Here is a 72089-nt window from a genome sequence, read left to right on the forward strand (position 1 = left end):
GAGTGTAGGTGTTGGGACGGGGATGGAAGAAGTAGCTTAATGCAATAAAGCGTGTTGTATTGACATCTCTGTTGTGTCTATTGATTCCCCATTATGTCTCTAACAAACCCTGGTGGACATTTTGTCATTCACAATCATGTTAGCACTGTGACTAGCCAACACTCCTGAACAAATCCGATCTATACACACACACACACACACACACACACACACACACTAAAACGGCTAAGCATGCACAAGCCTGTATGTGTTCTATAATCAATACGAGTTGGAGGTTAATTAAACCTCGTGCAGCATCCCACTAATCATTTACATAATATGAATGCAGTACACAAATACACATAAACACACAAATACACATTTACACACAGATACACATGAACACACAAATACACATGAACACACAAATACACATTTACACACAGATACACATGAACACACAAATACACATGAACACACAAATACACATAAACACACAAATACACATGAACACACAAATACACACAAATACACATACATAAATACACGTGAACACATAAATACACATAAAGGTGCTGAGCACAAAGTGTGCTATTTACCTTCCTACTCACTCACACTGGTAAAGGCAGAGAAGGTGATACTGTGTGTGTGTGTGTGTGTGTGTGTGTGTGTGTGTGTGTGTGTGTGTGTGTGTGTGTGTGTGTGATAGAAGCAGAATACATGTTCAGGGCAGAAGGTCAAAAGCTGGAGGATACATATTAATCTTTGAGCAAAGGGTCACAACTGGATTTCGTCACTTCACATCCTGTCTGTATCAAAGGTTTCCATTAAGACTGTGCTTCTGCTGAGTTCATGTTTAGATTGATCTCATGTTGTACACACGTCGCGGTTCAGACACAATTACAATCACAACTCTCGGTCTATAAATCCCTCGTCTAGGCCTCACTCTCTAATGAACAAAATACACAATAGAATAAAATAAAAAAGATTATTACATGAAACCAGTGAGCATGAAAACCATTCAGTTGAGTTTTTAGCACTTCTCTAAACTTTAATTCAAATGTGAATGTGTTTGAACAAACCGCACTTTCGTTCAGCATCTCATTGCCTGTTCAAAAGCAAGCACTCCATTCAGAGCTGTCCGGTGTCCACAACCAAGGCTTATGATCCGTCTCATATTCCAAAAATATTCATTCGTTGTCTGATTTTTCAACAAAAATATAAACCATATATTCTAACCACCCACTTTCAAAAGGTACAGTGCAAAATAAGATAAGAAAATCTACATTAAATATACTACAAGGTACCAAAAGTGTGGTTATTATTAATGTAAATTAATAATGTAGTGAAATAACATCCAGAAAAATACAGCAGTGAAGGGACAAGTGTCATGACATTCTGGATACAGAGGACAAACATGAGCTTCATTTATGATGAAATTATTTGCAAAACACATCTTGCACCAAACCCAGGCATGAACGGAACACACACACACACGCACACACACACACACACACACACACACACACACACACACACACACACACAGAGATTTCACAAGTAAACGCATATATTAAAAATCAACGTTTTTTTCTCTTTATTATTTATTATATCTGATTAGATGACTTTCACCTCTGAATTCAAAGCCAATAAATTTCAGCCAACTGCTCTCTAAAGTCTCGAGGTCGGTGCCTACATACCATCTAAAGAGAGGCCTCTCTCCACCAAACAAACCCTATTTAACACACTGAGAAAACACATCAGCATGCGGCCACATCTGGATCCTGGCCAAATTAGTCTGTTAATATCAGTAAGTGCATTTCTTGTGGAGTGACATTCAGATGTGCCCCTTCTCACCCCAGCAGTGGGCGGATCACAGACTGACGAGAGCTGCGTTATAAGTGGGAACTGAAGTCGTGCTTTTTAATGGTGTTATTAATAAAACTCAAAATGGTGTCTTAAGAAATTGTGACTTCCAACATCCAGTCAATCGCCTACACAAAACCTGCTGGTGTGAGAAGGGTTAACACCAGCACGATGGAAATATATAGAGTAAAAATGAAAGAAAAGAAAAAAGACAAATGTCTTAATTATAGTCACGTAATTTTCTCTTTAATTTCTGACGAGAACCTGAAGGGATCTGTGCAAAAAAATGCACTTAAAAAAAGCGCGTGAGATGTAAAATTGTCCTGTGTGACTGAGATCATGCGTATTTCTTATATATAAGAAAAAGGTGTAAAGTTCTTGCTTGGATTCCACTTAAATTCTCAAAAGGAAAAGATTATTGCATGCACATGAGATCATTTACGTTTTCATTAGATTTTTTTCTCTCAAAAGTCCCTTCAGGGTCTCCGTAGGATTCTTTTCAGCGACGTCGTTAAATTCTCACCCTCCGTGTCTCGTGCGCTCCCGCGGTGCCCTTATTGATCCCGACGGGATCGATACATTAGCATGAATATTCCCGACCGGACAAGCGCGCGCAGCCTGAGTCAGAGCGGCGGGAAATGAGAACGAAGACACCGAATAGACAGAACGAATAAATGATGGACGAGAGCCGTGTCCACCCTGAGCAGGGTAATAAAAGTCGGACGCGTGTGAAATGGAACGGAGATGATTGTGCGTTGCTAATAACAAAATAAGCTTTTGTTTTTTAAGCTGAAATTTCTAAGTAAATGTTGTTTCCCCAAATGACTAGAACGCATGTCGGTAGCAGTGTGAAGTGCAGAGTGGAAGGGCTTTTACCGTGTGTGGAGCGCTGAGGCAGCGGGGCTTTTAGGCGCCAGAGGTCGGGAGCAGCTCTCTGCAGCACTAACGGCACCGGCAGGGGAACGAACATGATCCGCCGCTGCGCGTGGCTTTACAGCTTCCTGCTTTCGGTCCTTCTTCCTTTACCTTCTCCTCTTCTTCTTTGGTTTATCTTGTTGGTCTTACTTTTGTGGTACATGGACGGGTTTGTGCACCGGCTTTACTGCGCCTTTTTACTTTTGGTGTTGTGCCTTTGTGTCATCGTTACATCGATGCGCTCGCGCTGGTGTTTTGCTTTGGTGTGTGGGCAGAGTTTAAGGCGAGCAAACAGAAAACTAGACAGGAAGAGCATCGAGCAGCTCTTTATTTACGCTACAGAAGGTAATGAGTGTATCTGTATAGTGAGCACCGTTACACCGACTTTTACATCTGCCCTGTCACTATCCCTCAGTACAGGTGTGCACACAAACGGATCCGGTGCCGCTGTTTTGTACAAGTTAGCAAAAACTGCAATAGAGCCGCAAAGAAAACGCTGTTTAAAGCCATGCTTTGGTTGACCAGGTTTCTGCTACACACACGCACGCGCACGTCAACATTCTTACAGTAAATCTAAAAATGTCTAATAATTCAGCTTTAAACCGGAGTAGAAGTAAAGTCGCATCCCTCACTTCCTGTCATCACGGAGCAAAAATTAAAACGCAAGCGATGAATAAACAAATAAAATAAACTGGACATCTCTCTCTCTCTCTCTCTCTCTCTCTCTCTCTCTCTCTCTCTCTCTCTCTCTCCCTCTAAAGCTAACAGAAACTGAAGAAGGAGCACGGTACCGATTCACGAGGAAGTGGTTCTTTGACTATCCCGTCATCCGTCTGTGTTGTGTGTGTGTGTGTGTGTGTGTGTGTGTGTGTGTGTGAGAGAGAGATTTTGGGAAGGCCGCCAGCTCGCGCTGTGTGCATCCCAGCAGTACGGAAAGCGCTCTGTCCGCCTCCTGCAACCAACCAATCTCTCTCTCTCTCTCTCTCTCTCTCTCTCTCTCTCTCTCTCTCTCTCTCTCCCCTTCCCTCCCTCTCCCTCTATTTCCCCCTGTTACTAATGCTATATAAAGCCTGCCTCTCGTCTGTATTGATCTCTTGATTATGCTTCATTATGATGTCTCAGATGATTGCGGTGATCCGCTAATCGATAGCTGATTATGCGCACATTTTCCACACCGTGTGTGTGTGTGTGTGTGTGTGTGTGTGTGTGTGTGTGTGTGTGTGTGTGTGTGTGTGTGTGTGTGTGAAATTGGTGGCTTCTAGTTTGTGCCACAAAAGTTTCATGCGGCTCGTAGGTGGGACGTGAAAGAGCAGTGTGTCGTTTCATTCTCTCTCTCTCTCTCTCTCTCTCTCTCTCTCTCTCTCTCTCTCTCTCTCTCGCCCGCTTTCTTGTATTTCCCCTCCTTCCATCCATCCCAGCTCCATCCACCGACAGTCCACAAATCTACAATCTGCACCGCACACTTACACTCCAGATTATTGCCGACATAGATTTTTAAAATAGAAAAATCTATACGCTAAACATTACAATCAATACGGGAAAATCGCAGCGTACAGCTCTCTCTCTCTCTCTCTCTCTCTCTCTCTCTCTCTCTCTCTCTCTCTCTCTCTCTCTCTCTTTCTCACTCTCTCTCTCTCTCTGTCGTCCTGCGGTTGTTTTTAATGACATATCGATCAATTATGATTCCCTTCTCATAAAAATGGTTGTATTGTTAATGACTAGATGTAAACGATTTGTTCAGGACAACAGCCAACATCATGGTTAAAATATTGTCATTAGCAATAAGCTTAAGATTATTGGGATAAAATGCTTTATGATCATTTTATGCTCTCATCTAGTGTAACAAAGATATGTGTTCTGCCCAAAACGCCCCAAACCCCCCAACCCTTTCCCTAAAATCACCCCCACCCACAGCCACCTCCTCTGTTTGACAGATGACATCCTTGTGTCCAGCACACAGGAGGAAAGAAGAAATATGGAGAAGCGACTAGTTGTCCATCCCGAACCCCCTTCGGCAGAAGGGGCAGCCCTCTCCATCCAAACTCCTTCCAGACAAAAGCAATTATTTCTTGTATAGTGTGTTTTGCGCGCCTATCGCGTAAAGAGGGAAGGAAGGTAGGTTGAAGATAGAGTTTGGCCAAATACTTTCTCCTTCCAACACACACACCACTTCTGACATTTCATACCACACCAAACTCAAGGCTCAGTAATATCCACAAAACCCAGAATAATGTACAGCATTTACGAGCTCAGGCATTTACGGAAAGGCTTAAACTTATTCTTGAAAAAAAAAAAATAGTAACAGCAATAATAACTAGAGCGTACATTTCCTGAAGAAAATGTGAATGGTGCTTGCACGTGGCAAGTTCCCCTCATCTGCTGAGTGTTTTGATATGTCACATGTCCATGTTGTGCTAAATTTTGATTTTCACGTGGCATCACGTGACATCACGTGACGTGACCAGAATACACCTGAGGCAGTTCCCCTCATTGTGCTGAGTGTTTTGATATGTCACATGTCCATGTTGTGCAAATTTTTTATTTTCACGTGAAATCAGGAAGCAGGGGCGGGGCTGTGGCACAACTGGAAGGCCAGTCGGTACACCAATTTAAAGTATCACCCTAAAGGAGCTGGCCGAGTTTGGTGTAGATAGTTTAAAAGCTTACTGAGTTATTAACCTCCAAAATTTAGAATGGGAGTCTATGGGAAAAAAGACCACTTTGAGACCCTGTACCGGTAGTACCGGTACTCGGATCGCTTATAAAAGTCAGAGCACACCTCTCCTCAATGAGCCGGTCGATTTGATACGTCATTCATGGGTCTAGGACAAAAGCTGCGGGACAAGTTACGCGCCAACTTTTTGTCCGGAAGAGTATGCAGGATAGTAAGAATGTTGCTTTGCAAGCACCATTAATAACATCAATAGTAACGATAGTAACACAACCTTGACAGCATTATTATTATTATTATTATTATTATTATTATTATTATTATTATTATTATTATTATTACTACTACTATGTAGTAAACTATTTGTTGTTGATAAACAATGTGGTGTGTGTGTGTTTCAGAAACAGAGTGTGAGGCAGAGTTCATTGTTAAATAGCAATGTCATGTTGACAAACGAGTTGGTTGAATTAAATTCCCTCTCATCCATAACAAAGTGCCCCAATCAATAGCAGCTTACAATTATATCACTGCCCACATTCACACTATCAAGTAGCTAACACTATACACTACACACAAACACACACAGTCTCTCGCTGTGGCCTAATGATCAGTGCTGACACATTGTCAATAGGCAGCTCGACTTCTGCCAATAGCTCTAATACATATCCATTATGTTGGCCGTGGGCTTGACATCAAGGCATGACTGTTTCAACTAGCTGCAGTCATTTTTGTGCATTGATGGTGTGGTTTCTTCATCACCTTTAGCTCACTGACAAATTCTCTGCCACCAGTATAACCTCGGAATGCTGGAAAGTGGACTGTATATCTGGAGTTGCACTCGTACTCCTCAGCTATAAGTAAAATCAGCCCATCACCATTACTCTGTCTCACTCTGATATGTAATATAAAATAAAACATTTTGATATATTTGATTTTCTGTAGGTTTACATTACTAGCATGTTATTGTGTGCTATAGATGCAATTTTTTTGTGACAGCTTCCAGTTTGTATGCTTTAACATAAAACGATCTCCTACAAATACCATACACTGATAGGGTGGGATGAGGGGCTGTGCACTATGGGGCTGTGCACTGTGGGACTGTGGGGCTGTGCACTGTGGGGCTGTGCACTGTGGGACTGTGGGGCTGTGCACTGTAGGGCTGTGCACTGTGGATCTGTGCACTGTGGGGCTGTGGGGCTGTGCACTGTGGGGCTTTGGGGCTGTGCAGTGTTGCCAGAATCAAAACCAAGTGAGACTGTAGCCTCTGTAGTATGCGAGCTTCCATCAACACAGGAAAAGGATGAGTGGTGGTTCAGTCTCGGAGCTTGGCAACAGAGAGAAAACGTTTGTGTGTGTGTATGTGTGTGTTTAAAAGTTTCAACACATGTAACACATGTGGTAGAGAGGCAGAGAACAAGTGAATAGGCTGTAGCATGCTGTGCGTGTGTGTTTGTGTGTGTGTGTTCATGGAACTAGCACAAAGAAAAATATATATTTCCATACAAAAAATTAATTTGACATTTTTGCCAGTTTGTTTAAATATAACCAAAGATTAGTTTCAAGTCCATTAATCTAACAGTTTTCTTTTGTATTCTTCATCAACAAAATCTATTAAACACATCCTTTACATTCAATTTCTCCTTGTCGATCAATCCAAACAGGTTTAATCTAATACCCTTAACTGATTCTCTCTCTCTCTCTCTCTCTCTCTCTCTCTCTCTCTCTCTCTCTCTCTCTCTCTCTCTCTCTCGCTCTCTCTCTCTCTCAGTCACTGTGTGTGCAGTGAGACCATGTGTGGGTAGATTTAGAACCGAGATCAATAAGAAATGTAGAAATCAATGCACTTAGCACCAGGAAATCAATGGGCTCTAATCGGGATGCCAATGGCACAAGTCAAAACAATTAAGAGAGAAGAAAAATGTTTAACAGCGTCCTCTCTATTGCTTACACAGTGAGGGGGGGGAGAGAGAGAGAGAGAGAGAGAGAGAGAGAGAGAGAGAGAGAGAGAGAGAATAAACCTCGCAAGACAAGGCAAGATGCAGTGAAGATACGATTACAGTTGGGAATCAGGGAGCAAGAAACAGCAGGAGGAGGAGAGAAGGAAAGCTGAGATGGTTGGGAAGGGAGAAGAAAATGAAAATGAAAGCTAATGAAAGCAAGGTGAAGAAGACTTCTTTGTGGATGAGCAGGAACAATTCTGGAGAAAAAGAATAAGAAAATAACCCACACGTTTAATTCACTATTTTGGAACATAAACAGGAAGCTCATCATTAGATTTTTAACTGTGTGTGTGAGAGAGAGCAGCAATTAGCTCAAGGGTCACTAAAGGTAAATATGAGAAATTGACTGTCAATAAAGCCAGACCCAGAAGATCCATGCTGACGTATAACTTCTGACCAGTCTGGATGAGTAACATGTGACCAGACGAATTGGAATGAATACTATGTCACCAAGCATAGGAAATTGGAAGCAGGTCAGAGTCAGGTGTGTGGGGTCGACTTCAGGGTCAATCAATACATGAACCCTGTACCAACCTCATTCTCCCCAAGGTAAGCAGAGAAAATCAATAGCGGACGCTCCATAACTCCTGACTAGCCTGTGGATTAGTGAAGTGCCAACTAATCAGTGACTTACTGAATTTGACACCATAGTCATTAACCTATTGATATGACACTTGGCACAGTCGTTACACTCACCCACCCACACACTTGATCGGACTCCCACACCCTCGCATGCTCTGTACTGAATATGAATGAGTTATACAGTGCTGGCAATAGAGGACCCGCAATTAAGAGCCTCCGGAGCTAATGAAGGCCTAACATTACCTCATTCTTACTGTAATACACAACTAAAATACTAAAATATCTGATGACATAAAAACAACAGATAACACAGGCTTAGAAAGACAGAGAGAATGAAAGCAAGTAGGGGAGAAAGAAAGGGTGAGGGTGGAATCCATGTGGCATGAGAGGACGAGCACTGGGAGTGTGAAAGAGTGATAAGAGAAGGAGAGAGAGAAATATGGAAGGGGATAGAGCAGGAAACTAGGGGTTATAGAGGATATATCATTATGTCTACAAAAGCAGAAGGGGTGGGGGGTCTCGGATATTTAGGATTAGGGAACATGTCTTATAGTGAGGAGGGATTAAGTTGAGGAAAAAGAGAAAAAGAAAAAGAGAGATATTTGGAGGAGGGAAAAGAAAGTGCACACAATAGAACGGTCACTTCTGTCACTCACACGTTTCCTTCATCCTCATTTATTTGTAGGTAAAAATGAACCCAGTACATTTTTCTACTGTGGTTGCTGATGGAATGAATCTCATGAAATGTTTCCAGCCTGTGAGCTGTGGTCGAGTTCAGCCATGAGAAATGAGTGCAGGGAAATGGAAGACGGCTCCAGTTGCTATGAGCACAAACTAAATAAAGCTAAATGCAGGTAGTTTTGACTGGAATCTTAAATCATGCAGCATTTATAATTGAACTTAAACACGTAAACCTCAACACATGGTTCTGGCGTGATCCAAATATGTCTGAATAGACTCTAATAAACACCATGAACAGTTTTTTCAGTTTTTTATTGCGAGTAGATTTTATGTTCGGGTCATCAGAACAAATATTACAGGCTCATTTTCACTGTCCTGATAAAACTTGTTTTTCTGAATGTGTCCATGTTTATATAGTGCTAGTGTGTGTGTGTGTGTGTGTGTGTGTGTGTGTGTGTGTGTGTGTGTGTGTGTGTGTGTGTGTGTGTGTGTGTGTGCGGGCAGTTAGAGTAGGGATTTATTGGCTCAGGGGGCATGGTTAGTGTCAGCAGTCAAGGTCAACTATTAGTTCATACACAAAAGAAAGAAAGGAAATAGGGATAATTAGGTGAAAGTCTAGTCAGTGTGTATGAGCAATAGAGAGAGAGAGAGAGAGAGAGAGAGAGAGAGAGAGAGAGAGAGAGACCAGTAAAGAAATAGTCTACTGAAACAGAAGAATGACCAGATCTAGATTCTCTTTTTTTTTTTATGTTCACAATCTCCTCCCCCTCTAGTGTGACCACAGGGTCAGTCACAGATAAATGAGGTCATTCGTCTGGGATGGAGCTGAACTTTAACCCCTTACCTTGATCTCTAGCCTGCTTTCTAAGGACCTGGTTGGCCACATAGTGCAGTCTGCATTCATTCTGTTCATCTGTAAGTCTGTGTGTGCATCTCTCTCTCTCTGTGTGTGTGTGTGTGTGTGAGTGTGTGTGTGTGTGTGTGTGTGTGTGTGTGTGTGTGTGTGTGTGTGTGTGTGTGTGTGTGTGTGTGTGAGAGAGAGAGAGAGAGAGAGAGAGAGAGCCACCGAATAAACTTACCTATAACACTCTCTCTGTGGCACCACATATTGTAACCATCCTTAACTCAGAAATCTACAAATATGAATATGAACAAACCCATCATGACGATTCTCTTAAATAGGTATGAGGTTGGTGGTGTGAGCATCACCTGTCTGCTCATGCCACTATTTATAAATGATATTCTGTTATGGCTGTGGTCTAGCGGTTACACACACACACACACACACACACACACACACACACACACACACACGCACACACACACACACACACAGGATAAAAATGAATATCTATCTAACGTTCTGATTGTAATCAGATTATAATTATTAAAACTACAAAATATTTAAAAACATTAAGAAAGATTATTTTTTTAAATTCAATGCCAAATTTATCGGAAAATGTCTTGGTTTTTAACTTCCTCCTGTACAGTTTCATGTCATGATAAATTAAGAGAGTGTTATTTCATCTCGTTGTTAAATAATACTTTAAACAATCCGATTTCTTTTTATATTCACTGAGTTTCCCGAATGCCGAGAAACGGTGTAACGTAGAAATGTAATTCACGTACAATTTACATGTGTGTATGTGTGTGTATGTGTGTATGTCAAATCACATTTTGACTACAAACAGACTGTAATTATGAAACGTTTCTTACAAAATCAGATCTAACTGAAATGACACAAACAGTTTGATATGAAACAGATGTTAGATTTGAGCTGCCTGATGTTCTTATTTACAACACACCTAAGTATCTATTTAAATAATCTTTAGATTATAACTGAAATATATCAGATTTGTGAAATAGTTTTTTTCATGTAACTAAATTTTTGCATTATATCAATGTTTTAACTCTACTGCAATTTACCTCATCTAAAATTTCATGTATTTGCTTTTTTTTTTTTTACTTTTTTTTGCTGTCGCTCATTATTATTATTATTATTATTATTATTATTATTATTATTATTATTATTATTATTATTATTCATACAAAACATAATGTCGTTATAATCAAACTGCTAAACTGATCTGCATATGCAAATGAACATGGAAATTAAAATATTTTTGCACGCGCTAAGATATTATCAGTGTTTATTACTATTTACTATTTAACTCCTGATAGTAATTCATGCTAAAGTTTTGCATAATTTATTAATTTGATATTCAAATGAAACAGGTAATATGAAACACAACAAAAATAATTATGTCTAAAGGAACAATAATTCGATATTTTTATTCGTTTCTGTATATAATGTCTATGAGCATTTTTACATGAATATTTTGCACAATTAGTCCATCATTTTTCTCCCAATAATATCGCTTCGGCATAAATATCTAGATTTCTGTTGATGAATTAGGTTCAAAAGTTAAATTTTTATTCTGTATGAACATTTTACTTATTTAATAAAACGCAATTGTTAACGTTCCAGTGTTATACAGATCGACTTGATAAACTGCTGATAAAAGTATTTTTAACCTCATTTACCGCCTTATTTATCATGGTCAAACTCAATAAGATATTCTGTCAATTTAATAGAAATGATAAAAGCATATAGTGCATAAACAGCTCACGTGCATAACCATGACACGTTTCTCTGAATGTTGTCATTCTGATCAGCAAAATAAATCACAATCAAAATTCCTTCCATTTCACGGCAAATGTGTTATCTCCTGAATTACAAATCTTTTACAAAGTGCGTTTTACATTTTTTTTATTCTTTCATTTTTTAAAACACAAAGCGCACATTCTATTTAAACTCGATAAGAAAGCACAACGTCGTAAATTCGCACCAACCAAAAACAACTGTAGAAAAGCTCAAATGTAAAGAAGAAAGAAAAAAATTAAGAAAAAGAAATATGTCACAGAAACAGTGAAATATGCAGCGCGCATTAATATTGATATTTTATAGAGATTATAGAGATATTTCTCTCTTCAGAGTTTTATGTATTATTTCAGTCATACTAAAAAAACACAGTCTTCTAAAAATGCATAAATTGTAATAGATTACAAATATAAAATATCAGGCTATTATTAAAGCATACAAGTATTTAAAAATTACAACAGAGACCATTAAAATGGTAAATTACAATTAGAGTTCTAAAACAATACATAGATTACTAATATGCCGCATTTAACGCAATGTGTTCATCTAAATTTGCGTTTCACTTCGCTGCGAAACTAAATATTAATAAATAATGTTATTTAGGGAAAAAAACGCATGAAGCAAAGAGAGGAAACATCCAGGTGAAGCTTCACACAATCGCCCGTCATGTGTCACATGTCTGACACACACACACGCGCGCGCGCACACACACACACACACACACACACACACACACACACACACACACACACTCCTCTTAATTGATTTCTCCTAATTAACTCAGTGCCTCCATCGATTTCCTCTCCCTATTCTTTATCCTCCTGCACACACAGGACCTTATTATTCTCCAGTTAACTGAGACGCGCTCAAATAAACACTCGGTGCATTCAATTTTCCCATAAAAATAGACAACACTAAATAAATCTGATCACATGTCACCGACACGTCGCTCCACAGACACCGTCATCTCCATTTATACACTGTACAATTAGCAAGAAAAAAATCAGTGAATGTGACATCATACAGCTACAATACAATCAACATACAGCTACTTTTATATATCTGCGTTTTAGACATTTAGTTTATAGTCATGTCCAGTAGCCGGGAACAGACAGATCAGTACAGAAGGTTCCTTTTATCATTTCTTCTTAGTTTTTGATTGTGTGAACTTCATACTGAGAAAGAGAGAATAAAACAGGATATCAGGATAAATAGGAAAAAGGATATCAGGTGGAAATTATTTATATAAACAGTCCTGTAAATAAAAGGAACATTTCACAGTATCCATCATCAATGATATTGCAATAATTAACGAGAGAGAGAGAGAGAAAGAGAGAGGAGAGAGAGAGAGAATGAAAGAGAATGACAGGGACAAGGTAAGGGTGAATGTTGAGGCCCCTTGACTGCAGAATTGAACCTCTCATGAATGAAACACCACCCTATCTAGCTCTTTCAGGGAAGTGTGTGTGTGTGTGTGTGTGTGTGTGTGTGTGTGTGTGTGTGTGTGTGTGTGTGTGTGTGTGTGTGTAAAAGTTGATCAATGTGATGCAGAAGGCAACAAAGACAACATCTTATTATAACCGTAAAATTCTGCTCTGTGTTCTAAAAGAGACAATGGGAACGTCAACGTCTTTAACCCATGAATGATACTTTTTCAGACACTTATTTGTATTGCTCTAACACAATCTCTCTCTCTCTCTCTCTCTCTCTCTCTCTCTCTCTCTCTCTCTCTCACTCTCTCTCTCTTTTCCTCTTGTGCTCAGCATCTTTGCTGTTTCCATGGTGATGGCAAGCTGCTAAGGTGAGACAGTGAGATGGGGGCATGGGGGCTGAGTGTGTATTGAGGGTGAGGACAGAAGAGGGGAAATTGCAGGTTTTTGCCACTGACACATTAGAAATTATGTAAAAAGAAAAGAAGATTGACCTTTATGAGATTCACTATTGGGCTTGTGATAAAAACCCCTAATCCCTCATTGCTCATCTCTGTCTCAGATTAATCATCCTCTGAAAAAAAAGGGAGTATATAAAAGTCTATTACAAAAATCCAACAAACATTCACTATACCAAAATAGGGCTGTGAGATTGGTTACACTTACTGTCCACTTTAATAGGAACACCTGTGGTCAGGAGAGCTGAGTGCAGATCAGAACATTTGACTTCTGACAGATTTGGCTCCAATAATCGGGTCTCTGTGCTTAAAACTCGTGGTTACAGATCAGAAGACAAGGGGTTCAAGACCCCAGCACCAAGAATTGCCTTTGTTTTTCTCTTGAGAAAGGGTTCTCTCTCTCTCTCTCTCTCTCTCTCTCTCTCTCTCTCTCTCTCTCTCTCTCTCTCTCTCTCTCTCTCTCTCTCTCTCTCTCTCTTTCTCTGTATCATGTCTGATTCTGTGTCCTGACTCCAGCTTCCTAAAAAGATTGGATATGTGAAAATAATTTCAGTCTGTTATAATAGACTGTATATGTAAATAAAGGTGAATAAAATCCTCCAGGTAAAAGTCAAATGTCTGTTCACATCAAACATCAGAATGGGGTAAACTGGGATGTTGGTGAAAAAATAAAAAATGGAGAAAGTGATTTATTTTATCTCTAACTGTCTCAGTTTGGGTATGTTTTTGCCCACGACGGTGTCAGATTCTTTCTATTGTATCTCATCCACCTTTCCTTGTTCTGTACATGATGAGATGCCGTTCTGCTCAGCGAGGTTGTAAGGAGATTATTTGAGTTACAAATTTCTTCCTGACATTTTAACCCACTGACCTCTTCATCTTTATTTTTTTAAAATGTTTCAAATTTAAGTTTTTTAAAAATTGTCAGTGTTAAATATTAGATTTAACATTTATTCTGTTTGTTACTATTATTCAATATTAATAATTTAATCTGAAGTAAACTACAGAAAATAAAAATCAGTGTATTTGTCTACAATAAATAAAGAATTAAACATGCTTTTATTTTTAATTGCACTGTTTTGCTGGCAGATTGTTAGTAAACCGATTCTATGTCATTATTGTAGAATTTATCGCTCTACTACAAAACTCCTTATATCTGTCTCTGTATCTGCAGTACAACAAGAAAAAAACACCTTTGTTCTCGCTGTTATAATCTTCAGTGCTTTAACTTCAATTTATAAATGACTGTCCATGTGGTTTTGAAATTCAGGCATTAGAGTTTATATGTTTCTGCAAGAATGACCACATGTAGTAAAAGAACACTTGAGTTTAATTTAATCAAATGAAAACAAGGAATAAAGTTGTCTTTTTTCATTACAATTTTCACACTTAACTGCTTATGTACATTTCTGAAAATGTTAATAATTTTTTCACAAAATAGTGTCTTACAACCACATAGGAGATTTCAGCACATCTTATAAAACACTGAGAGCAGCCGACATTTTAATTGCCTACAAATATTTCTCATTCACACACTGCTTAAGTAACTGCATTGCAAAACACTATTTCCAATGGGCAAATTAAACTTTTTATAATATTATGATGAGCCTAAAAAAATACTGTAATGCAAAATTAAAAAATGTAAATTAGGAAGATGTAGATGTCAGTCAGGGAAAAGAGCATTGAGGAAGAGAGACAAAAGAATAGGAAGGAAAAGCATCTAAATAATTTACCTGAGAAACAAATTCAATACTAAATATTAAAGTATTAGTCTTTTTTTAATGCCTTTATTATATTTATATATATATATATATATATATATATATATATATATATATATATATATATATATATATATATATATATATATATATACACACGTATGTGTATATATATATATATATATATATATATATATATACGTATATATATATATATATAGTCAATACTAATCTAGTTTTGAAAACATCAGCTACCGTCCACCCCCATTTTAAGAGCCAACTATAAAGTCTTTAAATAATATGATGAAATTAGATGTGTTTATTTATTTTAATCATTACTTTTTTTGTCTTCATTTCTCGATAGAGGTACTTTGACACCATCTACTGGTCACACGCACAACTGCAATGTTAAACGTTTTCTACAGTATATCAGCATTTCATTTACACAGACACCTGTTGTACGATTCTTTCTTTATTTCTGAAAGTAAAGTAGAATAAAATGACCAGATTTCAGCATGCAGTACTCCTCATGCATCAACACAGTTTTGACTTTATTATAAGAGATTTCAGAAGGAAATTGTCTGATCATCTGAAGGAAGGATTTCTCTTCTCCAGTGTGAGAAACATCCATTCAGTAGAAACAGAAACGTGATGACTGTCTCTTAGTATTTATGTAGAAACACATCTGTTTACACACCTACAACCTTTAACACTGTAACTCTATCTATCTGTCTGTCTGTCTGTCTGTCTGTCTGTCTGTCTGTCTGTCTATCTAACTATCTATCTACAATTTTATATTGAAATATTTTTGCCATTTTAATTTGGGACTTTGGATTTCCATGTGAATCTTTGATTCATTCTGAACTGATTATTTTTTTTTCAGTTCATTTTTCTGTTTGGTTTGTAAATGTCAATATGTTTCTTTGACACCACACACACACACACACACACACACACACACACACACACACACACACACACACACACACACACACACACACACACACACACAGCAACCTCATATCCACAATTACTCACCCAAAGATTACTGGCCACTCAGATGACCCCCCTCCCCCAGCATGTGACCTTGGCGACCTAGGCACCATGGCAACCCTGTGACCCATCCGCTAGTTGCCTGGGAGACGACCTTGGAGCACATTTGACCATAGACCCCCCTTTTCCCCCTTCTGCAGAGAGAAGGCAAGCGATCGATATTCTATCACACAGAACAGTGGAGCGAGAGGGAGAGAGAGAAATGGGGGTGCAGAGAGATTACAGGAGGGGGAGGACAACTGACAAAGGGAGTGGTGTGTGTGTGTGTGTGTGTGTGTGTGTGTGTGTGTGTGTCTGTGTGTGTCTGTGTGTGTCCGTGTGTGTGTGCCTGTGTGTCTGTGTGTGTGTCTGTGTGTGTGTGTGTGTGTGTGTGTGCGTGTGTGCGCGCGCGCACGCACGCACATACTTTATAATGCTGCAGAGAGGTGGCTTAAAGGCATGTTGGTAATTTTGTTTAATGTGTGTGTTTGTGTCTGTTTGTGTGTGTGTGTTTCTATGTGTGTGTATGTGTATTTGTGTGTGTGTCCATGTGTGAAGTTGATTGCTGTTCTGTTCATCAAAAAAGAAATGCTGGTTGAGTCTAACTGGAAAATTCCTAACAGTATTTTTACCGCTGTCTCCTTCTTCCTAGTGTTTAAGGCAAAATAACAGTCATATATGAACATGTAAAAAGAATCAAACTCCACTTTACTTGCTTTGATTGGCATGTGGTGCCATTGTTTGAAAATCTCCTGAATAATTTTTGAATAATTTGACACCAATTTTAGGCCAAATCTCATACTCAAGTACTAAATATTATATTTGAATTGTATTTAAATTTGCATGTGTGCAAGTTAAATGGTTCAAAAGGTAATTTTTAAGGATTGTACACATTTTTACATTGTGTATTTTTACATTAGTCTTATTTTTCCTGAGATATATTTTTTTATGTGGATATAATCATGATATCATATAATCATATAAACAGTGCCCTCCAGTGGCGAATTAAGAGAGTTGCATGGCTTTGTAGATGTCTTTCAAGTTTTGTGTGAAACCATGCATGCAGTCATGAGGTACAGATGTATCTCCACCTACTTACAGCCAATTGTGGTTACTTACAAAGAACAATATGTTTGTGATGATTATCATCTTGTGCTGTTTCATATGCCAGAACAGTGCTGGACTGAACTGGTCTTCTTTATAAGATTAAAATGTTTCACCATTTGTTCGAGCAGCTTCATCAGTCTGAGGGAAGTTAGCATGATTTCACAAAAATGTATCTGTCAGAGTCAATGATCCTGTCCTCCCTGGATACTCTCGTTACAGTTTTTCTCAGCTGCTTTCAGTCATTTCTCAGATCAGAATTGAAGTTTGCAGATCTCCAAGTGCATTTCTCAAAAAAACACGTACAAACTGCATAACATAGTGGATAACTGGAAAATGCTTTGTCTATCGTGCAAAAGCGTGTTTTTTATCAATCATTGTGTCAGAGGCAGCAGAATCCCATGTCATTTTTTCAACAACGTGAACGTGACAGGCAAAATTATTAGTCATGTTGTCAGTAGAACATCATACTAAGTTTTAGTTATTTAAATTATACTCAAGTCAGGTTTTGATGACTAGAAACCACTAAATTACCGTACTGGTGTATGTCATAATTTACAGTGTCCCTCCGGTAAAAAAAGAAGTTACTCTTGCAAACCATTGTGCATCAACCAGGTGTTATAGTAATTTACATGGTATGAATAGATCATTTTTCTGATTGATTCCATCTAACCTCATCTAACCAATCAACATCGACCCACGTAACAGTATATGGAAGAATCGAAACAAAAGATCAGACTGTATTCACATTTTTACTGTACTGTCAATAGTGGTACTTACATACAGAAAACAAAGGAAACTACACATAGGCTACTTACTGACAAATGGAAACCTGAAAAAGACAAAGTGGGGAAAAACTATACATGTACAACAGAAGGTAAAGGTGAAATTACATGGCAGTTTTCCTATGCGTCATGTCGGTCCTGTGTGTTGGGCCACAGATTCTCATCCACATCACAACATATATTTTCCCTTGCTATGCACGGTGGAAAGAATCTTCTTGAGTGCCTAATCCAGCCTTTGGATGCATCTGCTGAGATGTCCTCACATGCTGCATCCATGGCAGCCAGCAGTGTCATCCGTGTATGTGGCTGATGATCATAAACCTTCCACCCCCAAGCCGAGAAAAACTCTTCACACTTCAATTGGGTTCAGGAACGGGGAGTAGGGTGGAAGGAATTCATCCTGCAGTGGTGGACAAACCACTGTCTGATGTTGTCAGAGTGATGGAAACTTACATTGTCACAAATGACTGCATACTTTGGTAGATCATCTCGATTGAGGTCCCTCTCATCTTCAGGAATGACATTTCTATAGACATTGTCTAAGAATGTAAGGAGATGCTGTGTGTTGTACGGTCCCATAATAGGAATATGAGCTAGCACACCTTGGTCTGAAATAGCAGCACACATAGTGATGTTTCCTCCACGTTGGCCTGGGACATCAACAGTAGCTCTCTGGCCGATTAGATTTCTACCATGCCTTCTGCCTTTGGCCAGGTTGAAGCCAGCCTCATCCAAGTATATGAAGTTGTGAGGTGATTCTCTTGATTCCATTTCCATTATGCGCTATATACCAGAAAAAACACAGTGTGCATAAATTACAGTATTTGTCTTCATTGTTTACAGCTATATCAAATGTAAAGATCTATGAAGTTCCACCAATATCAAATGTGTAGAAGTTACTCTTACAGTATAGTGGGTATACAACATACCTGTACAAACTGGAGTTGTAGCTCTTTCACTCTGTCAGCATTTCTTTCAAAGGGTATATTGTATAGCTGCTTCATGGTGATTACATGTCTTTTCAAGACCCTGTCTATAGTTGAAATGCTCACAGGTTGTATATTTTCAAATATACCGTCGTCTTCAAAATTAGCACTTTGTATCTCCCTTAGTCTTATGGCATTGTTAGACATAACCATATTGCAAATAGCTTCCTTCTGCTGAGATGTGAAAAGGGGCCCTCTGCCACCCCTGCGAGGTTGTCTTGCAGTCCTACATGAGAAAATATATGGTAAATTATAGTAGTATAAGGATCACAGGATTTTGATTCATACAGTAAATAACTAAGAATACTGTATGCATGGATAACCTAAGGTGTGTTACAGTATATGGAACAGTAAGTCTACAGTATTACTGTACTATACAGTACATTACATACCTGTTCTCTCTCTTAATTATTGATGACACAGTTGTTCTCACAATTTGTAGAAATCTGTACAGACATAGAATTCTGAGAACATGTTCACTCATTTTGATAGTACAGACTTCCAACCTGAGAAAAAGACTAATTGGTTTGGTGGTTGTGACATTTCAGCTGAGAACCAGGACAAGTTATTTTGGACAGCAGGACAAAAGCAACAAGAATTGTCAAAAGCAGCTGACAGATGTACAGAACCATTTGCAAGCAGTTGAGAAAACTGTAATAGAACGAGGGGAAAGTGAAAGTGGGACGAGAAGGTAAGGTGTAATGACTCCAGAGAAGGAGAGTATTGAAGAATTAGGGGTAACGAGCACAGACTGGTTTTCCTGGTGGACCTGTGAAGAGGTCTTAATCTTCTTGTGGATGGATGAAAGGGCAGCATGAAAAATAGGAGACATTTTAGAAGACCTCCACCTCTGCTCAGAGAAGATTTCCCATCCGGACATGCTCCTTCTGGACCCTACTCCCATCTGGACCTCCCTCCTTCACTCTCAAGCCATCTGTCTTCTCTGTCTAAGTTATGGATCTTATTGTCCTCAGATGTGTGTCCTTGGTCCTTCTGATGAAGATACACTGCTGATTCTGGTCCTGAGGTGTTGATCCTTCTGTGTTGGTACATCCTCCTATGTAGTGGTTGTTTTGTCTCTCCAGTCTAGGGCTCTGAACACCTCACTGCACTGGACCTTGTACATCACTCTTCTTGTGTTTTGGTGTTCGGTCTTTGAGGTGCACGAGTTTCTGCCTTAGTGTGTTGGTATCTTAAATTCAAACTTGTATGTGGTGTTTCACAAAAATTATAATTGAGATTGAGATGTTTTCTATTCTGTGGTGTAATGTTCTGATGACTCTTAATTTGTGTTGAGGTGGGTGGTGGGAATCAAACAGCAGGTCTGTGTGTGTGGCTTCCTGTATATTTCTATTTCTAGCTTCCCATCTGTCCCTATGAGAACTATACAGTCCAGGAATGCCAACCTGCTGTCCTTTGTGTCCTCTATGAGGAAGAGATGGCAACTGGATGCACTAAGTGAAGCTGGTGAAGGCATTCTAGGCAATGTTCTGCTGGGAAACCTTATTTACCACCTACCTAAACATTCTTGCAGACCAGGTTCACCCCTTCATAGTAACAGCATTTGCTCATAGCAGTGGGATAATAAGTTGTTAAGGCCTCAGTGCAGATATTAACAAATATATAGTAATTTAAATCTCTTACGTCTGTTGTCACATAATTAGTTTAATGGAATTCAGATGTGTGCAATAAAGTGTTCAGATCTCAGCAAAAATAAACCTGTTCACAGAGAACGTAGAGAAGACAGAAGGAGCTATTAAAGTTCTCACAAAAGATGAAGAAGAAGCCTTCATTGTTGTCACATCTACAGTACGTTCCAGATCTACATTATATCTACCTACTTTGGAGGTTGGGGTCAGAGCTCCGGGTGAGCCATGATACATCACCCATGGAACACAGAGTGTTAAGGCCCCTGCTCAAGAGTCCAACAGAAACAGCTTGGCAGTGCAGGGGCTTGAACCTCATCAACAACCCAGAGTCTTAACCACTTGAGCCACCACTGTGGTGGCTACCGCTAAATCAGTTCTAAATGATCAGATGTGATGTGTACATTGTGCAGCTCATCCATGTGTTAAATTCCAGTTTTCCACTGAAGAATCCAAACTTTAACTCTTAACACGACACCACCACCATGTGACACTGTGGGGATGTTGAAATTGCACCAAATGTAGAGCAAAATTTTAGATTTTAGTCTTATTAGACAAGAGAAACAATAATGTGGAATGTCTGGGCTGTGGATGTCTTTCAAACATCTCTCATCTGTCCTATGGATGACTCCTATGGATGATAAGTCACAGTTGTGTCATATTCCTTCAATTTTTAAAAAAAAATAATGGATGTGTGTGTTTGTGTGTGTGAGTGGTCTACCTTTTAAAGAACAAACAATGCCAGGTGAACGTCAGTTTTTTAAATAATGTTTTTTTTATTTTAAGTAAATGTTCTAGCAGATTTCCCAACTTTCTCTCTAACGTCATGTTTCACTACTGTTCTTTTCAGTTGTAAAGGGAAAAAAACATCTGCAGCATAAAGCACATAACTTGACATAAAGAACGAACACCATGATGTTGAATTCTACGCTTATCACTACACCACCACCACCATCATCATCATCATCATGTCCTGGTCCTAATTTACATGTGAACAATATAAAGTCTAAAACACTATGAATTACACAGACTACTTAATACTTTTATCTAAAACTGAGCAATTCATTAAAGTCACACACACAAAACAAATCAACACCAAAGTGAAAAAAGAGAAGGTTCTTCTTTTTTATTTCATTTTCTTTCTGCTCTTTTGAAGGTAAGGTACATAGCCTTATTTATTTTTTTCATATATTTTCCTCACTTATTTTAAAGAATGAAACTGGATTCCTAAAACACACAAAGCCTGTATTTTCGTCGTTTCTTGAAAGGAGAGAAGGAGAGGTGAAAGAGGTGCAGGGACTTGTGGGTAATCACACACAAACATACAGACAGAGAGGGACATTAGGTCAGAGCAGGAGGAGGTGAGTTGGGATCGAAATGATGGCAGTGTGCTTGTCATGTAAGAAGGGAAAAAAAAGACAGCACTCAGAGCAACTCTGAACAGAAAAATAACAAAACAACAACAACACAGTGGCAGAAAGAGAGAGGCCGCAGGGTTGGGAGCAGTTAATAGACCAGAGAGTCATCATTTCTTTTGACGACTGAAAGGCAGTAGCTGTTTCATTACACTTATATTTCAGCAGAGAAAACAAGAAGGTTGTAGAGAAGGAGGTGGGAGAGAGATTAAAAGAGAGAGTGAAGGAGGACAAACAGGGCGTCTAAGGGGTAAAAATAAATGGCAGTGTGTGCACAGGACATGTGTGTCCTAAGTTGGTCACGACTTGAATTACGACAGGAATCATCAGTGTCACTAGTATTCAGTACAACATTGACAGTGTTGAATGTTTTCAATAAACAGCACAGAGAAGAAGAGACTGTCAAAAAAAATCAGCGGTAGTGTTTCAGTCACAGTAAAAGAAAGAGAGTGAAGGAAGAGAAAAGAGCACAATCTCATTCTCTCTATCACTGTTGGGTTTCACACATTATTGGCATCTTTTTCTTAATTTACTTTATTACTAGAAAGAAGGTAATAGGACAGGGTGTTATTATGGTTTTGCTTATTCTCTTGGGGGAGAGAGAGAGAGAGAGAGAGAGAGAGAGAAACTGTGAACTGTGTAGGCAAATAGGGTCAGAATGAAAAGTAAAGGAAGAAGATGAAGATTTAATAGTAGGTCTCCTTTTCAATCCAACCTGTGGAGCACAGACAGACAGACAAAGAGACAAATGGTTACTACATTTATAATATCACGGAACATTATTTTGTGTGTTTGTGCGTGTGTGTAAGTGTGTGTTGTCCATACCTCCTGGGTTTCTGCGCAAGATGAGTTTTCTAATTTCATCATAAACAAAGATTAAGAAGCTGTAAGGAAATGCACAGAACCACCAACTGGGCCTGAAGAACAAAGAGAGAGAGAGAGAGAGAGAGAGAGAGAGAGAGAGAGAGAGAATGCAATAAGGTAAAATATTTATCTTGAAGTCTGTCTCAATTTTGCAATACCCATCCTCACCACTAGAGAGAAATAGTGACTCACAGCTTCAGTGCATGGTTTCTGTTTCCAGAAATCACTAAAAGATGATTGTGTGTGTGTCTGTGTGTGAGTGTATGTGTTTGTGTGTGCGTGTGTGTGTGTGAGTGTGTATATGTGTGTGTGTGTGTGTGTGTGTGTGTGTGTGTGTGTGAGTGTGTATATATGTGTGTGTATGTGTGTGAGTGTGTATATGTGTGTGTATATATGTGTGTGTGTGTGAGTGTATGTGTGTGTGTATATATGTGTGTGAGTGAGTGTGTGAGTGTGTCACTTACTTCAGTGGGTACATTCTAAGGGCCACATCCATGCCAGGGCAATAGGAAAGGAAGGCGGCCAAAGCTGTCTCTTCAAAAAGGCCAAAGACCAGAATCTTATTCCTGCAGATTGAGGGGGAAAATATGGCATTAAACATACGCTAAAAACAAAACTTTTAAACAAAGACAAACACAAAATCTGAGCAGCAGGCAAAAGGATTTATTTCAAAATTAGATAAAATTATGATAGACGGAAGGAAAAATAAAGGAAGTGAAGGGGAGGGATGGAGGAGTAGAGACACTGACTTCATGCCCTGCTGGAACACAGAGTTGCGACGAGTCTTGCAGATTATGACATCGGCCCACTGAACCACCACAATGCTCACAAAGAAAGCTGTATGACTAGTGAACTCCACGATTTTCCTCTGCTCATAGGTCTGAAAGAGAGAGAGAGAGAGAGAGAGAGAGAGAGAGAGAGAGAGACTTTTTTTTACTTTTTACAACACTTTATTTACACAAGTCACATATAAAAATTCAGGGTGACTTAAAAAATTAATAAATAAATAAGTAAATACGTGTTAAGATGGTTTCATAATTGAGTAAAACATGAGTGAGTAGTTTAATTTTGGTGCAAAGTTTAGTTCTCCTTCCTCAACAGAGCACAAAACAGTCTCCCAACACGACACACATTTAAACACATCCACATCATTCATACTTCTGTAAAATTAAAATCAATTAAAATTCTTGATTTCATCAGCCGTTTTAGTATTGTTGTGACCTCACAGTCAGTGTTCTGTGCAATTTGGTTTTTCCGGCTCAGGTATATTGCCATCTTCGCATGACCGAGGATAAAGTTAACCAGTTGGCACCTGAACCTGTGTTTCCTAATGTATTTAAAACCAAAAATAAAACACTGAACAGTAAAATCAACATAAAACAACCTTAAAATGCCCTGTAAAAACACACAAAAAAAGCATGAAAACAGAAATAAAAGAGTTCACAGAGATAATACAGTGTAAAATCCTCCACTGGAGGTCGGCAGCACTTTTTGGTAACGGTGGTTTGTACAGTGCTCTCCACTCTGGTTTAATATCATCATTAAAACCCAAAACACTTCTCCATGGGGTGTCTACCCTCCCACTCAGCTTTTTCTTATTTAAAACCTTAACACAGGCTCTGTAGAGCAGCGTCCCTGTCACTGACACAAAGTCCATCTCCCCTTCACCTCGGCACTCCAGGAGGGGGCCTTCACACCCGTCGAGATCAGGAGCGATGCTCAGCTGAGGAAAGGGTTCATCCTCTGCAGGACCAGCCTCTGTGTGATGATAATCCAGCAGCTCCTCCATGCTCCCCTGATGATAGTGAAGATTTCCAGTGGAGCTGATTGGCAACACGCAGGGACCTCAGTCTCATACACAATGCCAGGTCCTCTGCCCTCGACAAGTCTGACCCCATGATGTTCACGAGCTCCCAGAGCATCACAATGCCTGAGGAGATTAGAGTGCTGTCCACCAGAGGCTCCTCCAGCAACCAGTGTAATGTTTGATAGCCTTTGTTCTGTTTTTTATAAATGTTCCAGTTTTTAAAAAGTCCACGGTAAAACATTGGTAATTCAGAGATGTCCAGCATTTTTGTGTCTATTAGAAACAAGGCTCTGTCCAGCCCCAGTCCTTCAAGTGTGCATAAGAATCCGCTGGCTGCTGCTCTCCATATTAAGTCTCTTTGTCCAGTGAGGAGTCTCTGAATGAACTGGAGGCAGAATGCTGCAGCTCTGCTGGACAGCTGGACCAGTCCGTGCCCTCCTTCCTCTTTCGGCAGATAGAGAACACTCTGAGGAATCCAGTGTAGGTTGTCCCAGAAGAAATCCACCAGCAGGGCCTGGATGTTCGCCAGCAGGTTTGGTGGAGGATCAACGCAGGCTAGCTTGTGCCAGAGGGACGACGTGGCGAGGTTATTGCTGTAGGACATCTTTGGGACCAACCGTTTCCACCTGCTCAGTCTGCCTTTCACATGCTCTACAGAACCTTCCCAAACTCATTTCTACCTGGGGAGCCTCTTTTCCACACTAAGCCTCCTGGCAGTGAAGGTTGCCCACCTCCCCACTCCCCAACTAAAATGGCTTCACTTTTACCCCAGTTGACCTTGGCAGAAGATAAAATCTGAAAGTCCTTTAAAGTTTCAGTTAAAAACTTTGCATCATCCTGTGTGTTTATATCATAACTACCAAGTCATCTGCATAAGCTGACAAGCATACAGAGGCATTAAAATGTGGAATATTAAAACCAGAGAGATGACTCCTTAACTTGTTTAAAAGATGCTCAACCCGATCAAAAGCCTCTTCCTAGTCTAGGAAAATCATACCAGTCTTTAAGCCCAATCGCCTGGAGATGTCCAAGGTGTCATGAATTAGATATATAGTCAAAAATCGACCTGCCAGGCACCCAGTACGTCTGGTCCTGGTGAATGATCTGCTCCATCACTTTCGTCAGTCTCGATGCTAATGCTTTTGACAGCAGCTTGCAGTCAGTGCACAGTAGTGACAGTAGTGGGCACCAGTTTTTCAGGAGGGTCAGATCTTTCTTTTTAGGCAACAGGGTCAGGACGGCTTTTTCTGCAGCTTGATGGGAGATGACCACCTTCAACACTGCCCTGTAGGACCTCCAGCACATCCTGCCCTATTACTGCCCAGAACGCCTTGTAGAATTCTACAGGGAAACCATCTATACCTGGTGCCCGCAAGCTCCTCCTGAAGCTCAGCTAGTGTCAGCTCCCTGCCCATCTCACTTGCAACTGCCTCTGAGAGCTTTGGCAGGTCTTTGAGGAAACTCTCCTCCACTACCTGAGCCCCTGACCGCTCACTGCTATACAGCTTTGAATAGAAGCTAATTGTCTGCTTGCGATTTTCAGTGGGGTCAGACACAAGATCCCCTGATGCATGCATAAATCTTTTCTGTCCATTCCTTTGTTCTAAACTGAAGAAGAACTTAGAAGGAGCATCCATATTAGTAACGCTTTTAAAGCATGAGCGGACCAGCGCCCCCTGTGCTGCAGTGTCTAACAGGTCATTAATTTTGGTCTTTTTATTTTTGAGGGCTTCAATATGCCCTCGTTTTCCTGTGGCCTCCAAATGTTGAAGTTCCACTATTTCTATCTCCAGAGCTTTTAGAGATCTGGCAATGTCTCTTGTGACATTGAGAGTGTACTGTTGACAGAATTCTCTGATTTGTGCTTTTGTCACATCACACCACTGCTTTAGGTAGTTAAAAGCTGCCTTCTCAAGTTTAAAACAATTTCATAATAAATAAATAAATAAATAAATAAATAAAAGACTCTCTATAATTAGCATCTTCTAAAAGAGCAGTGTTAAAATGCCAGTAGGCACTCTTAGGTTTTACATTCTTTTTAGCAATGGTGCATTGAACCATGCAGTGATGCGAGATGCCTACTGAAAAAATAAAACACTTTGCAAAAAAAGTCAGCTGATGCTCAAAACCATAAAATCAATATAATCTTGCTAGGGAGAGCATGTTGTCTATGCAGTGGGCCCACATGTACTGTCTCTGTTTCTTGTTTAAATTCCTCCATATGTCACAGAGATCGTGGGCCTCTACCAACTCCTACAGGCGCTTACAGGAAGCTAAATGAGGTTCTGTGTGATTTCTGTCTATATTTTCTGCCGTGCAATTAAAATCACCTCCCAAAACTAAAAACACTTACACACTTAAAGCTAAAACACTTAAAAATTACATTACTTTACATTACATTACTTATGTAACCTGAGAAGGGAACGAGACGCTGCATCAGGGCTGATGCTATGGGAATGCTTCTCTGAGGAAGTTGTGTCTGAAGTGCTGTGTGCACACACGCCAATTTAATGGCACGGGAAGGACATGTGACAAAGTGATTACATGCCAGTAAGTCCATATAAGCATCTAAGTCACATCACTCAAGTGTCTATTTGTCTGAAGGAAGCGCGAGACCTGAGCCAGAGCTGGAATGGCCTCGGCAACAGAGAGGCCTCAGCCTAGCCGAATAGCTTTCACTGCTGACAAGATGGAAGCCACCCGAGTGGGAGACAGATAGTCCCAAACTACCCCCAGAAAGGTGGTTCTCTGAGAAGTAGAATGCACACACTTTCCTGGGTTCAACCTGAAGCCTAGAGACCTCATATGGGCAAGCACAGCATCTCAATGACTGGCTGCCATAGCCTTCGACTGGGCCAGAATGAGCCAGTCTTCACGGTAATTCAGTACACGGATGCCCTGAAGAAGCAACGGTGCCAGGGCAGCGTCCATGCACTTTGTAAACGTGCACGGTGAAAGGGCTTGGCCAAAAGGAAGAACACAATACTAGTACACTTCTCTCCAAAAGCGAACCTGAGGAGCTTTGTGTGCTCTGGCAGAATGCCTATGTGAAAATAAGCGTCTTTAAGGTTGATCATAAACCAGTCTTTGGATCTGATCTGGGACACAATAACCTTGAGCGTGAGCATCTTGAACTTTTAAGTACTCAGAGTACAGTTCAGAGCCCGCAGGTCCAAAATCGGACGCAGCCCCCGTCCTTCTTGGGAACAACGAAATATCGGCTGTAAAAGCTGGAGAACTGCTCTGGGAGAGGAATGTGCTCTATGGCCCCTTTCCTCAGGAGTGAGAGAAGTTCCTCTTGGAGGAACACTGCCTGGTACCTGCCAACGATCATGGGCAACACACCCTGGAAGCACAGAGGACGTAAGGAGAACACCCCTGGCAGAAGTTTCCACACTGCCTGGTTGTCTGATAGCAGTGTCAACCGCGAGCAGAACTCCTGGGTGCCCTGAAATAGCGCACTAGCAGGTGCTATCCTAGGGAGATCCGTGCAAGGAAGAGGAGCAGGCACAGACCCAACTGCCTCCGGAAATGCCAGAGGTGATGGGGCGGGCAGTTGGGGAGCGTTCCTGAATAGAACGCTCCTAGGAACCTAAGGTCCCCTCTCACCTGACAGATCTGGGCCCGGGTACGCTGACTGGCCTCCCTAGTATTAGACGGGGGGCCGGGCTGCCACACTAACCCTTTTTACTGCCCTGAGTGAGCTAGGAGAGGGCTGGGTGCGGCTGGAAGATGGCCCATGCTGCTCGGCGCTCCCTGAAAGGTGTTTCACCTCCTGGTGCCCTGAGGCGAAACCAGGGCATCCAGGAGAAAGGTGCCTCTCTGTGGCAAACAGCGCAGCCATTGAAAGGCCTATGGAGCGGGCCGTCTGCTTTGTGGCACGGAGCGCAAGGTCAGTGGCTCAGCGGAGCTCAGATACCCCCTAAGGTCCCAATCCCTCGCCACCGTTGAGCTCTGTCAGCAGGTCAGCCTGGTAGGCCTGCAAAACTGCCATGGTGTGCAAGGCCGCACCTACATGGCAGCAGGCCAAGGATTTCCTCCATGTGGGTGATGTAGGTGAGAGATAGCCCAAAAGCGTCTCTTCAATCCCAGGCATTGCCTCATACCCATGACTTTTAAGCCCTATAATGGCTGAATAGTCAGATATGGCAGGGGGAAAAAATATGCGCTGAAAATGGATTTCTCCAAGACCTTGACACCTCGGCATGGAAGTCTGGGAAAAACGGCAGCCGCCTGCATGAAGATGGCTTGCGGCCTGAAGTCAGAAAGTGGTCATCTAGCTTAGAACGGACGACACTAACATTGTCTTCAGGCCAATCTAAATTTAAACTAGTCACAACCTGTCACCACCTGGAGGAGCTCCTTGAACGCCACTGATTGTGTAAGCGGTTTAGAGGGGGAAGCCCCTCCCCACCCACATCAAGCTCCTCAGAGCCTGCCATGATCCTCATGATCGGACCCGAACCACCGAGGTACAGCCGAAGCTGAAAATATAGCCAGGTGGGATCAGAGAGAATACAGAGAGAATCCCTCACAATGCATGCAGACGGCTCCCTCAAGAGCCGACCGAGCATGCTCCTCTCCCAAACAAACAACTTGGATTGCAACATATTTTTGTGTTTCTCACCTAGCTTTCCCTAAAATAAATATTTTTCTCTCCCTACACTAAACAGACAGGACAAACAATTGACACACATACACAGAGCGCTTCCTGAAGACAAAGAAGCTGGAGTAATGTGACGTAGATGCCCTTATATGGACTTACTGGCACGTAATCACTGCGTCACGTGTCCTTCCCAAGTCATTAAATTTGAATGTGTGCACACAGAGCTTCAGACACAACTTCCTCACAGAAGCATTCCCATAGCATCAGCCCTGACACTTCGAAAAGAAATTCATTCTCTCCACTGCAATGGTGGGAGCATACACTCAGATAAAAACAAAAACCTCATTCTCATAAAACCACTCACTTTTAAAAGCCTCCAGCTTAAAACTTCTTCTACCGTTTAAGAAACAGGAATAAAATTGCAAAGTCTAACATCACAACTAACGCTTAGTGATGTGTTGTGGCTTAAAACCACCAATCCGTCCTTTTAAATCTTTCTTAGCCTGTTTTTTTTCTTGTCCCTTACCTCGTTTCTTTCTCTTTATTGGTACTTTGAACAGGGGCTCATCTTCCATCTCCATGTCTCCCCCATCCCCTTGCACTGGTGTAGTGACCGGTGTCTCCTGGAGACAGCTCTGCACTACTCCAGAGTCCACTGTGACTTTTTAAGTTTCATAGTCCTTCTCCCGGCCCAGTTAGGCCAAGCAGGGCTTCTCCCATTCTGGTTCAGCCGAGCAGGGCTTCTCTCGTTCCAGTTCAGCCGAGCAGGGCTTCTCCCGGTCCGGTTCAGCCGAGCAGGGCTTCTCTGGGGTGGGTACATCACTTGTGGAGCTCTGGTCTGCAGTCTGAGCTTGGGGCTCATGCTCCCTTGGACCTGGTGCAGCAGCAGTTGCAGGGCTTTCAGCAGCAGGCTGAGCTGTAGCTGCAGGGGGAACGGCTCCAGCAACACTGGAAACACTGGGGTCACTCTGTCTTTCAATACAGGCGCGGACAAGATGTCCTATCTGACCACATTTAAAACATTTTATGTCTATATCAGTGGAAATGAAAATGTTGTAGTCAAAGTTCTCAATCTTGAACTTAAAGACCGTGTTTAGTTCATCCAGACCTTCATTTAAAACCATAAACTCCAATCTCCTGAAAGACACCAAGTGCTTAACTAGTGGGGACTTACAGCCGAGGGGGATTTTTTTCATGGGAGAGACGGGTCGCCCGTACCGAGAAAGCTCTTTCAGAATCGCCTCATCACTAATAAAAGGAGGGACATTTGACAACATGACTTTTTTGGCAGGGGAACTGAGAGGAGAAACCAGTATACACTCATTAATTACGATTCCTTTCTGGACCAGTTTAGTCACTTTATCAACAACACAACGATAACACTGTTTGTGAGGGAGGCAGAGACAATGTTCTCATGTCCCACCACATGTCCCATTGCTAGCACACACTCCTCTACACTCTCCCCGCACACCACCCTCACACTGTGCCGGGGAGTCAAACTCTCAAACAGCTTTGTGCTCGGAGACTCCATGCTGCTCATACATGCTCACACTCACACACGCCCTCCCATGCGCACAAACATGCTAGAATACACACACATACACACACAAACACACACAAACACACAAGATTATTCCTAGATGTTTTAAGGAAACAATTGTGAAAAAAAGCTGAAAAAAATTGGCAAAATGCCAACCGCTCTCACACGCCACACTCACTCTTTCACCACGCATGCGCACAGCACATCTCAAAAGCAGCAAAATCGTCGACAGAATTATAAAAGCAAATATCAGCACTCTTGATTTAACAGAAGCTGTGAAAAGTGCAGTAGCATCATGATTTAAAGTTTTGTCTATTAAGTAGAACGATTCATACTTAAAAACCAAAGGTAAAAGTCTCCATTGAAAACGTTTCCTTAAAAGAGTTAAACTGTAAAATCATAAATAGTGGTTTCAGTCTGACATTGTGTAAAAGCATGAAACTCAGTTTCCCTGTTTAAACAAAAAGGACATTCTGTTCCAACCTCAGAATTTTAAACAGAAATAAAAGCATTAACAGCGACTGCCCCATGCAGAACTCTCCACTGTAAGTCTTCTGCCCTTTTGAATTATAGTGGCTTATACAGGGATCTCCATTCTGGTTTTACACTTGTGTTTAGACTCAGTACATTGCACCAGGGTGTGTCAACTCTTATCTAAAACCTTTCCATTAAAAAACGTGACACAAGCTTTTTACAAACTTTTCCCTATGGCATGTGAGAGATCTAAAACCATAGATTTTCCAGCTTCCAAGAAAGGTCCTGTGTAGTCCTTCAGGTTGGGCTATAGAGTTATGCTGTAAAAAGGGTCTCTGATGTTTGTGGTAGCTGCTCCACTGCAGTCTTCTTTCCTCAGCTGTTAGAATTTCCTTCCTTTTCGACTCCATGCCTCCTCTGTGTTCTCAAATTCTGCTCCAGCCAGGTTTACTAGGTGCACCAAAGTGATTGCTCTTGATACCTGTAGTATTTTGTTAAGTCCAGGAAAAGGGCAGTTGCTGTTTGAAATGTCATACCGTGCTCCATGGAGTAGCAGTTCTACTAGAAGCCAGTGAAGAGAGTGGGTTCTATTGGCCCACTGCAGCGTGAAAAAGTCACAGACTTTAGAAAAGACTTATAAAATGCTGGTAACCTGCTAGGGTCCAGCTTTGCAGGGTCCATAAGGAAGAGAATTTTGTCCATCTGCAGTCCTTCAACGTTGTGCAGTAAGGTGTAAGGTTGTGCAGCTGCCGGCCAGCTGGAAGTGGTTGTACCGTTCAGAAGTCTCTGTATAACGTAGACGTAAAGGCCAACGTCCTGCTTTGGAGTTGTATCAGTCCTTGCCCACCCTCTTCCTTGAGTAGATACAGCACACCAGTACAGCTTGTATCAAAGCTTGCAGACATGGAGAAGGATTTTCACAGGCCAACTTGTGCCAGAAACAGGAAGCTATTAAGTTTTTAGTGACTAAAGTTCACCCTCTGTGTAACAATTCTGGTGTTATCCATATTTCCATTTTCCAACACACCTAAGTATTTCAAGCTATCTCTTCTACAGGTCAGACCGCCAATAAGCGGTGTCGAGAAAGCAGAAGCGCGGTAAGCAGGCGGGAGTCCGTGCTAAAAACAAACCCTAGCCGGTCGGCTCTCCTGACCATTGTACTACCGTCTGCTCCCTGGACAATACACTGGACTACATCCAAATCTAACGGGCCTCTTGGCAAGAGTTTAGAAACTGTTGCGTCTTTGTTTTCACAGAGACATGGCTCAGCGGCAGAGTTCCGGACGCTGCTATTCAGCTAGATGGGCTTATCTCCTAGCTGAGAGCGACAAAGAGTGCACACACCCAGACAATCCACAGACGCTCAGCGGTTGTGGAAGGGCATCCAGGCGATCACGAACTACAGGACAAGTTTACCTGCCAGTGTCAGTAATGTCTCCCTCCGAAATGCTCTGAATGACTTCTATGCTAGGTGCACAATGAATGTACAGTACAGAGCAGCTAGTGGATGTCTTCAATGAAATCTTCAACATTTCCCTGAGTAGCACCATAGCTCCTGCATGCTTCAAGACAACCACTATTGTCCCCATGCCAAAGAATTCTATACTGTTCTGCCTCAATTACTATCGTACTCACACCCATCATAATGAAGTGCTTCAAGAGGCTTGTCATGATTCATATCAAGGCTCAAGCTGCCACCTTCACTGGACCCCCTGCAGTTTGTGTATTGTCCAAATGGCTCCATGAACAATGCCATTGCCACGGCCCTCCACCCACCTGGACAATAATGATACACAATTTCAAATGCGGGGGGCACGGTGGCCTAGTGGTTAGCATGTTCGCCTCACACCTCCAGGGTTGGGGGTTCGATTCCCGCCTCCGCCTTGTGTGTGTGGAGTTTGCATGTTCTCCCCCTGCCTCGGGGGTTTCCTCCGGGTACTCCGGTTTCCTCCCCCGGTCCAAAGACATACATGTTAGGCTGATTGGCATCACTCGAAAATTGTCTGTAGTGTGTGATTGCGTGATTGCGTGAGTGAATGAGAGTGTGTGTGTGCCCTGCGATGGGTTGGCACTCCGTCCAGGGTGTATCCTGCCTTGATGCCCGATGACGCCTGAGATAGGCACAGGCTCCCCGTGACCTGAGGTAGTTCGGATAAGCGGTAGAAGATGAATGAATTTCAAATGCTGTTCATAGAATTCAGTTCAGCATTCAACACAATCATTTCTCAGCACCTGATTGAGAAGCTGAGCCTGCTGGGACTGAACACCTGTCTCTGTGACTGGATGCTGGACATCTTGACGTTATCACGCGTACCTGTGTTTGTTGACGGTCCAGCCTCCACAGGCCCAGTAGTCACTCCTCCTCCACAGCAGGTTTGGTCTCAGCGATGGGCTCATTTTATTGTTGAAACAAGTTTTCCTTAGTGAGAAAGTGCTTGTTTTAAAATATCAACGCTAATAAACGGAAGGACGTTTGAAATCGTCACTTTTTTGGATGCCGTTAAAAGGGGAGAACAAAATAAGAAGAACAAGAACAAAGTGTGACAGAGAGGCTAGATTGAGATGGTTTGGACATGTACAGACTAGGGAGATGGTTATATTGGTAGAAGGAGAGAGAATGGCCAAGTGATCAAAACCTAAATGCTAACATCAGCACCTGCACACTGGATATGACACTCTGATGCTCCTCTCTGTAATGAGTAGTTCTCTAACTCGATTAGACTAATGGCAATTTTTTTCTATCAGTTTAAATTCTATACAAAAACAAGGGCATAGGTGCCACCTTTAGTGATTCCATAAGCAGTGATATGTTCCTCATTTATAAGATTAAATGAAATAATCCTTACAAATTTTGATGAAGAATAACTAATAAATGATTCTTGAAACTGCTAACTTGTTTATACACCTACTGTTAATAATAGGAGGTTCAAATAATCTATCACTAAATAACAAAATTAATTTAGTTTAGTGCTTTATGATTTGATATTCAGGTATTTCAGACTTTCTGTGATACATTTTTAATTTAAATTTAAATTTGAAAAACTAGTTTATATCGTTAGTGAACTATAATGACAGCAAAAACATCGGACTGTGAAGACACTGAAAAAACTGAAAAAAGAGGTCTGATTACTGATCCCATGGCAGGTTACTGCTGAAAGGTTTAACCCCATAACACAACACTAGTGTTACATAACTAATGAAAGAATAATCACATTATTAATTATTGTATTTGTTCTTGGATTAAAAAAGCTTGGCTGCTCGTCTCAAAAGAAAGTAAGAGTGAACACGTGAGTGTGGTGAGGAACAGGTCGTCGTCTGCAGTGTTAAACCGACTAACCCATTGTTGGCCATAGCTGTCCTCCAGGTCATTGTTGGATCTATCGTCCCAGTTAAGCCGAATGCCCACGAGCAATGAGGGCAAGAAGCCGTTCTCAGCCATGATCACAAAGTAGGCAAAGAAACCTCCTAGAGCCTGAATCATCCCTAAAGAGTTCAGGACAGGACAAAGATCAGGAAAAGATCAGGACAAGTCATTGTTAGCTCATCAGGGAGAAATTATTCTAGTATACAGTGCAGCCAATCAGAATGCAGCTAAACTATAGCATGTACATGTAGGATAGATAAAATCTGCACATCAAATCGACGAGATGTTTTTTTTTTAAGTTTTTGATACTTGTCATTTTTTAAAAGTAATTTCTGCTTTAACCATCACTACTGACTGTGTGAACTTTATGAGAGACAGAGCATTGGTAATTTAATGATAAACTTGGTCTTGGAGTGTACAGTGGAGCGTCGTTGTTTGCTAACCGATCTGTCCGTAGGCGATGCTGATGAGACGCTCATTAACCAGTTTGTCTCGCAGAGGGTTACGGGGCTGACGCTTCATGATATCACTCTCTGCTGCTTCATAGGCCAAGGAGATGGCAGGGACCTGAAGAGCAGACAGACTGATAAGAGTTTGTGTGTGTGTGTTTGTGTGTATGTGTGTGTGTGTGTGCGTGTGTGTATATGTGTGTGTTTGTGTGTATGTGTGCATATGTGTTTGTGTGTACTGTATGTGTGTCCGTGTGTGTTTGTGTATATGTGTATGTGTATATGTGTTTGTGTGTGTATGTGTGTGTTTGTGTGCATTTGTGTGTATATGTGTGTGTTTGTGTGTATGTTTGTGTGTATGCATTTGTGTGCGTGTGTGTATGTGTATGTGTGTTTGTTTGTGTTTGTGTATGTGTGCGTTTGTGTGCATTTGTGTGTATATGTGTGTTTGTGTGTGTTTGAGTGTGTATGTGTGTATGCGTTTGTGTGCGTGTGTGTATGTGTGTGCGTGTGCATTTGTGTGTTTATGTGTATGTGTGTGTTTGTGAGTGTATATGTGTTTGTGTGTATGCATTTGTGTGCGTGTGTGTTTGTGTGCATTTGCAGAAATGCTGTATTTATTCTATTGTCAGTATTGTGTATCTGCATGTGTGTCACTTCGGATGTGTGTGTATGTGTGTGTCTGTGTATGGGTATATGTGTATGTGTGTGTATGTGTGAGTGTGTGTTTATGTGTGTATGTGTGTATATGTGTATGTGTGTGTTTTTGAAGAAATGCTGTATTTACTCTATTGTCAGTATTGTGTATCTGCATGTGTGTGTCGTCACTGTGGATGTGTGTGTGTCGTACCATGTCAGTACCCAGGTCAATGCACAGAATGGTGATGGTCCCGAGAGGAAGAGGAATGTTAACCAGGATGAAGAACAGGAAGGGAGTGATTTCTGGAATGTTGCTTGTCAAGGTGTAAGCGATCGATTTCTTTAAGTTATCGAAGATCAGACGCCCTGCGGACAAATAAATACACATTCAGGATCACAATAAATATGTATGAAACGGTCACTTCCCTCTTCTCCCTCTCACCCTCTTCTCCTTCTTCTCCCTCTCTATCCTCTCCCTCTCTCCTGCTTGTCCCTTATTTCCCTCTCCTCCCTCTCACCCTCTTCTTCCTCTCACCCACTTCTCCCTCCTCTCCTTTTCCTCCCCTCCTCTCCTACTCACCCTCTTCTCCCTCTCACCCTCTTCTCCATCCTCTCCCTCTTCTCGCTCTCCCCCTCCTCTACCTCCCCCCTCCCCTTCCTTCTCTCTCACCCTCTTCCACACCAGTGACAATGGAGGCAAAATTGTCGTCCAACAGGATCATGTCAGCTGCCTGCTTTGAGACGTCAGAGCCCGAGATTCCCATGGCCACACCGATGTCTGCCTTCTTCAGAGCAGGAGAGTCATTTACACCATCACCAGTCACGGCCACGATGGCACCCTGAGACAACCAGAGACATAATAAATACATACAGAGATAAAAACAGGCCCAAGGTAAATCATTCTTTAATACAGAACAAAGGAATAATTCAGAAAGAAGTTTATTTGATTTTGTACTATACTGTAGTTTCTTGGTTTATACTTACATACTGTACTGAGTTTATGTGGTTGTATTGTGTTTGTGTGTGCACCTGTCTCTGGCAGCCCTCTACGATAATAAGCTTCTGTTGTGGGGAGGTCCTGGCAAAGACGATCTCGGTGTGGTTCTTTAGAACTTCATCCATCTGCTCTTGGGTCAGATCCTTCAGATCCGAACCGTGGATGACGCATGCTTTCGCATCCCTGATGAACAGTGAAGTGTAAAGTCAGGGTAATAGATCATTGTTTCATATTTTTTTCTGCTCCAAATCCACCTAAAATCCAATGACATCTACCTAATTCTGCTTCCAAAATATTCCATTATGTTTGTAAAGTTAATCCTGAGTTCTTCTAGTTTAAATGAGCAGTAAATTAGTTACACAGCTTATAGTTTCATCCTGAACACCAGCATGCATAAAGATATAAAGTGTAGCTGAGGGACGTTTCAGTGTAGGTCAAACAAAAATAACATATAGACAGACAAAGAGGCTCCAAATGAACTCATAGAAAACTGTTTATATGTTGTATCAATCTGGTGTGTATGATTACATTACCTGGGGTTAACCTGGCTGACGGGGATATTAAGACGAGCGGCGATGTCCTCCACTGTCTCGTTGCCTTCAGAGATGATTCCTACTCCCTTGGCGATGGCCTTGGCTGTGATTGGGTGGTCGCCAGTGACCATGATGACCTTAATTCCAGCTGATCTGCATTTCCCAACAGCATCCGGCACAGCAGCACGCGGAGGGTCGATCATAGACATCAGTCCAACAAAGCATAGGTTATCTGTCTGGAAGTTCACATCATCGGTATCGAAAGCAAAGCCTTTAGGGTACTGATCCTTATTCAAAAACACATGGCAGAAACCTGCATGGAGAAGAGCAAAAAAACCCAAGACAGAGGCATTTCAGACAGATGGTTTTCCAGTAAATCCACATTCACTGCTCTAAAGGAACTCAACCTAATTTAATGCACGTCAAAATCCAGAAATCTTCCAAGATTAAAAAGACAATGCTGTATTGGGACTGAGGATTACATCCGTGTGGCAGCAGGGGTGGGGTCGAGCATCAGCTCGGAGAGTGGGGATTAAACCAGCAGGCATCGAGCGATTGTTCTCAACTGTGTGTTATTACACACTGACTTATGTACTTACATTTGTGTTTGCAGTACAGACTGTGAACCATACACACACACACATATATATGCATGGAAATTGAGTTTAAACTTGAATGTCAAACAAGTCACAAATCAATTTTTCTTATTGGATTTGTTGTTTTTCTAGAAGTATGCAGAAAATTAGAAGTATGCAGAAAGTATACAGTATGCAGAAAATTAAAAGTATGCAGAACGTATATAGTATGCAGAAAAAACTCCTGTACTGGATAAACACACCACAAATTCTAGTGACACCACAAACGAAGAACAGCTCTGAGATGTCGACAGGACGAAGTATTCAGACCTCTGCAGCATGGTGGGAAGGTTTTGGCTCATTTCTGTTGATTAATAATCTTGTTTCCTAGTTAGGAGGATCATTCTGATGGATTTGCAATTTTAAAAGCCATCATAAATAAAGTCTGGGAAGCTGCCATGCAAGCACCTTCATTTTGTTTACCTTTTTTTAAAAGCACTGGCTGCATAAACATCATTTCATGACCTCACTCACCCAGGACTCTCTCTCCCAGTCCTCCCAACTCCAGATAAGCGTTCTGAAAAGCCTCTTTCATCTCCTCATCCATGGGCTGCTCTTTACCCTGCATCATGATGGTGGAACAACGTTCCAGAATACGCTCTGGTGCTCCCTTCATCACCAGCATGTAGTGGTTATCATCACCCTCCTCGGTCTCATGCACTGAAAGCTGGAAAAGGAATACATGTACAAAATAGTTATAACACCTGGATCACATCATGTCAGTTTTCAGCACTGTAAGCATTCCCATCTATCCAGAAAGACAACACAAGTTTTCTAATTTCTCAATGCTGCAGAGTTTATGAGATATGTGTTGACTTCTTGTTTATTGTAATGCTTTACTGTCTGGATGTTCCAGTAGGAGCAGAAACAAGCTCCAGTTAGTCCAGAACACAGCAGCTAGAGTCCTAACTAGAAGCAGAAGATATGAACATATCACCCCTATCTTATCCTCATTACATTGGCTCCCAGTCAAGTTTCGCATTGATTATAAAATACTATTACTGACCTATAAAGTACTTAATGGTCTCGCGCCACAGTTCCTGAGATCTTTTTGTTTTTTATGATCCTACATGCCTTCGAACAAAAAGGTTCAGGCTATTTGTTAGTACCTCAAGTACAAAAGGCTACATCAGGGGGCAGAGCTTTTTCTTACAGAGCCCCACAGTTATGGAACAGACTTCCAATTAGTGTTTAGGCACTGTGAAGACACATGCCAATCCTCAACCCAAATTAAGGCCATTACTGATGCTGACTGCAGCCCAATACCCATAAGATGACATCTGTGTGGGAAGGACTTCGAAAGCCTCATCCCACGTCTCCTCCCACACTACAAACCTGCCTGTTTGGAATTTGCATGGGAGCACCAAACATGGAACATTGAAAAATGGAAGAAAGTTTTATTCTCGTACGAGAAAACATTTAACCCAGATGGTCCTGATGGCTTCCAACGATACTGGCATGTGGATATGTGGACATGTTACAGCAGGCATTCCTCTTGACTGAGGGCCCTCGTCTGTGTGCTAATAGCTGAGTCTTTCAACAGGAAAATGCTGCCGTTCACAACACCTGCCTGACCAAGGAGTTCTTCTAGGACAATAACATTGCACTTCTGGACCATCCTGTGTGTTCCGCCGACCCCTTGAGAATGTTTGGGGATGGATGGCAAGGGAAGTTTACAAAAATGGACGTCAGTTCCAGACTGTGGATGAAGCCATCTTCACCACATGGTGCAACGTTCCCACCAGCCTCCTGGAAACAGTCGCATCTAGCATGTGTTTGAAGTTATAAAGAATGGTGGGGCATTTATTAGATTAGATATATTACTGTATATTAGATTAGATATATTCGATTGTTCAGTATATTTTTACTGAACAAACAGTCAGCCCAGGGCCTTACAACAGGAGTATCTGGATAAAACAGTAATTATTAAAAACCATGTGTTGTCTTCAGTTTAGGTTTATATAAATCGTAATAAAAGATTTAGTCCACTATTAACAGTATTTATTACATCACATATTAAAGTTACAATGAAAATTGCCCAAAGATGAAGTGTCTATAGAGTCAAGACTTTAATAAAGAAAAATCACCAACACATGGCGTACATACTGTCAATTCCCAATCAGACACCAAATGGCTCCATGCTCTGAGAGTTTATATAACATAATGGGAGTGGTGAAGAGGTTCAGTTTGTGTAACGTGATGTCCCTATACCGGAGTGGGATGAAACACCATCCCTATCTAGAGCAGAGCTGAACGTCTGAACAACAAATGTTATTGAAAATACCCCAATCCTTAAAAATCTTGAATCATAGTTGTCTTTTTAATCCTCACCACTGACCCTAAAGCAATTCCTCACCTGGTACTTGTTGGTGGAGTTGAAGGGAATCTCAGTCACCTTCTTGTTCTTGTCCCTCATGGCTTTGACCGAGCCACATGAGAGCTCAATACACTTTAGCAGAGCTGATTCAGAAGCATCACCAGCCACGTCCCGCTTGAGAATTGGCAGAGACTCCTGACCTGCCTTGAACACCGCCCTATTACAGAGTGCAGCCACGCGGGCCAGAGACACCCAGGTCACAGAGGTTTTATCAAAGGATGTTCCTGAAACAAAAGTAATGCTTTTAAGTTCCAAGCCCTACAGTTAACACTGTTGATCTCAAATACATAATATTTCCCTAATTACCTGCCTACTTAATGGGCTCATACAAGTATTCTGATACACTGCACAGCTAGAGTAGCAGAGACTAATCATTTTGCCTCTCTCCTCTCCACACCGGTGTGCTTTATTTTGTCCTTTATTTTCAATACTTCTAGCTCTTGTGACTACACCTCACCTGACACTTGACTCTCAGTCTACTGTAATTGGCACATTCAGATCTCCCTCCTCCCATAAACCTGCTATAAAGGACCCTTGGGTGATTTTTTTCTCTATTCCCACGTGTCTGTGTTCTGCTGTATTGAGTCACTACAATGTACTTGACTTAACTATAAAACATAATCTAAATATTTGCCTGAATATCACAGATATATGTTGTTAGTATTAAGTGTTTGGGGTCTCACCAGACTGGTCCTCAGTAGTGTCAGCCTCATGGATCTGATTGTCGAACCACATATGGGCAACAGTCATGCGGTTCTGTGTCAGGGTGCCAGTCTTATCTGAGCAGATGGTGGAAGTGGAGCCCAAAGTCTCAACAGCTTCAAGGTTCTTCACCAGGCAGTTCTTACGAGCCATGCGTTTAGCTGTAAGGGTCAGACATACCTAAAACAGGGTATAGAGAGAGAGAGACAGAGTGAAAGCACCAGAGTGGCGTAGAGAGGAACAGAATTAAAACCATTAAAACCAGGAAAAAAAACAGAAAGAAATGATTGCAGAAGTTGGAGAAGGTGTAAAGTGTTTAGAGAAAAACATGAGAAAAAGAGAGAAAACAAAGACAATCGCTGTTAGTGAAACTCCATCAGACATTTTACTGGTCCAGTACATTCCAGTGCACTTGCAGATCATTCAGGATTGAAGCTCATAAAAAGCAAAGCTCAAGCCACAAACCACAGGAGCAGCACAGTTAAAGATCACAAACATTCTGCATTCATAACAGTCAGCAAGCACAAGTGAGAGCAACAAAGCCAAGCAACAACATTCTCCAGTGCAAGAGTGTCAAATCTCTCAGCAATCACTGCCATCAGCCAGTGCAAGCAAACTGCATCTCAGAGTGTAATACGTTTTCAGCTTTTCACACTGGCCTTCAACAATGAGAGTCTGAAAAATGAGCACAAGAGAAAAAGAGAAAACACAAAAAGAATGCGATAGTGTCACAGACATGAAGAGGTACAGAACGAGAGGAATGAAAAAAGGTACAAAGTCACAAAAGACAAAAACAAACAAACACAGGGCTGTCACAGACAGACAAACAAAATCAGACACACACAGACACAGACACACAGACAAACAGACACCTGGACACAGACACACAGACAAACAGACACATAGACACACACAGACAGATACACACAGACACACATAGACACACACAGACACACACACAGACACAGACAGCCACACAGACACATACACACAGACACACACATACACAGGCAGACAGGCAAACACATGTAGACACATGCAGGCACACAAAGACACACACAGGACATCACACATACCAACACCAAGGAACAAAAAATAACACTGAGTCTACGGAAGCAATATAAAAAAGAGCAGTCGTTGGGATGAATTAGAGAGAAATATAGACTTACAAAGACCTGCTCATTAAACACACACACACACACACACACACATACACCAACATTGCTAAAAAAAATCTTAGAAAAAAAAATGATTGGGGGAAGATCCCTCAAGGACATGTTCTGTAACCCAGATCTTGAGCCCCCTGCAGTTTAAAACCTTCTCCCCTCCATGTTAAATTACAACACACTAAAATAATACAATCAGAATCCCTTTTAGGGGAACAGAAGTCTAAGAGGTTTTTTCCTGCGCAGCCCACTTAAGGCCAGTTTACAGGTGAAGTTCTAGCTGGAGTCTGGAGTCTTTCTAGGTCATTTCTAACCTCTGATCTTCTGTTGGTTAAGCTGAATTGTTGATGTGAAATTCTGTTTTATCTTCATAGTACTAGAGGAAACCTAAATTTTAAATGTATTTGGTACTTGTAGCTCTTTATGATTCAATCCACTGTGATAAAAGCCCCACTTCTGGTTGAAGGAAAACATGCACTGTGGGTGTGGTTATCTTTTGCCTTTTTAACTTTAGTTATTATTGAATTATTCTAGATTTGGGAATTTTTCTCAGCAGACCCATTTTGTCTCATGGTTTGGGACGAGTTCGATGATCAATGACGTTTTCTGAGAAAGGGCTTTGGTCTCATCATCTTACCTCAAAGCCCAGATGTGTAAAGATTGTGAGAGATTGTTGCCGCATACAGAGAGGTATCAGTATACGTCAGATTTCCCTGCAGCTCTTTTAATGTTGCTGTAGGTCTCTTGGCAGACAGAACTTTTCTTTTGTACATGGTGGAGGAACGTCCTGTTCTTAGTGACGTCACTGTGCTGCTCCACTTTCTCCATTAGTTACTGATGGACTTCATGGTGTTCTACAATACAGCTAATGGTCTAGAATGCATACTGGCAGTTTTCATCTGTTTGAATTTTTAAGTAACCACCTAAGTATATAAACTGTATTTATGCAATAATTAGCAATAATAGTCTGCATCTGTAACAGATAACGAAAGTGTAACACTTTGAAGTCTTAATTCTAGGAAAAAAATTTGTTCAGTTTGTTGGCACTCAAACACACACACACTTCATAATGTGTATCAATCCACACAACCGCAAAGCAGCTGAACATGGAGCTCACATACACACACAGAAACTAAAAAGGTATAAAGAAACATTAAAAGACTCTCACAGTGACAGTGGCGAGAAGTCCTTCAGGGACATTTGCCACAATGATGCCAATGAGGAAGATGACGGCCTCCAGCCAGCTGTAGCCTAAGATGATGGATAGGATGAAAAAGGAGACTCCCAGGAAAACAGCCACGCCCGTGATGATGTGGATGAAGTGCTCTATCTCTTTGGCGATGGGAGTTTTCCCCGTCTCAAGACCCGAGGTCAGTGTGGCAATGCGTCCCATTACGGTCCGATCACCAGTACACACCACGATGCCGCGAGCTGTACCTGGATAACAGAAAGAAAAACAGAATAGTCAAACTTGTCTTACGTGATCATGTTTAACCTGCTGAATTTGCACACTGGAACAAAAAGATGCATTGAACTGGTAATTTTCTCGTTTTGTTCACTTTGGATAAACACAATAAAATAAATAAGTGTAAAGGTCTAGTCACGCAGTACCGTCCATTCTGGAACATTATTTCAGCCGGGAACATTAGCTTTATTTTCTATGAGTTATACACACAGTTTCACAGTATTTTAGGACTGAAGAAGCTTACTGACTATAAGCTCTGCTTATTGTCCTCATGTGTATCATCTCTTTTTGGGGCATTCTCAAGTGTGTTTGTGTGTGTGTGTGTGTGTGTGAGTGTGTGTGTGTAGGAGTGTGTGTGTTTGTGTTTGTTTGCTGCACTGCAATGGAATGGCATCATGCGCAGTGTTCCCACTCCAACCACAAACAGTAAATATCAGTTCCTGAATATGAGTTTTTAAACATTTGTATTAATTTACGCATATATCATTTAATTATTACACATAATCAGAGTAATTCTATATTTTAGATGCTTACATCTTCACAACTGAACAAAAGGTCTATGACATTTTTTGAAGCAATAATTGTCAAAACAATTCTGTATTATATTTTAATTAACATTACGTCCTATATGAATAACAGACTGATTGAGCAGAGGTGGTCTTTAACTGCTACTTTAACTGACCCATCCATCACTCACAGAGGCAAACACTATCTTGATTTGAAACCAGAGTCAGTGGAGTTTGAAGAGCTTTCCACTGCTCTTAAGCCTTATGAATGTGCAACTGTTTTATGAGCGGACAGGAATACGTAACAGTCTCCTCACTGCCTCCACTTGTGAAAGGGCTGTTGAAGTCCACTGAAGGTGCTGCCTTTGATTCAGTCTCCTCTGCTCTGGACCCAAGGTTCACAAGACTGAAATTTGTCAAATGAGCGAATTATAGCTGAGGAGGACCTCTACACTCAAATAAGAATTGAAGTCCTGGCTTAGTTTGTTGATAGGTCCCTAGTCAAGGAAGAAAATCCTTTTGATTGGTGGAGAGAGAACAATATCTTTGAAGAGTTTCAGTCAGGTTTCAGGCCCCATCATAGCACAGAAACTGCACTTGTTAAAGTTACAAATGACTTGTTCTTAGCTTCGGACCAAGACTGTATGTCATTATTAGTTCTACTTGACCTTAGTGCTGCATTCGACACTACAGATCACAACATTTTCCTAAATCGCTTACAAAATCACACAGTTATTCATAGCAGGCTTTAAGTTGGTTTAGATCCTACCTGTCTGATTGATAACATTTTGTAGATTTAAATGGCGAATCCTCCAGTTTATTGGCAGTTAATTATGGGGTCCCTCAAGGATCAGTTCTAGGACCTCTGCTTTTCTCGATATACATGCTTCCATTAGGGAACATCATTAGAAGACATGGGATTAATTTCCACTGTTATGCTGACGATACACAGTTATTTATCTCATCAAAACCAGATATAGCTAAATTGTCCAAATTAACTTGTCCAAATTAGTGTGTTAAAGAGATAAAAGATTGGAAGAGCAAGAACTAGTAGCTCAACAGTGAAAGACCTGGGTGTTGTACGCTCTCTGAGATCACAAAACTCAGGATTCTGGTAGTTCCCAGAATATCTAAGTCTACTAAAGGTGGTAGAGCGTTTTCTTATTTAGCTCCCAAACTTTGGAATAGTCTTCCTGATAGTGTTCGGGGCTCAGACACATTTTCCCAGTTTAAATGTAGATTAAAAACTCATCTCTTTAGTCAGGCGTACACATAATACACCCCATAATGTTGTGCTCTAATACATCTGGCCAAATGCACATTATCATCTAGTGCTTGCTAATATTATGAACAGCAGCTACGCTAATTCCTCTACACTGCTTCTCTCATGAACCTTTAAAGAGACGTTACTGGTTCCACCATCTCTCAGGGTAAGAGGCAAGTATACTACAAGACTCTTCTCTGTTCTGGCACCAAGGTGGTGGAACGAACTTCCCCTAGAGGTCCAGACAGCTGAGTCACTGGCTATTTTCAAGTGGCGTTTGAAGAACTACTTATTCAGGAAACACTTCAACTAGCACTTCTTTCCTTATCTTTTGCATTTAAAAAAAAAAAAAAAAAAAAAAAAAAAAAAACCTTTGACACGTTTTCATTGTAACTTTGAACAAATGTTTTAAACTCATGGTATCTTACGCACTTATGTACGTCGCTCTGGATAAGGGCGTCTGCCAAATGCTGTAAATGTAAATGTAAAGTTACAAACTCCATGTGGTCTTTGAGGACAAAAACCTCCTCATCAATACACAATTATCAGAATGTATCCTACTGTAGAAAGGACATTATTCATAAAATCACTCTCTGGTGTTTACAACAGTTTATAATCACACCCTCCAGTGTCACCCAAATGAGGATGAGGTTCACTTTGAGTCTGGTTCCTCTCAATGTTTCTTCCTCTTCCATCTAAGAGAGTTTTTCCTCCCCACAGTCACAGACCTTTTAAACAGACAGCATGTGGCACTATGAGTGACAATTATGATTATTTTAAATGAATACTTATCAACTGTCACTGATGAAAAACTATTATATTCATTAGGCCCTAGAAACTGCCCTTTTCTTCCCTGGCGTATAAGTATACTGGTGCACAAGTGTTACATTCATATTTTATTTATGTGTTAATTTGTGTTTTATTTATCATGCAGCAATTCAGCAATTTGTTAAAAGAGAGATGTTTGAAAGGCAGTGAGAAGGACACGATGTGAGCAGCTGATAAACGCTCAGAGGAAATGAGAGCACCTGTTGTCATGACAACCTTTTCTCCTCATCCATTTCACAGCAGACTGAAAACACAGCATGACACAAGACTCGCAACAGTGAGGCAGTTGCTATGAAAACCGTACCTTCCACACAGTTGGTTGAGAAAAAAGCAATGTTGCGGGTCTCTAGAGGATTGTCATGGGTGCAGTCAGGTGATCTGGTCTGGGGCTCTGATTCACCTGTCAGTGAGGAGTTGTCGACCTGAAACAAAACATTAAATCGCATCATTTAAAAAACTTTGTGTGGGTGTGTGTGTGTGGGTGTGTGTTTACCTTGCATCCATGAGCCGAGATGATCCTTAGGTCAGCAGGGATCCTGTCTCCTCCTTTCACCTCCACCAAATCTCCAGCTACCACCTCCTCAGCATTAATCTGCAGTTTCTCACCCTCACGGATCACTAATGCTTGCTATCACACACACACACACACACACACACACACACACACACACACACACACACACACACACACACACACACACACACACACACACACACACAAAAACACACACACACACATTTTTGTTTGCACTTATACATACAATAACTTTAACAGACTGGAATTTAGTTTTATTGAAGAAAAACAATCAAGAACTTTGTATTTATTAGACACTGATTGCTGATACCTGGGGCACCATGTTTTTGAAGGACTCCATGATCTTTGAGCTCTTAGCTTCCTGGAAGTAGGAGAAGCATCCGGTAATGATCACGACAGCAGACAAAACGATGCCCAGATACAACTAACAAAGAGACAAACAAATCCAAATTAGGATGTATTGTAGTTCTAGCATTCCAACGCTTTCTTGTCTTTTTATACGATATATATCTTTTGCTTATTATTTTTGCTTTATTCCTTTCTAGCCTCCCCAAATGCTTCTGTCTCCTGCCCCAACTTGTCTGTGTGTATCCTCACGTTGTCTCCAGCCGGTTCGTCTTCTGTGGCTGCCTGGATGGCGTAGGCCAGGAAGCAGAGGATGGCTCCAATCCACAGCAGGATGGAGAAACCCCCAAAGAGCTGGCGGCAAAACTTAACCCACTCTGGGGTCGTGGGTGGAGGAGTGAGTGCGTTTGGACCATCCCGGGCCAGATACTCAGCTGCTTTAGCATTAGTTAGACCCTGGAGAGAAAAGAAGAGTGTGTGGGACCTGTATTACTCACAAAATATTTTGTGAGCTTTCATGTATCCTGTCTAATTATCTGTATACACTCATCAGCTGTGAAGATGATTACAGTCACATGTGAAGATGAATACACAGGGGGCAGAAATTCACAGCTTTGCTCTCAGTTCTTATTAACACCTGCAGGAAATCAGTACATTTTCCTTTTCTCTTGTGTTGGAGAGTCAAGCACAGTGTTTCTAGTTTACGGTGATGTCACATGACTTAAGTGTAAAGTCAGCTTTTGGTAGATATGTCTAGATGACAGAGCTTTTAGAGCTACTTTTACATTTCATTCTTCTACATAACACATTCTGCTGTTTTCTTTTCAGAAGGTTTTATTTTATAACAATGAACATGGACAATCCTGTAACAATAAGAGGAAATGATTGTGAACTACAGGCACTGCACAAAGATTTTTTATTTTTAATATTGTATGTATGGAGGTTTGTTTGGTCTCAGATGCAGAAGACAGCTAGAGTAAATAAATAAATAATTGATCCATAAAACCCACCTGCACAATGTCCGTGTTGAACTTTCGGCATACTTCCTCAATGGACATCTTATGCTCTGTCTAAGATACAGGAAGCAACATGAGCATGAGAAATATTATAGACAAAGGGGATATTTAGGAAGGTTTTAATCACACTGAGGATATCACTTTGTAACACATAGAAACAGAAGGATGTTAGAATCAATCGCAGCAGAGTGAATTTGCAGCCCAGATGAATTTGGATCGTATTTCTTTTAACCTTCCACAGTTTCTACTCTAATCATTGTGTCCTCCTCTTTACTTTTATACAGATTGATCCTCTGCTCATTCTAATTAAATTACATGTCATGAAGCATATTTCTAAACCCAAAATGGGCCCAGTGACACACATGAAAATAAACAACACACACATCTGGGACTGCTCACTAAACACTGTGTGTGTCAAAGTGTGGTTTAAAAAAAGAAAATGATAATGACTAAAGAGAAAAATGTAATGCTGTGTTAATAGCTTTTAAAGACAGTTGTATAAAGAATGAGATATTTAACTACACAAAAGTGACTAATAAAAAGTGAGTAATATACCATGGGGCACCATGTTCGAGTGTGCTCTAATTCAGCAGGTGTGTTTATCTCACCAGTGGCACCTCCTTCTTCAGGTCATCAAGATCTTTCCCTCCCTTCTTCTTAGGAGACTCCTTCTCATCATTGTCCTGCGTGGTTGCCACACGGTAGCTGTCTGAGCGTCCATACTAAGGAAAAATATAAGAAAATCAAGAAAAGAAAATATATCAAGAAAATATACAGTGAGTCCAGTTCATTCAGCAAAACATGAGCTAGAATGTACAAAATTAACTTCAGTCTTCTCATCCTCTTGTGACACAGATGCCTGGTTCCACCATTTAAAACAGTTACTAAAACATTACATAAAACAGTTAGCTAGTGTTTTATGTATAAGGTCCACATGCAGTGTTTTCATACTCAATCTATACTGCATGCTGCTTCACATCAAAACAGGACAATCTTACTGTGTGTGTGTGTGTGTGTGTGTGTGTGTATGTGTTTCTGTGTGTGTGTATGTGTGTTTGTGTGTATGTGTTTCTGTGTGTGTGTATGTGTGTGTGTGTGTACAGTATGTGTCTGTGTGCGTGTGTGTAGACTGGTAAAACGGGTAGAACAGGTGGCTTCACTGATGTGGCATGAACCCATTTGCATGCAGAGTATTTATCTTTACTGGAACACTGATCCAAAAAACCCTTCAGACATTTCACTCCAACAACACACACACTCATGCGCATGCAAACACACACACACACACACACACACAAACTGGGACCAGCTAAAATTATTCCTTTTTTCATTGTAGGAGCGCTGTGCTAATTATGTTCTGAAATATCCGACCTGACAAAATCTGAGTGACGCTGAATAAACATTTCTGTGGTGGGAAAAACACATTAACATGTTTTTGAGCATTCTTACTTTGTATATCTGTTAAAAGCTTTAAAGGCTGGGAGGATCTTCATTTCTCAAGCAGGATCTAAATAAACTGAACAAACCTGTTGTCATAAACATGACAAGACAAGTCTAGCTCTGTGACTGCTGACTCTGCTCTACAAAAGACTTCATACTCTGTCTGTTGGGAAGGATTTCATGGGTCCCTGTAATCTTATGTCACCTGTAATAATGACTGAATATTATCTGAATATTATGACTGATCCGATAAACTTGGTAATCTTTATAACCTTATAAGGAAAAAACTAAATTGTGTAAAGTACTTAATTATGAATTACTTTAATAAAATACAATAAAACAGGAATCTAATCGGTTTCAGAAATGTTTCTCTCTCTCTCTGTGTGTGTGTGTGACTTCCCTTCCCTGATCCTATCTGTCACTGCAGAATAAGACTACAGTTTGATTAACACAGTGTGGATGCTGTTTTAAAGCTAATTGTCTGAATAACCAATTTCTGAAGTGTTTATATTATTTACATGAGTGTGTATTTTTTTTAACAATTACTAACAGGATTTTAAAAACAAGCTCATTTTATCAAAACACTGCACACAATTCACACATCAACACACAAGCAGCAAAACACTTCAGAACATTTACAAAACAAAACACTGCATTCAAACCCTTACATTAATGTACCAAAGTCAGTGTAGACCATACACACATGACTGACACACTGTAGTCTGGGTTTATTTATGATACTGTTAAAGTACATGCATAAGGTATGATTTAGATATCCTTGACTTATTTAATTGCTGTTCTAATACTGTAAATACTGATGTTTATTATATATATGTACAAAATGTTATTTATTCATAAATGTAGCTTATTTCATTGTAAAATCAGTCCATGCATCCATGCATTTCCAAAGGCTGCATTGTGCATTGAAAATTAGAACAAATTATAAATACAACATAAATATAAATGAATCAATCAATAAATAAAATCATCTCTTTGCCTAATAATCCTAATAATCATCTCTTTGCCTAACTGGATCTGGCCACAGCACCACATGTCCACTCTCGAGGGAGGAATCTTCTTCAATGGCGAATCCATCCTCACACAGACCCTTAAATATCGGTTCAGACACAGGACTCCTCCATGGCTCCAATTAGGGATCCTGGCAGATTGTAAACCTTCCACCGTCAAAGCAAAATAAACTCCTCAATGAGGTTTATGACAAGCATATGGTGAGAGGAACTGGACTGAAACTGAACCAGAGCAGATTAGTGGAAAGATTGTAGATTGCAGATGACAATGCATCTCATCTGCTCTATATCTGTTTGAACTTCTGCTGTGAAGACGTGTCGCCTGTCTAAAAATCTCAGTATGTGGGTTAATGCTGTAAGGGATCAAGTTGGCATGCTGGTGGAAGACCCCAATCCGCGTGATTTCAGCACACATTGTAATGTTCCCACCATGTGCTGATGTTCCCACCATGTTGTCCAAGAACATTCCAGCTCTGTGACCAGTGATGTTTCTCCATCTTCTTTTTATTTTTTTCAGGTTAAAGCCTCATGTATGATAATAAATTCATATGGGATTGGAACTCTCTAAACAAAGATAATATTGTGTATTTGAGTACAGACCTACTATAAATGTACATGTAAAAGGTTCTGTGCAGTGCACATTACTAAAGTGCATTTACTTCACATTACTTACCTGTGTCTGTTCTCACTCAGTAGAGTTGTGTCATCTGTTTGTGAAGTTTTTTAAGGATTCACCCCAGTGTTTATAGAGAGATCTATTGGATAGTACTGAAATCTCTGTGGTCATTAAGGATGTTTGTATTTTCTTCAGAAACATGTTGCATCATTGGCTTAAATAATGTTTATGATAGCTCTTTCTTGTTCCCCTGTGAATATGGTGCTCCTACTTCCTTCACATTCTTAACCCTCACTTCTACGTAGTCCAATCAAAATACAAATAAATTGTTACATGACAGCGCACAGGAATAGAGTGAGTACTGAATCAAAGTACTGATGAAGGTCATATTGACACACTTGCTATACTGTTCTATTGTATTGTGGACAGTAGAGAACAATTGGTGAAATATCTGAATCACAGTAACAGTATGAGTGCTGAGGTTGGGCTCGACTCGGTAAACCATGGTTCCTCAAGTCACATCTGATAAACGTGGACCTCATCGTTTGTCACATCACATCCAGGTCTACTGCTTCCTCTTCCTCCTACAGCAATATAAACTCACCTGATGCCTTTTATAGTGCTTATATCTGATTGTTGAGTTTACATTTAAGCACCTAAGTGTCTACACACCTGACAGCTGTGTTTAAACTGACATCATGTTACATCCCTGTGTCTGATGTAGAGGTGTGTTTAGAGTTTTGTCTGCATTGTGTTGCACATTTAACAATCAAAATACATTTTGGTCAGGAGGAAGAATTTTCATAAAACCAACAAATCACAGCCTGGATGAAATGAAATAATCCCCTAAAGTCCAAAAAAGGTAGAAAGTGTCTCTGTAGTGTACGGACTCTTGACTGACTGACAGACTGACTGACTTACAGATGGACTAACAGACTGAATGACTGACTGACTTATAGACTGACTTACAGACAGACGGACTGACTGAATGAATGACTCACTGAATGACAGACTGACTGACAGACGTATGGAACATGATATCATGCAAACATTTATCCAAGCCCTATATTTTTTAAGACAAGTCATTTTAGAATTAAAAAACGTTTACCTGACACCAAAATTTTGGATCTCTACAAAAATCTATTCTGACTTTCATGTTGACTAGTTAGAACAGCAATTAAATAAGTCAAGGATATCTAAATCATACCATGAAACCAAAGTTGAAGCCTATCATGCTCATTTGATGTGATGTGAAGATCCTACAAACAGAAGCCCAACTGAGGCACAGAAAAAAAATAATCAACAGATTGACAAAACGTTTTTGGTTTAAAAAAAAAAATCATGGGAAGCAGACTAAGGCTTCAGACCAGCTTGAATAAGAAGCCTTTATTTGACACATGTACAATACAGTCAAGTGAAATTCTTGTTAAAAAACTGCTGTCAGAGTGCAAGGGCAGGTTAAGGGCTCGACAGTGGAATAAGGGGAGTTAATTGTGCTTTCAGGTCTATATGGAGTCTGAAGGCAAAAAGAACCGTTCTCTATCTCTCAGTCCACTGTTAGTGAAATGAGTTTAGTTCTTTTAAAGAAAGCCATATGTGAATATACTCTGCAATATCCAGAAACATGGTCTAACATTTATCATTCAGGATATATGAAATAGATGTCACTGTCAACTCATTTCAGTAACCATATTATCATTGTTAGGGTGACAATGTGCAATGGAGACTATCCCAGGAACACTTGGGACCCCCAGGACCCTCCACTGGTGGAGCCTCAATGGATCTGATTTCTTTGTTCAGCAAAGATACTGGATCAGATTGAGATCTGGAAATTGGAGTCCAAGTCAACACCTTAAATTCTTTGTCATGTTCTTCAAATAATTCCTGGACTATTTCTGCAGTGTGGATACAGTAGCTCTTCTGTGAGATTGGACCAAAAGCCCATGCTTCCCATGTGCATCAGTTCAATTTCAATTCAGTTCAATTCTATTTATTTGTATAGTGCTTTTAACAATTCCCATTGTCTCAAATCAGCTTTACAGAAGTATGGAAACAGAAGAGAGAAAAAAGAAATTAACATATAATAATAATAAGAAGAAGAAAAAATAAGGATACAAATAAAAAAAGATTATATATACAATTAAATTTTAAAATTAATTAAAAAAAATAACTTCAAATTTAAAATACTATATATCTATCCCTAATGAGCAAGCCAGGGATGACAGCGGCAAGGAAAAAGTCCCTTAGATGAGTTTATTCACTGAGCCCTGGGTGAATTATGTGAATGATGACCGGTTTTTTGCCAGTTCCCCAGTTGCCCTTTCATGTACCACTTTTTGTAGGTAACTGCCACTGACACCAGGAACACCCCAAAAGACCTGACATTATGAAGATGCTCTGACCCAGTCATCACAATTTCTCCCTCCTGCTCAAATCCCTATGCTTGCTGATCTCTGTATGTATGTATAGAATAATTTAATTTAGAATAATATATATATATATATTATATATTATATGAGCTCGGTGTCAGAGTGATCCATAGTCACAGTCACGATTTCATTGGATCCTCGTGATTGGATTCTCTCTCTGTTACGTCAGAGCCGGAATCTCCTTCCTCCAACTGAGTGCTTGCTTAAGCACAGTGCCTCAGCTTTCCATCCTCTGATACCCACAGGGTGAACCTGCCTGAAGGTCATCACCATGTCCCTCATCCCCCTCCCTTTTCTACCGTCTCTGTTTCAATTCTTCAAAAAAAAAAAGCTACCCTGAAATGGATAGACTACCTGACCTTCAGCAGTACCAGGGTTAATTAATGAGAAAATTTTTACACACACACACACACACACACACACACACACACACACACACACAAACAAACAAACACATTTAGATAATCACTAGACTACATCTGGCTGACCCAGTTGATTGGATATTTAATAAGGTCTGGATATTTCTGGCTTGGAAATGCAAGCCTGAGCTCGACAACCCCCTGAATCAGTAATGATGTGGAATCATCCATCTTGAAGCATGCAGTGCGCAGGATGGATGAATTTGGGGGAAAAAAGGCGTTGTGTTTCCAAACCTCCTAAAAAACTTTGACATTTGTAGCTTTATATCCTTGTCAGTATTACGTCATGTTATTTCAGCTAAAAACATGAAATCTATTGATTTTTATATACCACTGAGTGCATTTGCTCATCCCTCTGGAGGATTTTTCCAGCTCTAGTCGCGCAAATGTATTGGAAAATAAAAGAGAAAATTAGCTGATGTATATATGTTTATATTTATGGTGTTACAGATGTTGTTTATCAGTGAATATGAGAATGAGAGTCTCGACAACTGACATGTCGATGGCTTTCGCTTTTTTTTTTTGCCTTTAATCGCATCGGCGCAGAAAAAGCCGCACATTTCACACTTGACGCATTTAGGCGGAGACATCAAGTGCAATATGTGCATTTATTCTTTCTGTTTTTTCTTTCTAACCCAATGTTAGTGTTTCATTGCTCTTGCTGGTAACCAGGGATTATTAATGATGTTACAACTTGTCTTTTTCCATGAGCTAAGAAAAGGGCGTGGATGAAGGAAGACATCTAAATAACACACGGAAACCGACATGGTGGTGAAATCAAATAAATGCGCGTCTAGATAAAGAACAGGAAATAAAACCTTACCCCCATTTCAGATGATTAAGTGGTGTTTCTTTTCAGACAAATGAAGATGTAGAAAAAACCTGGATGTCGCGTCCTGAAGGAGAAAAAGCCCTCCAGACACAAACGGATGCTGAAAAATAAATCAGTTAATCTGGCAACCCATTCCTTAAACCGTGTATAATAACAGAAACGGTCACGTAGACAATGCAGATGCACGACAGCACATCGGTTTGTTTGTATTAATGATGTAATATAAGGTGAGAGGACCAGAGGACACCGTGCGCGAGCGCTGCTGCTGATAATGAAGACCGGAGACGCTTCTGCTGTGATCCTCCGCCTCAAGCGCCGCGTCACAGCCGCTTACCTCCGCCCAAAAAAAAACAGTTTCTGCAAACAGGCTGCAAAACGAGGACCTTTGAAAAATATATTTATTCCCTGCTGAGTGAACATACAGGATAAAAATAAAAAGTACACCTGGCCCTCATACCCATTTGTGCTTGTTGAACATCCCATTCCACATTTATATGAGCTCCACTCTTCTGTGAAGGCTATCCACTAGATGTTGGATTGTGGCTGTGAGGATTTGTGTCCATTCAACTACAAGATCATTGGTGAGATCAGACACTGATGTTGTAAGAGTGAGGAGGTCTGGGGTTCATTCGATGTTCCAGTTCATCCCAAAGGTGTTCAGTGGGTTTAAGTCAGAGTCGGGGCTCTGTGCAGGACACTTGAGATCTTCACTCCAACATTAACACACCATGTCTTTATGTCACTCAGGGGCTTTGTGTTCAGGGGCATTGTCATGCTGGAACACGTTTAACATCTTTAACACAATCTTTAATACAATTTTGTGGAGTTGTGTAATCCTTACCACTTACTTCCCTCAGCTCCACATTACACTCACAAACCGGTACCCAAGCACACCCCCGTTACCAGATATACAATATGGAGCAGCTATTATTAATGCAGGGCTGTGCAGAGGCCCATAGTGCAAGGATTATCCACGTAATGTATAAAGCTGTGCCCATGCATCATAGCTAGGATCCAAGATGTATTCATTTATTTTTTAACTTTGATACAGCATTGAAAATTACTAATCAACATAATCAGTGGTATTTGTTATAGGTATTAGCAAATATGATGAGCCCCTTCTTACCTTTAGCAATTTGTTCAATGTATTCAAGCATAACAAGTGTTCAAGTGTAAATAACTCAGTGCTAAAACGTTCATCAGTGTAGATCCTTTAAAGAAACTAGTTTGGCATTTACGCACACCAGCCAGTAGCCATGCTTTAGTCATTCACAATGGTTTAGAGGTAGAATGTAATTGTAATTGTAAGCAGAATGTAATTGTAATTGTCAGCTTGCAATTCAAAGCTGTGTGCTCCACTATTTAAAATCTATAAGCTGAGCTCTTTGTATTCATGGCTGAGCTCTTTGTAGCATGCAGCACAAAATGAACCAAAAACTAATATCAACATAATTTTGATCTCCTTCTACAAACACGCATACTTAGTAGCCTAGCATTAATGCATATTAATGAAATTTCTGACAAAGGCCAAAACCTGTTTGAGAATAGATTAATGCCAGGATCTGTTATATTATTATTTACTTTACTTTTCTTTCTTTCTTTTCTTTCTTTCTTTTTTTTTTTTTTTTACTGTTTTTAACATCATACCAACATTAACAGTGTTATTATACAGTAGTTATTAGATACTGGTCCCTTATTTATTACAGCAATACATATTTAGTCATTAGAAGTGTTCATTTGTAAATAACACACTCAATTGTGTGTTAAACTGTTTCCACACATTCATGGCACTGGATCAAAATTGTTAAGCTGGATGTCCTTCAAAGGATGTTTTGTCTCCAGATTTTAATAGAGCCATGGATAGTCCAGTATGAGGGACTAGAAAAACATCTCTTATACAGTATTCAGCTGCTATTTGTTGTTTTGCATTTGTCTTAGTACAACTTAGTACTACTTAACATACAAATTAGTGATTATATGTCCAAGAACATGGTTCTCTCTAAAGAAAAGTGTGTAATGCTCCCTTCAGATGAAACAACTTACCTTGTCCTGCTGAATACTGTATGTCTTTTTATTGTAAATACACTGAAAAAAAAACTACGGAATGCTATTCAAAGCCAGTGTTTAATACATAAATAAGACCGGTTTAGTTATTTAATTTGAAGAATTAATCCACGAACGTTCTAAACTGTTGACACACAGGGTCTCAGTGTTCATGCTGGATATGAATAGATTTATTTGTATATTGTTCATAAGAAGCATTTACACTATAAATCTGGTATTCATGAAAATCGCATTATTTCTAAAAAAAAAAAAAAAAAAAACAACATTCATATCCTACTTGTGCTCCTGAATTACCATAGAATACTACATTTTATTATATAAACTATACCATTTGATTACATTTATCCATGTATAAAACTGCTGTGGAGGATCTATCAAAAAACATTAAAATAAATAAATAAAATAAAAAACAGCCACTTTATATTATTGCCAATAATTAAACAATATAAAAATAAAGAAAACAAGACAACACAAACCAATCAAATCAAAAGAGTCTGACTCCTAACCCTAAAGTTGTGGGTTCGAGTCTCAGGCCGGCCACGACTGAGGTGCCCTTGAGCAAGGCACCAAACCCCCCAACTGCTCCTCGGGTGTCGCAGCATAAATGGCTGCCCACTTCTCCGGGTGTGTGTTTCACGGTGTGTGTGTTCACTGCTGTGTGTGTGCACTTTGGATGGGTTAAATGCAGAGAACAAATTCTGAGTATGGGTCACCACACTTAGCTGTATGTCACGTCACTCACTTTAAATCTTGAGAGGAACCAGGCTAAGAACCTCATCCTCATTTAAGTGGCACTGGACAGTAAATAATGTAAATGTAAATAATGTCAACAGTTTTTTTTTCTACAACAGTTTTTGGTTGTGCAACCAAGAGCTCCTGAGGAACAGAAGGGTGAGCGCAAATTCTGAGTTTTTCATGGACCCAACACTATTCCTTCCTGATAAAGTCTTCAAATAATCTTTGATGAAAACCAGACCATACAGCTGACTGACCATGCAGATCAATCCTTGGCAGAGTGACCACCGGGCAACAAGACTCCAACCAGGGGTAGAATGTCAGGATTGATTAAGTAGGTCCATAAGATGAGATGATTAGTCTAGGAACTCTGGGAGCTCTGGAGTGGCATATATAGCTCGACAGGGAGGGACATCCCACTATTCCACAGTCTGCAAACCTGAGCAACTTGTGAGGGTGGTAAGGAGACAACATCCAGACATCCCAATTCACCAAACACTCAATGCCCATGAACCCTCCAGATCTGCTCCTTTACCTAAGAAAATCTATTCATAAAAATCTTGACTAAACAAATTTTAACCCTGCGATGGGTTGGAACTCCATCCAGGGTGTATCCTGCCTTGATGCCCAATGACGCCTGAGATAGGCACAGGCTCCCCGTGACCCGAGAATAGTTCGGAAAAGCGGTAGAAAATGAATGAATGAATGAATGAATGAATGAATGAATGAATGAATGAACAAATTTTAGACTGTGTCTGAGTCCCAAACAATAATTGAAAGTCTGTTCCATAACTGTGGGGCTCTGTGAGAAAAAGTTCTGCCCCCTGATGTAGCCTTTTGTACTTGAGGTGCTACCAAATAGCCTGCACCTTTTAATCGAAGTAGGTGTGACAGATCATAAAAAAACAAAAGGTCATGTTCTCCTTACCGCCCTCGCAAGTCGCTCAGATTTGCAGACTGTGGAGTGGTGGGACACTTTACATCCCAGGAAGCCCTCATGTCTGTATCACCTTCTGGCTCTAGTCTTTTAGTTATGCTGTCATAGCTAGTCTTGCCGGAGTCCCTGTCCGTACTTTGCACATAATGTCAATCACCTGATTACAATCATACCTAACAATTTTCTCTTTTCCTCCCTTGTTTCTCTCTCTCTCTCTCTCTCTCTCTCTCTCTCTCTTTCTCTCTCGAACTTGAACTCAAACTATTCATTCATTCATTCATTCATTTTCTACTGCTTATCCGAACTACTCGGGTCACGGGGAGCCTGTGCTCAGGCGTCATTGGGCATCAAGGCAGGATACACCCTGGACGGAGTGCCAACCCATCGCAGGGCACACACACACTCTCATTCACTCACACAATCACACACTACAGACAATTTTTCCAGAGATGCCAATCAACCTACCATGCATGTCTTTGGAACGGGGGAGGAAACCGGAGTACCCGGAGGCTGGAATCGAACCCCCAACCCTGGAGGTGTGAGGCGAACGTGCTAACCACTAAGCCACAGTGCCCCCGAGCTATACATGCAAAGTGAAATTTACATGCAATGTGTTACTTGCATTTTACATCTTCTTTATGTGTATTGTTTTTTCTTCTTACATGCTTGCTGCAGAATTACTCTCCACACCAACAGAAAAATTCTAACATTTTTTTTTACATAAAATGCAGATTGTAAAGAACAGATTCTGACAAAAAACAGCAGGAATCTATGGATCCTGACACATACATCTTTGACACATGTTGGATATGTAATAGTGCAAGGAATATTTGATTGGAATATATTATTTGCATCCCAATAAATTACTGTTCTAATAATAACTCTATAAAATAGTATTTTGAGAAATCAAAATGGTTCACCAACCTATCATTATTAACATCTGACTCTCTCTCTGTTCTCACTTGCTCGCTCTCTCTCTCTCTCAAACACACACAAACACACACAAACACACACACAGACACACACAAACACACAAACACACACACACACACAGACACACACAAACACACAAACACACAAACACACACACACACAGACACACACACACACGCACACACACACACACACATACAGACACAGACACACACAGTGAGAGAGACAGTGTCCCTGAGGTCACCATGGTAACAGGAGCTAAGTAACCTTGCTCCTTGATCATGAGGAAGACAGTAATATATTGAGAAAATGAGACATAGATGGTTGAAGGGCAAACTGATAAGTATGGTAGGAAAGTTGGAAACTTCTTGAAACTCTTGATAACTAAATATATATTATATTAATATTCTAATAATATCTAATGTAAAGTTTAGTTGGTCTTATGTTCTGCATCACTAGACAACCTTCTGGACCTAATGGAGCTTTTCCTTCTGCTCATTTCAGCAGCAAGCAGTAAGAAATAAGTTGTCAGCTTGAATGAATAGGAGAGGACAATAACTTTAAGAAGGTGATTTGTTGGATCTGCAGTAAAATGAAAAATGGTGGTATCCAAAAATGTTACAACAAACAATACAACAAACCTTAGAAACCATCCATAGATCCAATACACCACACAACCTGCCAGCTGCATCCACAATCTCTTCACGGCAGCTAGCTAGTTTATGCAGGCTTTTGGGCAAGTATTTATATATCAGCATGACTTGATCAGATGACCAAATGGATCACATTGACTAACAGTGAAGAAATTCTGTTGTTCAGTCCAACAGAAAAAACAGCATTTGAAGAAATGCAGGAATTTGTCAAGCAGAAGTGTTTATAGACGAGATATATACCAAAAGCCATACAGCTGGTTCACATCCTTTGGCAGATTGGGCTTGAGATGAGCAGAAAATGTCTGGCATAACTACAGATTATAGTTCTAATATTGTAGCTGAAGCATGCATACTCATCTGGCCATGGTCCAATTGGTCATATTCTTTTTTTGTCTTTTGTTGCACAGTCCAGGTCCCAGACTGTTTAAAAATTTAATCAACATTTTAGCTAGAAAAAGAGGAGAAACCTGAGAAAAACCCAGACTGAGACTTTTCTCCCTCAATAGTGAAAAGTTCTGGAAAGTTATTTATTAACATTTACAGATGTATGATGAACATTAGCATTCTGAATGGAAAACAATAGACTTGATGTGGGCTAATTTTACTATTGATATATAGACATGTACCCTAAGCAAAAAAAAAAAGAAAGAAAAAGAAAAATATAAAAGCTGGGTGCTAGTACCTCCTTGTATAAGACACAGTTGATGATAATTGACAACACTGACACCACAACCTTAGCTGGCAGGATACATCTGTTTTGGAATCGGCCAATGCAGTACTAAAACCTGTGGCATAATTTACTGATGTTCTGTCAGCAGGTCCAATTCTGTCATATTATACAACTGGAACTTCAAAAGTCCTGTCCCTGGATCCAAAAGATACTGTGTTCACAGCAAACTATCTAAAAAACGTAGCAGCTCATGAGATCTTTGCTATAGGGGCAACATGGGGGATGCAACAATCATGGAAGTTGTAATGCTTAATGTTTAAAGCAGATTATGAAGATGAGAGAGGAAGAAAACAGCAATGATGGTGTTACAGAAGGTCTTTGTTATACTGTACACTATTATATAGTCAATTGTTCATGATTGCAGGAGGTACATTACAGATATGCTATCATCTGCCACAACTTGGTCACAGCCTTTGCCCCATCATTGTTGCCTCTCTCATCTTCATAATCTGTTTGCCCCAACAACTGTCTGTCCTTTTTGGTCTTGGGTTTCAGGCAGGCCATAATTGCAGGTGTCATTAATTTGGGAACACACCTGCCCATGACCACAGTGGAAACACAGATACATACATGCTTTATATTGGCAGTCACCACTGTTGCCTTATATTTGGTCTGAATCACTGAAATGTAGCCATTATTTAAAAAAGTATCTGAAAGAAAATGTTGAGAAAATGTCATATTTACAGAAACTCCAGTTTGCTTCTATTAGTTTCATCTCTAGCATTTTACCTAATTCATCCTGAACTTCTTTTATGCTGTGTTCATTTAAGTTGAACATGAGAATAAATTAATGAGAAATAAACGAGAGAAAAAATTCGATTGCAACTGTGTCCTCGGGGCTGGTGAGATTAATTAGATGTTTTTGGACGTGTTGCCCCCAATACATCTCTCTATGCCCCCACTATTGCCTAGCTAATTAACTAATTGTTCCTTGACCCATAAAGACTGCTGTTAGAATTGTGAACTGTAAATTGTGAACATGGGCCTTGACTGTAGTATGTGTGCCTACAGCTATGATTAGAAACTGGTAAGTAACTGAGAAAGTGGTAGGTTTGTGATTATGATGTTGGACCTGATCAGGAGGTTGTAGGTTCAAGTTCTATTACTGCCAATCTGCCACTGCTGGGTTAACTGCTCAGTTGTGTTGCTCTGAATGAGGGCATCCATAAATGTAAATGAAACTCAACTCAGCCCAGGTCCTCAAAAAGACCAGATCAGCCAGCACAAGCAGAATTACATACCAATCAGACAGAGAGTCCAGAGTGTTCACTCTGCCATGCCTCACTTAATCATCATGTCAAAGATGGATTCCGGCCTCCGCCTTGTGTGTGTGGAGTTTGCATGTTCTCCCCGTGCCTCGGGGGTTTCCTCCGGGTACTCCAGGCTGGTCCAATCATGATTCCGCTGCCTAATATAATTATTAGTTCATCTCAAACTACATTTTTCTGTGTTCAGGTAAGCAAAAGGGGCAGCTGGGTACCACCACACCTGGGAAAGACTTGATGTGATGTTCGATGTGTGTGTGACTGGGTAGAGCTGAAGACACATGAAAGGAAATGTTCCCTTGCAACATGGCAACATGCCTGGAACAGTGAGAGGTGGCCTCCACAATGTACCAGCGTGGAATGAGCCAAGTTTTGAAGGGTACCCTGCTCCCAGCTTCTCTCTCTGTCTCCGGAATTTAAATAATAACTGTAACTATATTTATTGTATTGTTTTTTTTATTATTATTATTAGGCTATTATTGCCACCTTTTCAGTGAATAGGAAAAGAAACAGAACACAGGAATTCTTATTTTGTAAATAAAATAGATCTGGGGAGCACAAACTGGGATTTGGAGTTTCCTATATTTGTTTGTTTGTTGGTAGGTTTTTTTGTATGTCACAGAGTTGAACTTCTGCTATCTTCCCCCAGTTTAGCCCTCTAGAGCCATTCACTGAATCTGAGGCTTCACCATTAGGATCCATTAACCCAAGCGTTAAATTTCTCTATCACAGTTATTGATCTTGTGCAACCACAGTGCTATCCACTATCAGATATCTGTCCTATACTCAAATCTATTTATTCTTCCTGAGGCTCTATATCTTTATTCCTGTCCTCTCCAGGCCTTACTAGATAGCTTTGTGTTTATCATATTTTTTCTGTTCTATTCTGTTTTCATCGGTCTGTCTACTTTTACACTCTCTATTTTCCACAACAATGTGTGTGTTATCCTTCCTCACAAACCTATACGTGCAGGTCACAGTATATATAAGTCACACTGGATTAGGCATGTGCCACAAATGTTAATGTAAATGTAGCTTCCATAGAAATGAATAAACTAGTCTCATGATAATCTTATCTTGTTACAAAAATTACTCAAATTCAGATTGTATTTTACCACATTTCTTTTATTAGGCATAAAATGGTGCACACTATTTTCTCATTGTATTTGTTTTGGTTTTAACGTGGTCTGTTCTACATCGAGAATGTGCTTTTGTGAGGTACCAAGATGTCAAAAAGCTCACTGTCTCTTTAAGCTCAGCTGACACTGGCAGCCAATCAGCAGAAAGATGATGGTGCTATGATGACATTGGTAATGACCTTGTTGGAGAGAAAAATGAGAGGAAGATTGAAAGTGAGAGAGGAAGTAAAGCAGTGATAGAGCTAAAGTGGGAAGACATGAAGGAAGGAAGATTGAATTGAGATTTGGTTGTAAATCCACAGCACTGAATGATGGGTACTAGGTTAACACACATTATGCATTCCTCCCTTCATCTCTCTCCATCATTTTCATATAGGTTCATACAGCCAACTGCTTTATAGAAAATGGTTTCATTCATGCAGAGATGAAAGTGGGGTCAGCAGCACAGTCAACAGGTATAACAGCTCTAACCCATAACAATGTCAATCAATAGCAAATAATATAGTTTTAAATTATAGCCATGCAGTTTTGCACACATCAGCTGATAACCTGTTATAGCAAACTTTCTGTATATTCACCAGAGCTGTTTTGACAATTTGTATTACACATCTTTGTAGTTTGAAATTCTCCTGTCACTGCTTGCGCATCAATTTTAACATGAATGAACCTCAATATGTGAGCATGGGAGTGTGTGAGAGACATTTATACAAAAAGAGGAAGGGTTCAATTTTGGAGAAGACACCATCCATTCAGATGCCAATCAGATCTATAAATAACTCCATTGCCCCGGATTAGTCTGTCACACCCACATGCAGCAGTGATGGAAAGAACCGGCTGAGGAGGGATGGAGGGGAAAGTCGAGAGGGTACAGGAGGAGGGGCTGGTTGCTAGGAGACAACATCCTGTGAGGAATCATGTGACTGGAGATAACTGGCAAAGAATGCAATATCACTCATGAAGAGAATTTCTTTTTTTTTTAAATCACAAGCTGAATCAATGTGCTGAATCAATAAACCATCTTATCCATTGTATAATGTACTTCACTCAGTTTACTACTTTTCAGTAAGGCATACTAAGCTAAATTTAAGATTAACTGGTTCCAGTTATAGGCAGAATTATTTTAATCATTCATCACAATTTTATACACAATTACATAACTACTGCATTGTTGATTAATGCAATGCTTGCATATAAAAAGTGTGTCATTAGCCTTGTTCAGGATGTTAGCTTGATATTTTACAGTCTCTCTCATTGATCAAGAATGCATTGTGTTCACCTTGAAGCACAAAAAGTGAGATCTTTGAAACACTATTGGCTATTTTTCCCATTGATTACTGTATGTTCCTGAATTTAAAGCTCAGTACACTACAGATGTGATTTACGGCTCAATGGAACTGTAATAAAACATGAATACAATTGATTACTATAGCTTTTAATGGTTATAACTTATAACATTAAATATTAAACATTATAAGCTGTGCAAAAATGTTTACAAAATCTCTCAGAAGGGTTGGGGTTGAAAAACATATTGAACACATTCAGTTTTGTTGTGTTGAGTGTCAGTTCACAATGAGGAGAAAAGAAAATCACATTCTGACCTTTACCTTCTTTAAAATCTTAATCTAAACCATTGGTTGATTGAAGTGTTCTAAGCAATGTGCATGTCTGTAAATCTCACTGGGCCTTTAGATCTGAGGCACTGATGAAACACGAGGAATGTGTGTGTGTATGTGAGACTGTAAGTGTGCGCAACTAAGTAAAAAATAAAACAAATAAGCAGTCATTCTTCTAGAATTTTACACATGTGGCAAGCTCACAATCTGCCACAACGATTGGAGGACAGCCAGAGGAACTGAGTGCCCTGATTGGCTGCAGTGAACAACCTGTTGCTATGCTGTTTTCATGGGGATGGGTTATTGATGATGCTTGAGATGTTGAGTAAATGCGTTTGCGTAAGGAGTGTAAAAATGTCAAGAAAGCAGAAGCAAAGTTAGAGTGAAGAAGTGAATCAAGGTAGAACTCTGTATGAAGAAGCAATGAAAGTGAAATTCAAGGGTCAATGTTTTTTGCTAAGTTGCTTGGACAGCTTTCATGTCTGATTACAGGTTAATTCCCCTTTCTTGTTTGGGGAGACTCTTAAACCTAAACTTTATTTAGGAACACCTGCTCACCACATTTGTGCAATTCTACAATCAGAAAAGCTTCTCAGAATGTACTTCTCCTACAACAGCACGTTTTGTGCTTGAGCGCCACCAAGTCATGATTTAATGGAACTTCAGCAGCTCCAGACACAAACATGAACAAAAGTGCCAATCTCATCGGTTGGCCAGTTTTTAATATGACGCTTGGCCTGTTTGGCTTGGTTCTGGTCTTTGCTGCGCGCCCTCTGCTTGGCTAAGGATGTCACTCGGCTCTTCTGCTAGACGGAGGATGAGGATGCTCAGGACACAATAACCGTGCCAGTGTTCCTCAATCTCCCCCGTGCCTCGCTGTGATCCTCACTCTCCCTTTATACCTTGCCATGTTCCTCAATCCCCCTTAGGCCTCTTTTTGCATGTTAATTTTTATGTCTATTTATCTCCTCTGCATTGCCACTAGCTTCATGGAGTCCTTGACTTTTCTTTGTTGGTTTATGTAAACTGTTTGCATAGATTTAGATACATATATACAGTATGTCGAGCTATATATGCCACTCCCGAGCTCCCGGTGTTCCGAGTTCCTAGCCTGATCGTCTCTTCTAACGGAGCTACTTCGTCAATCCTGATGTTCTACCGCTGGCTGGAGTCTCGTCGCACAGTGGTCACCCTGCCAGGGATTGATCCGCATGGTCAGCCAGTAACTCATGGGATTGTTGTGTATGAAGCCACTTGAAGACTGTCATGCCTTCTTTTGAACCAATGTTGTGTCAGTCAACTGTATGGTCTGGTCTTTATCAGTAATCAGGTTTGTGCTGAATTCAGAGTTTACTATGACCCATTAGTTCAATTCAATTCAGTTCAATTCAAGTTTATTTGTATAGCGCTTTTTCCAGTTGACATCAGTTGATGTCTCAAAGCAGCTTTACAGAACATAAACATAGAACAAAAGGTTAATATAAAGAATAATATAAAGATTAATAGAATACAAAATTCAAGATTAATATTAGATATATTTAAATGTGTATGTATTTATCACCAATGAGCAAGTCTGAGATGACTCAGGTGACTGTGGGGAGGAAAAACTCCCTTAGATGGTAAAGGAAGAAACCTTGAGAGGAACCAGACTCAAAGGGAAACCTCATCCTCATATGGGTGACACTGGAGGGTGTGATTGTGAATATACAGTCTGATAAATGTTGTATTGATGCAAAAGACCACATGGAGTTCAGATCTCCTCTTTAGTATCGCAGAGTCTAACTGAAGCTGGTAGATCTCTAGATGTCTCAGGATTCTCATAGTCGCCCTTATCTCAGTTGAGGTCCAAAATCTTCATCGCACGGAAGACAATTGGAGCTGGTACAATTTCTGGATGCCTCAGGATGGGCGGAAAGAGAGAAGCAGTGGAGAGAAATTAACATATCTGCTGTACATAATATTTGCAAGTCTGATGTAATAGTGCACAATATTATGGGATGTATTATGTGTATGCCTGACAAAAGAGATGAGTCTTTAATCTACATTTAAACTGGGAAAGTGTGTCTGAGCCCCCGAACACTATCAGGAAGACTATTCCAAAGTTTGGGAGCTAAATAAGAAAACGCTCTACCGCCTTTAGTAGACTTAATGCTCAATTCGGATATTTTGCTCAGATCTGATTTTTTTGTTTGGCTGTTCACATTACCTTTTAAAATGCGGCCTATATCAGATACCAGTGTGAACTGTTTGCTGTTTCGAACTGACCCGCATGCGCAAATGAACAATAACAATGACGTCACATGCAGCACGCCCTTGAGCTAAAGTAAGCATTTTCGCTTTTCTTTCTAAATGTTTGTGTAATGGCAGCACAGAGACACGGTTTTTTGAAAATTTTCGGATGTCGAAGGCAACTTTTGATTATTTGATCCATTTTGTAGGCGTAGTCACGTTTGTGTGCGTACTCGCGCATAATTGTGACGAATGTTGATGTAGATTGACGTAAAAGTCGCATCAAATCCGCCTTGGTTGTACACACTGCGGCCACATTGGAAAAAATCAGATTTGGGTCTGATTCAGGACCACATATGGAAGTGGTCTGAATCTGATTTGAAAAAATCTGATCTGGGCTAGATTTGAGTGTTCACACTACTCCTGAAGAAGTCTGACCTGGTCACTTGACCCCAAAAAAGATTTTGGCCACTTTTACCTGCAGTGTGAATGTGGCCTTAGATATTCTGGGAACTACCACAAGTCCTGAGTTTTGTGATCTCAGAGAGCGTGAAGGATTGTAACATGATAGAAGACTAGTTAGATTAGCTAAACCATTAAGAGCCTTGTACATAAGTAGCAGCAGTTTGTAATCAATTCTAAACTTAACAGGTAGCCAGTGTAGAGATGATAAAATTAGGGTTATATGATCATACTTTCTTGTCCTAGTGAGAACTGATAAAATTAAAAGTATCAGGAACAAAATAGTTGATGTTCAGCCCATGACAGCATCTCGTGACCCAGGCTCACCAAAAGCTCTACACTCACAACTACAGTGCGTTACAAGTACAAGACAGGAAGAACTCGATAAACTTATTACTACAGCTACATCAACAACATGTGTGTTAGATTCAAACTAAATTACTGAAAGAAGTGTTACATAAAGCTGGTGAGCTTACTAATAATATTAACTCTTCATTATCTTTAGGTCACATCGCTAAATCCTTCAAGTTGGCAGTTTCATTAAGAAACCTAATTTAGATCCTAATGAACTATAAAAATACAGACATATTTCATTATGTCTATAATACTAGAAAAGATTGTGTTTGATCAACTGTGCTCCTTCTTACAGGGGAACAATATATTTTACAGAAGAGTTTGAGTCAGGTTTCAGGCCCGATCATAGCACAGAAACTGCACTTGTTAAATGACTTGTTCTTAGCTTCGGACCAAGACTGTATGTCACTATTAGTTCTACTTGACTTTAGTGCTGCATTGTGCTGCACAACATTCTCCTAGAACACTTACAAATCACACAGGCATTCAGGAACATGCTTCCATTAGGGAACATCATTAGAAGGCATGGGATTAATTTCCACTGATATGCTGAGGATACACAGTTATATATCTCATCAAAACCAGATGAAATAGCTAAATTGTCCAAATGAACTTAGTGTGTTAAAGAGATAAATGATTGGATGTCCTGTAATTTTCTGTTGTTAAACTCTGATAAGACAGAAATACTACTTATCGGTCCAAAACCAGTACAAAGAAGCTCTCACACTTTAACTTCCATTTAGAGGGATGTACTGTTACTAGTACAGTAGCTCGACAGTGAAAGACCTGGGTGTTACATTAGACAGCAACTTGTCTTTAAAATCATATCACCCATATTACAAACACAGCCTTCTTCCACCTTAGAAATATTGCCAAGCTGAGAAACATCCTGTCTGTATCTGATGCTGAGAAGCTAGTTCATGCATTCATGACCTCTAGACTGGACTATTGTAATACATTACTAGGTGGTTGTACTGCATCTTTAATAAATAGGCTACAGTTAGTCCAAAATGCAGCTGCCAGAGTTTTCACCAGGACAAGAAAGTATGATCATATAACCCCAATTTTATCATCTTTACACTGGCTACCTGTTAAGTTGATTGATTACAAACTGCTGCTACTTACGTACTGTACAAGGCTCTTAATGGTTTAGCTCCCTAATCTAACTAGTCTTCTAACACGTTACAATACTTCACGCTCCCTGAGATCAAAGAACTCAGGACTTCTGGTAGTTCCCAGAATATCAAAGTCTAATAAAGGTGGTAGAATGTTTTCTTATTTAGCTCCCAAATGTTGGAATAAACTTTGGCAGTGCTTGTTAATATTATGAAATTGTACCAGCTCCAGTTGTGTTCCGTGTCATGAAGATTTTGGACCTTTACTGAGATGAGGCCAACCATGTGAGCATCCTGAGACATCTAGAGATTTACCAGCTCCAGTTGGACTCATGAAGCATTTGGTCATTCTAAGAGGAGATTCCAACTCCAAGTCATCTTTGATTACAAAAATCTCCTCATCAATATACATTTATCAAACTGTATATTTATAATCTCTCAAAGTTGAGTAAAACAGTACTTCAGTGCTGATCAGAAATTACAGAAAGTAATACTATAATATTACTATTATTATCCACAGCATTATCTAAAAAATTGTTTGGTTTTAAATTAGTAATCTAAATTTTCTCCCAGATATTATCAATTTGTCCCAATGTTCCAATGTTTTCAAGTCATTACTGCTACAAATAAATAGTGTGTGCTTTTTGACAGTGTCTTTATTCACGTTAGGTCTGGAAAACGGACAAAAAACATTTTTGAGTTTAATCTTTGCTCAAAATCCCACAACTGACTACCTTACAATACTTCCATTAAAATGTTTACGCATTAATATTAATATATAATAAACTGTAATAATAAAATAAATGCTTCAACCATCTCAACATCAAAAACCCCATATGAGGCCCAAATGTACAGATCAGAGGTGGGATTCTGCTTCTTTTAGTTTATTGATATTTTACACACTAAGTACATAATATCGCCACCTGCTGGGTTGTTGTTGCAGTGTAAATTCAGGTAAGGAGGGACTCCAAAGGACTAACAAAGGACTAGCAAGAAACATTTTATATTATTATACTTGTAATATATTAGTAAAATAACAACAATAACAACAGAGATTTTACTTTAAACAGGAAAATTCGAATCAGTTATTTGGATGTAACATAATTAACTTAGAAACCAATCGACTAGATGTTATTTAATTTTTCTGTTGTATTTACAGATAAAACATTGCCCAAGATTCATCCTCGAGACAAAGGCAAGTATAATATTAAAAATGTTTTTTATTCATATATACCAAATATTTGTCATGTTGATATGTGATGTTGATGACATGAATGTTAAAATTTCCTACAATTAACACAATTCCTCTGGACACTGTACAGGAGGTGGGAGAAAGGAGGATGGTAGCAAAACTATTATCATTGCTGGAGAACGACTCTCACCCCCTGCATGAAACGGTTTCAGCTCTGAGCAGCTCGTTCAGTGACAGAATGTTACATCCAAAGTGTCTGAAGGAGCGACACATACGCTCTTTTCTCCCTGCTGCTATAAGACTTTACAATCAAAGCAGTAAACCAGTCACCATAATACACACTGGTATTACTGTTTAACTGTAATAATAAACAATAACAAAGCATTTTAAACATGTGCAATAACAGAAATTTTTTAAAATGTGCAAAATGACTCTTTTTATACATTTTTGTTTTTGTATATACTGTATATTATATTATGTCTTTATTCTTTATATATTTTTTGCTGCTGTAACAGAGAAATTTCCCCATTGTGGGACAAATAAAGGAATATCTCATCTTATCTTATCTTTTATCAAAATTAACCAATAGGTCTGAAAGAAAATCTGCAAATTCTCTAAGAAAATCAGTGTAGGGCCCTGGAGGTCTATACTAGAGCAAGAGACATCACGGATTTTTTCGTGTGCATGTGCGAGAGTGCAACATTATGAACAAGCACTTCAAAGGAATTAAATCTATACTGTGTCCTCTGAGTAGCAGTAAGGAAATCAATAAAGATAGTGGCAACACCACCTCCATGACCAGTCTGACGAGGCTCATACTTATAGATATATCCTGATCAAATCAAATCAAATCAAATTTGATTTGTCACATAGACATACATACAGAGTATGACATGCAGTGAAATGCTTTTTGCATCTGTCTGGTATTCAAACATAAGGAATGCAATTTGGGATAAAAAATATATATATAACCAAAAGGAGGTAGATAAATAAAAAAAAGTATAAACTATATAAAAAGAAACTATATAAAATATGAAAATATAAGTGAAAAATAATGTATATACATATACATAGATATACATAAATGCGTATGGTTTTAATTATTGTCCTTAAAGTGTCCATGTGCAGTATAGTGTGTATAAAGTGTATAAAGTGGTACTGTGCTGTGCAAGTCCAGAGTTAAAGTGACAGTCCAGAGTTAATTTGACAGTCCAGAGTTAAGGTGTCGGTGCAAAAAAGGTGTGCAGACAAAAAAACAGTGAAGGGTCCTGGGAGTTTCCTGGTTTAAACTCCGAATGGCCTGCGGGAAGAAGCTTCTCCTCATTCTCTCTGTGTTTGCTTTCAAGGAGCAGAAGTGTTTCCCTGAACGCAACAAAGAAAAGAGTCCATTGTTGGGATGTCTGAGATCCTTTACAATTTTCCTGGCCCTGGTCCGGCACTGCGTGCTGTAGATGTCCTGCAGGACAGGGAGCTTGGTGTGGATGGTACGTTCAGCTGATCGCACCACCCTCTGGAGGGCTCGCCTGTCCTGCATGGTGCTGTTCCCAAACCAGGAAGTGATGCTACCCGTCAGGATTCTCTACTCCCGGGCCTTCTTCACCAGGGTGTTGATGTGACAGGACCAAGACAGTTCCTGTGTGATGTGAACACCCAGGTATCGGAAACTGTCCACTCACTCCACTGGGGTCCCGTTAATGTTTAGCTGTTGGTATGACCGCTCCTGCTTTGTGCTGAAGTCCACTATCAACTCCTTAGTCTTGCTGACGTTCAGGAGAATGTTCTCCTGGCACCATCTCTCCAGGTTTTTAGTCTCCTGTAGGTAGGCCGTCTCGTCGTTGTTGGAGATCAGGCCCACCACA

At 40.2% G+C, this 72089-nt stretch overlaps 1 protein-coding gene across 1 annotated transcript; it reads right to left on the reverse strand.

Moving 5' to 3' along the window:
• Nucleotides 1-21629: 21629 nt before the first annotated feature.
• atp1a3a (ATPase Na+/K+ transporting subunit alpha 3a) lies at nucleotides 21630-55093 on the reverse strand. Its single transcript, XM_060865991.1, has 21 exons — nucleotides 54801-55093; nucleotides 48654-48767; nucleotides 48040-48099; nucleotides 47282-47485; nucleotides 46995-47108; nucleotides 46643-46777; nucleotides 46454-46571; nucleotides 43255-43523; nucleotides 40902-41100; nucleotides 40198-40442; nucleotides 38316-38508; nucleotides 37207-37519; nucleotides 36706-36856; nucleotides 36347-36515; nucleotides 35888-36042; nucleotides 35032-35155; nucleotides 34562-34707; nucleotides 23547-23677; nucleotides 23262-23363; nucleotides 22759-22850; nucleotides 21630-22648 (listed from the first exon to the last, which is right to left on the reverse strand). Exons 1-21 carry the CDS (start codon nucleotides 54804-54806, stop codon nucleotides 22620-22622), a joined length of 3069 nt encoding a protein of 1022 aa, XP_060721974.1. The 5' UTR covers nucleotides 54807-55093; the 3' UTR covers nucleotides 21630-22619.
• Nucleotides 55094-72089: the final 16996 nt, after the last annotated feature.

Source organism: Tachysurus vachellii, chromosome 3 (genome assembly GCF_030014155.1).
Source record: "Tachysurus vachellii isolate PV-2020 chromosome 3, HZAU_Pvac_v1, whole genome shotgun sequence".
In the NCBI taxonomy this organism is placed as follows: Eukaryota; Metazoa; Chordata; class Actinopteri; order Siluriformes; family Bagridae; genus Tachysurus; species Tachysurus vachellii.

Coding starts and splice junctions, on each gene's coding strand:
- atp1a3a (XM_060865991.1), bottom strand. Junction 41,101..43,254: donor GACTTCTCGCCACTGTCACT/GTGAGAGTCTTT, acceptor ACCCTGTTTTAG/GTATGTCTGACCCTTACAGC. Junction 40,443..40,901: donor CACTACTGAGGACCAGTCTG/GTGAGACCCCAA, acceptor CTTTTGTTTCAG/GAACATCCTTTGATAAAACC.